Source organism: Lontra canadensis, unplaced genomic scaffold (genome assembly GCF_010015895.1).
Source record: "Lontra canadensis isolate GAN:19392208 unplaced genomic scaffold, GSC_riverotter_1.0 scaffold2, whole genome shotgun sequence".
Classification (NCBI taxonomy): domain Eukaryota; kingdom Metazoa; phylum Chordata; class Mammalia; order Carnivora; family Mustelidae; genus Lontra; species Lontra canadensis.
The window spans coordinates 27,133,268-27,205,356 of NW_022630996.1; the positions used below are offsets into that span (position 1 = coordinate 27,133,268).

Consider the following 72,089-nt stretch of genomic DNA (forward strand, 5'->3'; position numbering starts at 1 on the left):
TGACCTGAGCCGAAGGCAGAGGCTTTAACCCACTGAGCCACCCAGGTGCCCCTCAATATGTGTTATTTATTTCCTTTGGGACATCCCTTTCTTTCTAATTCATTCTGTATCCATTAAGTTAATGCTGATTAAAATTGATTGTTTTGATCTTTGCGTAGATGTCACATGGACTTTTATAGACATTCCATTATAATTAAACATACATTAATGGACATTTAAAACATGCCACTATTTTTTAATAAAGCTTGTGTCTGTGGTCCACTGCTGGTGAAATGACCCAATAATATATCAGAACCATAGCTTCTAATTTTGATAGAGAACACATTTGGCTTCCAAGTTTTTAAATCAAGGTCCTTTTCCACTTGGTTGGATACCAAATGCATCACACAGATTCTCTTTACATATAAGAATATTATCTACTGTTGTGGGCAGATTTAAGTGTAGTGCTAAGGACAGCCTAATTAGATTAAGCCTGTCCTTACTGCACAAGCATAAGTTTAAAAATTATGTTAAGCCGCTGTTGGAAATTTTAAAGTAATAATTAAAAATAAGTTTTAATCCATTAGCAAGTAAATTTTACTTTTAACTTGACCTTTCTTGGTTGCATTTTGTTTTGTTTTATCTTTAAAAAAATTCATCTTCTTGCTATTATTAATAAAAAGACTTATTTGGTATTTGTTTAAAACTTCTTCATATGGGGTGCCTAGGTAGTTAAACATCTGACTCTTGATATCAACTCAGGTCATGATCTCAGGGTCCTGGGATGGAGTCCTGGGCTCAGTGGGGAGTCAGCTTGAGATTCTTTCTCCCTCTCCCTCTGCCCCCCACCCATGCATGTGTGTGTACTCTCGCTCTCTCTCTTTCTCTCTAAAATAATGAAAAAAATAAATTTTTAAAAATTTTTCATTTGTTCTATCTCAAGGTTTTCCATCAGTGACTCAGATTGGCCTAAAGACATTTCCCATTTCACATTTCAGAGGCTTCATTTATGTATGTTTTATATATTAGATATCTGCTGTATATAGCAAGTATCTGTTTTGGGGGAAAGGAGGGGTTCTATGACTAAATGAGGTTTTCAAACAATTACAAATTGAGAATGTTTTTTAGTCATCACTTCATAAAATTTTGGAAGGAGTATATTAGCTTGTTTTGAATATATGTTTCCTATAATAAAGTTATCAGGCATTTGGTCAAAATGTCTTTAGCTTTTATATTGGACTGTTTAGTAAATATAATCATCAGTTTTATAGATCTATATAAATGTAGTGCTTGCTAGCATCCAAATAGTTTCTTCTTTCCTTTGAAGGAAGCAAGTTCTCTAACCAGTTTTATTGAATTGCTTAGATAGACAAGTTTCAATGTATATGGTGTTTTCAGAGAGTAAGAAATCACAGGGGCACCTGGGTGGCTCAGTAGGTTAAAGCCTCTGCCTTTGGCTCAGGTCATGATCCCAGGGTCCTGGGATCGAGCCCTGCATCGGGCTTTCTGCTCAGCAGGGAGCCTGCTTCCTCCTCTCTCTGCCTGCCTCTCTCCCTACTTGTAATCTCTGTCTGTCAAATAAATAAATAAATAAATAAATAAATAAATAAATAAATAAAAAGAAATCACAGTTATTGAGTATATCCAATCCAATTTCTGAAGAAAAAAAAAACCACTATATTAAACTGTTCATAAAATCTATTTCCAGGAAAGTAAGCTTTATTTGCATCACTGGACAAAGAAGTCTGATTTTTATTTTTTCTATGGAAGCCCCACAGAGACTGGCTCACATGACCTCTTCTGATGTACTCTGCATAGAATAGGGGTACCTCTCAACAGATTCATTCTGGAGATCATGTGAGTTGTCACATGCTTTCCATCCTCCCGTCTGGAACCCCTGAGTACTCTGGTGACCAATCAGTTTGAATGGTCTCCATTACTGATACTTTAGGAAGGGAGTCTAAGAATTAGGAAGACAGATACATAGGTCTCCTTCCTGCTGTATGACTTTAGACAGTTCATCTAACTTCCCTGAACATTGGTTTCCTCAACCATGAAAGAAAGGAGAGAGTAAAGGTTTCTTGTGAGCATTAAATTGGTTCATCTATCTTATGACTCTCTTATGGGCCAGGCACGAGGTAGGTCCTCATTAAGTTGGTGAAGATGGCTGGTGTTGTCGTGTCACATTATAATGCAATGTGTAATGCAGTGTCTTGCAGGAGCACAACTAGAGAAGAGCATTTGTTGATCCAAGTGTTAAGCACCTAATTAAGCTGGAAGGAGAAAACTATCAAGTTTCAAGATGAGCTTAATATCATAATAGCCCCAAATATTTCTTTACAAATATAGTATGCTCAAATTATATAGTTATTTCTTTAAAAGAGAACCAAAAAATGGCTCTAAGTAAATTTTCACTTGCTCTTCTTAAAAGAAAAAGCCAAGTAAAAAAATACCTGGTGTGCTTGAGTCAATATATATTACTATTTTCCATAAACTCAGAGAGCAACCTTCACAAAGTTACTTATCTAACTCTTGTGGAAACTGGAACACTGACATGATATTACTCCCAGGAGCCTAGAGAAATCTTTCTAAAACTGTGAAGATGGCATATTTATATTTATAATCGTGAGTGTGAAATCTCCAGCATTTTTCTTAAATTTGAGCCCAGTCTGTGGTTAATCTGTAGAGCTTAATTTGTAAAACAGAATAGCCCACAGAACTGCTTATAGATAAGTAAGATTATTTGGGGATAAAGACAGAAATCCCAGACATGAGCTAGAAGTTATGCTCAGTTCTTGACCAGTCTTTCCTCTATCGATGATTCTATCTTCTCAAGTGCCCACGGCCCACATCAAAGTGACCCTCACAAGTGTTTCCTCAGCTAGCTCTTTACAGTACGCTGTTCTACGTCCACCTAGCCTCCTCAGCTCCACCATGACCTGATTCTCCTGGGACTCATTGTTTCATGGATTATGTGTGCTACTAGTATTAACTAACTAAAAATCTGAATTAGTTCATGTGATTCCTTTCCCAAATAATACAGAGAATTGTAATAAATCACCATAAGAAAATGGCCAGAGTTTCCAGTTTTAGTCTCTAGCAGAGTTTCACTAAAAAATAATATAGAGCAACCCAAAATTTGGAAAATAGTTAACAATAATCAAAGCCACCTTCTTTAGTCAGGACTTCCTAAGACATAGTGACATTTCTTCCCCATGCTCCTGGTGTCTTCTGTTGTAGAAGAATCATAGTGCTGTCTATGTCTCCTGCCTCCCACCCACCTTAAATACATCCAGTTGCTTGGGAGAGTGTCAGCTGCAAAAAATGTCTGCAACCAAATATTGAGATCATTACAAGGGAGCACATGGTTAAATTGGGGGTATGTCTTCAAGGATCATTTAGAGACATGTAATATCTGAAAGCTTTATGAAGAACTAAGTGATTTCTCTCACCTTGTGCTTTCTCTGTATGGAAAGATAACCTTAAAAACACTTGCCCTAAAAAAAAACAGAAACATTTGTCTAATGAGATCATGCTATTGGAGACAACATGGATGGAACGAGAGGGCATTAGGCTAAGTGAAATAAATCAGATGGAGATTGACAAATATGACTCCACTCATGAATGAAATGTAAAAAAATGAATAAATGAACAAAAAGCAGAATCAGAACTGTAAATACAAAGAACAAACTGACAGTTGCCATTGAGGGGGTGGGAGGTTGAGCAGAATGGGTGAAGGGGAGAGGGAGATATGGGCCTCCAGCTGTGGAATGAGTAAGTCACGGGAATGAAAAGCAGATGGTAATGGTGATACTCTACTGGTGATGGAATGGGACAGATGGAAGCTATCCTTGTTGTGAACATAGCATAATGTGTAAACTTGTCAGATCACTAAGTAGTACACCTAAATGTAACATGGTGTGTCAACTGTACTATTTCTTTTTTAAAGGTCATTATCAAAAAGCAAAAACAAAAACAAAAATCTTATCCTAAAAAATTTGCTATCTTTTCCCCAGGGGAGCCCTTGTTGTCCCTGTGTTAACTCATAAAGAAAGAAAAAAAAAAATCAAAACAAGTAAGTTATCTGGATAAAGATCACTTTTTTAATGTTATTATTTTTTTACTATTAATCAAGATGTTTGTCCCTTCACATTTTGGTCCATTGGGAACTCATTCTAATAATTTTCTTCCACGGGGAAAAAGAAGGCTTGAACAACTGTTACTAAGAACCATCTCTTTGTGTTGTGCTTCCAAGGAATTTATAACTATTGTTGAAATAATACCTTTGTAATTTGTCAGAGGACACTGAAGAAGAAAAAATCTGGAAGTTGCTGCCCAAAACATGAGTTAGAGCTTGTCTGCTACTTTCACCATTAGCTTTAAAAAGTAGAATTGTGCTAAAAACAGAATAAACACTAGAATCAGGTAGACCTGGGCTTAAATAACATAATATCATCTACTTACTCACTGTGTGACCCTGGAAGAGTTACTTTTAACTTTTGTGCTTCTCAATTTCCACATCTGTAAAATGGAAAAAGAAATAACTATTTCTCAGGTGATCCAGTAGGTACCGAAGTTGATAATGTGCCTGGCAAGTAGTAAGCAATTTATAAATGTCAGTTTCTTCACACTCTCACTCCATTAATTGACAATTAAGTACATTTAATGTTTAAATTTGCATAGGAGTTTAGTGTTTTTCAGTTACAAGTTGAAATCATGATTCATAAATGTTTTATAACCAATTTAATATCAATCAAAATATTCTTACCAGTAGATTCCCATGTTGACAAGATTTCATTTTAGATGTCTCTTTCACTATTCGAGAGCATATGTATGGAAAAATATTCCAAACTTTAATTATATTTGCTCAGTTCAGATGGATATATGCTGCAACTACCTCAACTTGGGCCTTTTCTCTAGGTTCCTGCAGTAACTTCCTGCGGCTTTCCTTGACTACAGAGCCAACACCGCCATGTTCATCTGCTCCACGGTAGCCATCCCCTGCACTGGGTCTCCCAGATACATGGGATTGTCTCTCTAGAATCTTTAAGAGCTCCCCATTACCAAAAGATTACCTGGCATCCACAAAGTAATTTCTCATCCTCCCTTTCCCATCGAACTGACTTACCTGTCAAGTATCCTCACATTCTCTCTCACAGCCACTTAAAGAACCCAATGGCTATTTCCAGTGCTGCAAACTCAACATGTCTTGACTGTTCTCACCACCATTGTACAAAGAATGCCTTCGGTAGAGAAGTCCTCTGAGGCACCCCGTCTGCAGCCCGATTTTTGTCAGGGTCATCAAGGTCATTTAAATCTTGCTATTCCAAGAGGCTCTGCATCCACTGAAGGCCAAGTGAGCTTTCAAACCAACCCTCCTGTAGATATGAGCTCTTCACTTTCAACAAATATGTACACCAAAAACCAAAAGCAGGAAGACTCTGAGATTGACCCTTGGTGAAAGGAAATAGCACCTGGTGAGTTTTTATTTTTATAGGTTCCAGCCAAAGAAGAGGCTGCAGTCTGAACCAAAATTGGTAGGTGTCAAAATTCTGAGAGAAGACCTACAGTTTGTATGGTTTGAAGAACCAGGATAGAGAATTCAGGAAAACCATGGCCACTCAAAAGAAAGAAGGAACCCAGAAAGAAGAGAGTCAGAGAATAGGAACCCCAAATTCTCTGTGTTGACTCTGCTCCAGTCTTTGAAGACTAAGCCACAAACAACTCATTCACTGGGCGGGATGAAGAAGCCGAGTCTGAGGGAAGGAACTGTGAGTAGCTGCCAAGAGTCTGAGTCTGCTGTTTGAATCCAGCCAGGTTAATTGTGTGCAAAAAACAGACAAAAATATGTCAGTACTTTTCAGGGGAGTATCATCAAATTCAGTCTTCAGAACAACCTTCACAGTATCCAGGATATAATCCAGAATTGCTCAGATAGGAAGAACAGGAAAATATGGCCCCTTCTCAAAAGAAAAGAAATCCACAAAGACTGAGCCTGAGACCATTTACATGTTGAAATTGGCAGGCCAGATTTTCAAGTCAGCTATTGTAATGCTGGTTGAGAACATGAAGAAAAATATGTCTGCCAATGAATCAAATTATAAAGAATTATTTTAAAAGAGCCAAATGGATGATTTTAAACTACAAAACAAAATATATGAAATCAATTATGCCTTTCCAGAAAACTTACCTAGATTCTCATCTTTTAGTTAAAATTAACCTTCACTTCATTCACAGATTGGAATTTGTCCTTCTATTATTGCCATTTGTGGTCTCTCTTCTGTGATTTATTTATGTACATCTCTTACTCTCTGATTATAATTCCTGGCATCATTCATTAAATATCGTCCTCCAGCAACAGAAACCTAGTATTTGCGGGATCGGCAACACTGGGAAATGGTTGCCATCTTGGGCACTGGAGTTAGCAGACCTGTGTTTGGTTTATACTCCCAACAATCCTACTTAACTCATCTAAGTCTCCACTTCCACATCTATAAAACCGCAAAAATAATAATTGTGAAAATTAAATGAACTAATGCATAGAAAACACTTAGTACATTTGTTAATTTATTCTACAAAATGTTTGGACCACCCAGCCATTATGGAACAGGCATTCTGCTAGGTATTAGAGATAGAGCAGTAAGGACCTTGTAAGGTCCCTAGCTTCCTGGGAGTTCATAAGTGAGAGAAGGGAGACATTAAATAAGTAAAGAAACAAACATAATTGCTCTATATTTCATAAGTGCTATGAAGGAAATACGCAAATATGAACAGGCTAGCAGTTAATTCAGTTATGGTTCAATGAATGGTGGTTATTTTGTTATTAGTATACCATTTTTTTTTTGTTGTTGTTGTTCCCCACAGCACTAACGCCCATGCTTTGGAGAAAGCATATGTGTAATGAACATTTGTTAAACATACTTTCTAGTTGCTTAATTTGCATTAGCTAAATCTTATAATAATATGAAAGAAAGGGCTATGGGCTCTGTGGTATGTCCATAGTCTGACTGGCCCAGCACAACGTGTGGCATCTGCTACTCTTTCCCTTCCAAAGGTCTAGACTATTTTAGAAGGGAGAAAGTATTTGCTTAAATGCAATGTAATAAATTCAGTAATTAAATCTAAGAGAACTGAGATGTGGTGCTCAAGGGAGTGACAAATTTGAATTTGACTAGCCAGATTGTTTGTCCTCGGAGGACGCATTAGCAGCTAATCTAGGGAGGGAAATTTGTTGTTAAGAGCAAACATTAGAATATAATAACTAAACAAGTGGTTTGACATGTGGTGCATTAATTGTGCTAATTGTAGGTTAAGAAGAGGTAGATCTCACACTGCTAAATGTTGATTACAAGCTGGAAATTGCTGCACAGGAATTGTGGTTTTGTGCTTTTGCGAAGGAATTTTGCTCTTGTTTGAGTCTGTTTGGGTGCGGGGTGGGGAAATACTGCTCAGAAAACAATTAAGTTAGTTTGTGACACTAGACCCCTTAGGGAGAGTTTCAGAGGACTGCTGTGATTAAGCCCTTAGGACACAATTGCAAACAAGCTTTTCTCCAGTTGTGAGCTCAAACATTTATCCCACTCCCTCCCTGCAACTTACAAGGCACACTTAAACTCACGAACACAAACATAGACTTAACAAAATAATAATAATGTGCCCAAAGCCAGTGTGTTGTGGGAAATACAAGTAAGCACGCATGAAGAAATAGAACAAACGTCTAATGTTCGTTTTCTTTTGAAAAGTACTAATGTAGAAACATCACGGAATTACCTCTGCCTTCTTTCTTTTAAGGCCAATATGTAACCCACTAGGTCTAAAAGGGGTTTTTGTTTTTTGCTTCTTGTTTGTATTCTCTTTCGTGGCTTGATGATATTCAGAAAATTTTTAGTAAGTCTCTCTGACTAGAGACTGAAACTTTAAAATGGACCACAAGTTTCTTCTGAGTTTTTAAGTGGCCCTTCCTGCTCCCGGCTCATGTACATTTCCATTGTTCTAAGGGTTAAAAACTGCACTATCACAATGACAAGCCTTATTACTCAGTCAAAGTAAATGGATCACCACATAACCTTACAGAAATGTTCTTCCTTAAGCTATTAAAACATTCCATGCCCTTAGATGACAACAATTTCTCTGCCTTTTGAAATTTCTTTTCTATCCTGCAGAGTTCATAGAGCTATGCTTGGTTAAAATCAACTTATATAAAACTATGCACTGTAAATTCTGACACTTCCGTTTGAATCTCTTTTCAAACACTTGTCTTTGCTCACCATAATAGATGTCAGTTCTTCTGATGTAGTTCAAGCATGAGCTTCATATGAAGACTCAGCTATGTCTGTTGCATTTCTGAAGCCACTACTCACTGAAGTTTTGTGCTGTTTGACATCAAAGATAGGCAAGAATCACCTGCTGAGTTCACATGCATGGAGCAAAACATCTTCAAATCACTTTTGCTAGACAAAAGTTTTTTTTTTTTTTTAATATTAAGCTTTCACTATCGTGTGGACTTAAAGACAAATGCAGTCCTCGTTAAGGTCACAACATTGTATTATTAAAATATGCATCAAGAGCTCTGAATTTAGCTAACTTTAAAACCAAAGGTAATTTGTGTGGTGGTTTCAGATTTGAAGTCAGCTGCAAAGAATTCAGCGTCATTCAGACATTCAAAATGTGATTTTTATTCAACACGCAGTTACTTTGCTCAAAGGTAAAAAAGCGCTTTAAACATTCTCAAACCAAGAGAATCTTCTAATATTTCCAACTTTAATAGTTGCCCTTGATATCAATTAAAGAGATAATTCCATTCAAGATAAATACTATATACAGAATATTTGAAAACTAGAGATTTTTATTTTTAAAAATTCTACTTAAATTTCAGAGTTGCAGCAAGTAATACAGTGTATATCTTTCCTTTTTCTTTCCCCCAAAAACCCAATAACCACAATAAATTTGAATAAAATTGAATCAGCAACATAATTTGGCATTACTTTTGTTAAACATCAGTATTTCTTACAACAGAATGAAAATGATGTTACTAAAGAGATGTGAACGTGGTATTTTTCCTGTCAGTGATGTTCTGGATAAAAGTTTTAAAATTTGAATTCCAGGGGCACCTGGGTGGCTCAGTCAGTCAAGCATCCGACTCTCGATCTGAGGGTCTTGGATCGGGCCCCATGTCAGTCTCCATGCCCAGTGTTGAGTCTGCTTGAGATTCTCTTTCCTTTTTCCTCTGCCCTTCCCCCCTGCATGTGCACTCTCTGACTCTCTGTCTCTCTCTCTCTCAAATATATAAAATCTTTAAAAAACATAAAAATAAAAATAAGTAAAACAATAAAATTTGGATTCCAAATTACTGAGTAATTAAACTCCATGGAAGGTTAAGTACATGATATTAAAAATGAGGCAAAGGCTTGAACATGCCCAGGGTGAGCCCTTTTGGCAATTTGCTTTTTAGATGCCACTAGTTTTCAAATTTGGGTTTTTATAGGATATTATTTTAAAACTTTGGGAATATATCATACATCTGTAAATTTTTGTTTGTGTATTTAGGTTATACTTTTAAATGCACATTTATATGGTTTAAATGCATATAGTTTGCCATTACCATTATAAATATATAATATGTATATTTATATATTATTATATTTCTATAAGCATTTTCATACAAAAAAAAAAAAAAAACAGAAAACATCTAACTTTAAAAATAAGTCACCAGATTGTTTTCCTTTGCCATGAATCAGTATTTAGAAATTTCTGCACTTTTTTTTCCAGCCAATACAGATATGCCCTGTGCTGATTTGTGGTCATACATATCATTCAACTCAAATCATCTCAGTGATGAAGGGTTTGAATATAGCACAAGGACAGAAGAGAAATATATAGAGGGTTTTCTTCCCCCCAATCCACCAAAAAAAAAAAAAAAATGCAGTGGAGAAAGAGATAAAATGTCATGTCGGTATAATCCCTTAGCTAACTAGTCAGCCAGAGAATGACCATTCAAGTCGAGTACCTATGCCTTTCTTTATTGCGATCACATTTTGAATTATCTTTCTATGCTACGAGAGACTCTGATTAAAGAAATGTTCTCAGTTTCACATCCTGGAAAGGGTGTAGTTAGGAGTGGAATCAGTCCAGACTTTTGCCAATGTTGTCATAGAGCAAATATAAGAAGGAAAACAACAGAATAGTTGCTGTGTAGCACTTGATTTTATTCTTGTTTCCTAAATCATCACTATTAATAAATATACCAAATTTAATTTTAATGCATTATTTGTGTTTGAGATAGAGATTTTTGGCTGCTCACCAAAGTCTAGGTTCTTTGCTTTTTCCTGGGTATATAACTATGCTACAGTTTCCCTTGCAGTTAAGTATGTTCATATTATTGAGTTCTAACCAGTAGAATGCAACCAGAAGTAATGTGTGCCACTTTCAGACCCATATCTGGCCCATAAAATCCTCCCTTCATGTCATTCCCCACAGTCTTGACTTCCAGTTTGAAAGACGTGTTGAAAACTTTCGGGCCTCTAACAGTCTAGGCCCCTGAATGACTGCATGGAAGAGAACCACATTTTGACCTATTTATTCACCAAAATAGTTACATGAGCCTGCAGTAAATGTCCCTTGTGTTTGTACCGGTATACATTTGGGCTCTATTTGTTATAACTGGTAGTCTGCCATTGACTTACATGTCAGGGTCTACTAGTGTCAAGTGTTAGTCTACATCTAACCTCCAATTTTGAATTTCGTTTTCAAATTATCTAACAAACTTTTATTTTTTAATAAATACAGGTGTGTGTTTTGTGATAGACAATCCATGAAGATTTAATTGTCACAAGGCATTCCCACAGCTCTTTTCTGAGAATAACGGTCTCTGAGATAATACTCCACTGACCATAACTGACTGGATGGAGAACAGACACTGTTGTTAAACATCTGCTCTAAGAAACTCGTCACTTGGAGGAATGAGAGAGAAGAGTAAGTGGAAATACAGAAAGAAAATTAACTTGTATCTAAAAATTAGTCATACTATATAGATTCTCCTTGACAACTTTTAAGTGCAAAGCATTAGAGAAGGTTTTCTTTTTCTGTTGCTATTGCTATGTAATAAATCATCCCAATACTTAGTGTCATAAAACAACCATTTTATTATGCTTATGAATTATGAGGTCTGGAATTTGAATAGTCACAGAAGGAGTGGATTTTCTCTGTTCCACAGTGCCTACCATTCCAGATAGAAAGAGAAGAAAGCTGAGAGCAACAGAGCTGCAAGAGGTTAGAAGCATCTAGAAGCATCTTCATTCTCATGGCTGGTGGTCATGCTGGCTGTCAGCTGGGAACTCAGCTGGATTGTCAGCCAGAACACCATCATGTGGACTGCAAGTAGCACCTCAACATGGGCTTGTTTAGGCTTCCTCGCAGAATGGTGGCTGGAGTTCAAGAGTAAACATTCAAAGAGAAATAGGTGAACACTTTCCTAACTTAGCCTTGGACATGACATAGCAGTCTGGAATCTGGACAGGTTCAAAGGGAGGAAACAAAGATTCTGTTTCTCAGTGGGTGGAGTGGTGAAGTCATATTATAAGAAGATTATGTGGAGTGGCGCCTGGGTGGTTCAGACAGTTAAACAGCTGCCTTTGGTTAGGGTCATGATCTTAGGGTCCAGGGATCGAGCCCCGCATCAGGCTCCCTGCTCAGCATCTGCTTGCCCCTCTGCCCCTCCATCTTGTGTGCATGCTTTTTCTCTTAAATAACGAATAAAATCTTCAAAAAAAAAAAAAAAGAAGAAGAAGAAGATTGTGTGGAATGGGAGATATTTTAACAGCTATCTTTGGAAAATACAATCTGTCACAAGGTCATTGAATGGAGGATATACATACATTAAATGTAGTATAATATTTAGGCAACAGAGAAGAAATTATGCAGAATAGCTAAGACAGAAAAATGGAAAAGGAATTCTGCTTCTGTCTGTGGTAGACTTGCTGCTACAAATAGAGTTAGTTTGTAAAAATCCTTACATACTGAGAATATGTATGTGTGTATATGCATATGTATACATACTCATAGGTGCATATATAGGCAAGCACACGTATGTACATATACACACATATATTGTGTGTATGTATGTGAACTTGTGTACACAAAAGCTCTATATTAAGGATTAATAAGGAACTTCTATAAATCAATAATAAGGCAGTCAATTCAATTTTTTAAATATACGAAAGACAAGGGCAAGCACTTAAGAAAATACCCAAATGGTAAATAAGCCTAATTTTAGTACTTACCAGTGAAATGCAAATTAAAACCAGAATGAGGTGCCATCTGAATGGCTAATATTTTTTTAATGGTTCTACACATGTTTATTTCTTTCTTTTATTCAGGTTTTTATTTTAATTCCAATTAGCTAACCTATAGTGTTATATCAGTTTCAAGTGTCCAATATAGTGATTCAACACTTCCATACGTACCCCGGTGCTCCAATAATCATAATGTAAGCATTGGTAGAAAAGTGGGGCAACCAATGAGAATATATATTGGTAACACCTCTTTAGAACATTCTTTGGTTGTATCTACTAAAGGTGAATGTATGCCTAGTTTATGTTCAGAAATTCCAGTCCTTGACATTTATTAGCTGAAATGTATACATATGTTTCAAAAGACGTGTATAAAAATGGTTATAGAAGTATTACTCATAATAGCCCATATCTGGAAACTACCAATTCCATTACCAATAGGATAGATAGATAAATCATCATATGTTTGTGAAATGGAACATTATACAGCAATAAAAACCCAGTGACTGTGGCTACACAAAATGACATGGATGAATTTCACAAACCTAACATTAACTGAAAAAGGGCAGACACTAAAGGCTACATAGGATATGATTTGAATTATATAAAGTTCAAAAACAGACAAAGCTGATTTCTGGTTATACCTGAAAAGGATGAATTTTTGGTATGTAGCTTATATCTCAACCAATCTGACTATAAAGAAATTAATCTGTATTCATAGACTAGAAGGTTGCTCACCTTTGAAAGGATGTTTACTGGGATGGACAAAATAATGCTTCTGGAGTCCTAATCCTGTTCCTTATTGTTATAAGGATGGTGGTCATCTGGGCGTGTTTCCTTGTAAATTTCCTCGAGCTGTTCGCTTAACTGTATGTATGTTATATATCAACAGAAAGAAAGTTTTCCTTAAGAAGAATAAATGGAGGTATCACTGAGAGGAAGCAATTGAAGTTAGATTTTGAAAGGAAAGCAAGATGCCTGGGTCAGGGAACCCCCTGTTGCAAGCTGTTACAAGCTGAAAGGTGGGATGGACCTCCGTGGGGCTTCTGTGCCTCCTGCGCGGCATCCGGTGCTTCTAAGAGAGGTAAGCTGAGCACAGTTCCCCATGCCTGTGGCAACTGGAACCCCGCTCGGTTTCTTGCAACTTGAAAAAATGCTAACGATAAAAAATTAAGAAAACATGAGAAATTGCAGAAGAAGAGAAGAGCAGTGAGAAAACATGATGTTTTGTGAGTAACAACTTAGAGACACAGTTTGAAATATTCAATCATAATCCTATGATTTTTTTTGTGAAAGTCCAGGCATGGAGCTTTCCAATCATTTGCGATACTAGCAGTGATGAGCAACATTTCAATCAAAAATAGTAACCATGAGGTAGAAGAGTATACTATACTGTGCTCTGTCTTTCACTGAGGCATTAGTTAAAGTCCATATGAATGAGCTGACCCATTGGGCTTGCTGGGAAAAAGACACGATATAAAAGAAGAGTACAAATCCCATTTTCAGGGAATAGACGATGAACCAGATTTAAAATCCTGTCCACCAAAACTGTTGATGTTTTCTGAAGTATTTAGTGGTGTTCGATTCATGTGACTCACCCATTAATTCATTTATTCATTTATTCAATCGCTCAGTGTTTACTAGGTAGCAGGCACTATTCTAGCTACTGGAGTGAACTAACAGAGAAAGCTCTCTGCTTTCACAGGGGTTACATTTTAGTTGTGGAAAGAGTGGGTGATATATAAGAAAACCATCAATTAGTGAAATATACTAATAAGAGAATAAGAAGATTTATGGAAACATATGAACATGGAAAGGAAATAGGGAGTTCTTGAATATGGGTGAGGTTGCTGTGCTTATTGCGGTGGCCAGGAGAAGAGTTTACAGACAAGGGGACATTTGAATAAGGAGCCGGAAGAGATGAAGGAGCAAGGCATGAATGCAGACACCTAGTCATTGTTTAGTGGCAAGCACTTGTTCTGAACACTTGTCAAGACCTTGGGAAACCTTGAAAGTGCGTGGGCTTTGGGCAAGAGTCCTGTCCTTGATCTTGGGTTGCACATTTCCCCGTTGTTCCTATGCACACATTCTCCATCTTCTTTGCTCTGCTCTGCGCTGTCAGAGTATAATGATTGGGCGCCGGGAACTCCGTTTAGAGACTCCCTTGCCTTGGAGGTTAGTGGACTCACTTGCCCTCTGGGTGACATTGGCTGGAGGCTAATGGGAGAAAGAAGAATGCGTTCAGAGAATTTATTCTTCATGGTTGCCTTCATTTCTCTCCTGAAAGCCTCACCTCCTGTCAGGTGGTTGTCTCTTATAACTAGAGAGCCTCACTGCAGGTTCCTGTAAATACACAGGCCTTTGCCACTTCAGGACTGGGGGACCAGCTGCTTCCGACCATGGCTAACCTCAGGGCGCTCAGCGTCTGTCCCTTGATTCCTTTAACCCTGCTCTCTCCTTTGTAAATAGTCTCTTTATTCAACTCTCCTCAGTTACCTGCTTTGTGTGTGGTCTGTTTCCTGCCGGGAACCTGACTGATACAAAACACTTTTATTTATTTTCTTAATTTTTCTGAAACTCAGTTTCCTCATTGGAAAGAAAAAAATAGGCAAATCATACCTACTGATATCATTGCAAGGATTCTTTGAGATGAAATTTTTAAAGTCCTTTAACACATTATCTAGAGAATAGAATGTGATTATTGAATGGTTGTCATTATTACTCTAAAGACGAGTAAGACAGCCTCCCTCAGGGAGATGGGTCTAGAAAGACATGGCTACTTCCATAACCAATATGCCTAATAAAAGCAATATAAATGCTATTAGTTTACACAGATTATCAGTCACTAACAGCTACATAATGGCAATAGAAATAAAATGCTACAAATTCTCAGAGTCTGTCTCTCACCCAAAATCCATTTTCCACACACCTGCCAGAGGGATCTTATCAGCATATCATCCCTCTGCCTAAAATTTGTTAGGATAAATTCAAAACTGCTTAGCATGTAAGGTCTTTCATGATCTCGTTTTATGTCTTACACTTCATCTCTTACTGGTCCTCTCTCCTTTTTATTTCATGTTAGATCTGCATGGAACTAGCATCCAGCTACATCATGCACTCCTCTCCTTCTGCCTGGGGTAGCCTCCTAGACTCCTGTCCTTCTCTACCTTTTCCTTCTGTCACCCACTTTCCTAGTGAGTGCTTCTGCTGCGTCCCGCTCTGGTAGGCTTATACCCTCCCCACCTCTTGTCTCAGGGCACCGTGTAGTATTTCTATTACAACATTCCTCACATGGTATAGAAATCATATCTCCCCTTCCAGTCTATAAGCTCCCAGAAGAAAAGTACGAGTCTTTCATTTCTTTATGTTCAGAAAAAAAGAAATGTTTACAGTCTTTAAAAAACAGAGAGGGGGAGTGAAGACATTTATTATATGTACAATTTTCTAGGTGTAATACCACTTACAATTTAGCTTGAGTTGACAGAACTAGACACATCCTGAAGCGTGTCTCAGAAGGTTAAACTTACTAATTATACTGAAGTTTTTCTCTCACAAGATTTGCGTTGGAAATGTTGGCATAAAGATAGATACTCTGTGTTTAGAAATATGACGACACAGAACATTTGGTAAGCTTTTGAAAGTTTGGTGAAACTGAACGAAAGGACCTGTATTCATTTTCATGTTTAAGTTTTCTTCAGCAAGCCAAGCTCTTCCCAGGGTCCTAAATGTAAGTTAGTGATGGTAATAATGACAATAATATGGATTGTAATAATATTTTAGTATACTAACTTCAGTTGGCCATATGGCACCGTGTTCTGGAAATCTCTTAGATATATGCAATTTAACGTTTAGTAAACAATAAACTATCAAAATGGTACATATTCGTAATGATGATAGGGATGATGAGAAAAATAGAAGCTTTAACAGTTGAGTGATTATTTTGTTTCAGACAGAGGGTTTAAGTAAATTATTGCCATGTAAAATGGGCTTCTGTGACACAGATTAGTTCAAAGGATCAGTAAATAGGAAAATGATATTAGCATAAGTTAGTTCATATGTGACTTTGGGGGGCACATGATTATTTTACACCACAAATAACATAGCTAAATACAAAATGAGCTAAAGGATACTGCCCGCATAAAAGTCCCCCTGGCTGTTATTTCTTCAGTGTATTGGACACGGATATATCCTTTAAGGTATATTAATGTCTTATCACTTTTTACTGTGCTTTGTCAGCGATCTGGAAACAGAGATGCCTGAATTTTGAGTGGCTGACTCCTCTCCTCCTTTTTCTATAAGTACAATTTTGCTGGATTTAAGGTTTTTCCGGAATGCCTAATTCACTTTAAATCAAAATGCCTACATTTTGCATGCATCATTTCATTTATATATGACAGATAAACTGATATAAAGGACAATGATCAACAAGAGTGGATATCCATGCCAAATATATTAAGGATTTTGTAAAATTTTCTGGTTTTTTTTTTTTAAGATTTTATTTATTTAACAGAGAGAGAGGGATCACAAGTAGGTAGAGAGGTAGGCAAAGGGAGAGGGAGAAGCAGGCTCCCCACGGAGCAGAGAGCCCGATGCAGGGCTCGATCCCAGGACCCTGGGATCATGATGGAAGCCAAAGGCAGAGGCTTAATCCACTGAGCCCCCCAGGTGCACCAAATTTTCTGTTTTCTAGAAGGATACATTTTTATTTCTTCTAAGTAAATATTCAATGTTCTTTAAACTGATTATCACTGAAGGGTGAATTAAACCATGTCTGAATGTTTAATTTTAGATTTCACAGGAGAGATTCAGCAGAAGTCATTTTTTTCCCAAAATAAACCCCTTGTGATAAAAAGTATAATATTCTAAATCACTCTAACAGAGACCATCATCTAGAATAAAAACCTAAACAAAACCACACACACACAAAATAATTTATCTCCTTGCTCTGGTCAGTCTTTACATTTCATATACTTGCTTGATTCCCAAGCAAGTATAAGGAATGCAGTAATTACATATATAAGGAATGCAATAATTACATATATACTTAAATACAATAACTTACTTATTGCATAAATGTTTTTGACAATATAAGGTGAAGTAATAATTTTGCTCCCATGTGACAAAGAGTATAAATGAAATAGGAATCAATTCTGCCATCTGCAAGAAAAGCACAATGCTGTTCTAGTCCTGACTTTATTGGTTCCAGACGTGCTAAGTGACCATCTCTGAGCCAATCATTGTAGCAAAAAGAATAGGATATGCAGATTCACTTAACCTAATGAGGCCCTCCTCTACCATAGAGGCTCAGCATATGAAAGGTGGTTCCCAAAAGTTATGAACTGTTAAATATATGAAAAGATAATCATCCTCATTTGTAATAAGAGAAACACCAATTAAAACTAAAATGAGATATAATTTCTCACCCATCAGATTGGCAAAACTCCAAAAGTTTGACAGTGAGGCTACGGAGAATCAGGAACTGTTATACATTGCTGGTCAGAGTGCACATAGTTACAACTCCTGTGTAACTGGCAATATCTTGAATAATTATATGTGTCAGTAGACCAGGAAGTGCCATCCCAAAGAAATTGGCTCTGACTGTCTACCTCTACACATATTAAACAAAATTTGAAATAATACAAATGTCCATTAATAGTTGTCCTGTTAAAAAAAAAAAACAAAAAACTATGCTCCAAGGACACAGTGTAGTATTATGTGAGCATTAAATTAGAAAGAACGGAAAAGATTTCTATATACTGATATGGGGGTGATATCTGGTATTATTATAGAGGGAAAGAAAGTACAGAACAATGAGCAGATTATGACACTTTCGGGTTAAAAATTTAAAACATATATATACAGAATGTAATAAAAAGTGGACGCTTATAGGGAAGGGAGGTGACAAGGTGGAGAGGACAGGGATGACAGCAAACTTCACTCATAAATTGTGTTACATTGCTTTGACTCTTAAACCATACATAAACCTAAAAACTGAAAACAAATTGAGACAAATAAAATCCTAATTTTATGTCAAACTGGCAAGATGACCACAAAGAGGAAAAGAAAAAAGATTCTTCAAAATGTCATCTAAACAATGCTCTGAATCTATATCCTTAGTGGGATATACTCAAAAGAGAAAAAGGGATTCTAAGAAATCTTCACATATACTCAGTAGTGAAAATGTAGATAGAATCAAAACAAGTATTGCAAAAATGTTTACATTTCTTGAACACAGCCATGGGCTTATGGATTTTCATTGTAATAATTACTTCACTTTTTCCATATATTTGAAAATTTTCATAATAAAATGTTGGAAACAGATTATGACCATTAACTAAGCCAAGAATTTTTTAGACATTTTGTGGGTTACCACTTTGTTCCAAAGTAGATATTTTGTAAAAGAAGAATCAAACATTCTTACACCACATGCCTCAAAACCTGGGAGAAAATCTAAGCAGCTACTCTGTGTCTTGAGTGTATGTGGAAAGACAGAAATTATAAAACTATAAATAAGAGGGTTCAAAAAAGAATATGTTATTTAAATCCAGAAAAATTAAAGATTTATTTTCAGTGAAGAACATAGTAAGATGGAAAGGTGACAGAGGAGAAGATATTTGTCATATTAAAAACAATGGAGTAGCAATACCCAGATTATAAGAAATCCCTGACAATCAACAAAGAAGACAAAAATTTTAATAGGAAAAGGAGCAAAGGGAAGGAGCAATTTGCAGAAAATGAAACCCAGAAGATGCTCAAGATTATTAAAATGTAGAGACATGTAAATGGGAACCAGAGGATAGACTTGACACCTTCTAAACTCCCAGGTATTGAAAGGAATGTGGGGATAGAACACAAGCCACCACCAGTGGGTGTGTCGACTGGTCCAGACACTCCAGAGAGCACACCATAAGCCCCAAGCCCACTCCAGATTTTAGATCTCCAAAAAGTCTCCCCAGCAGGGATGTGCACAAGGAGATTCCTCAGAGTTAAAACTACTAATCAGCCATCACGTACCACAGTGGCACACTTGTTTTTTGTTTTTGTTTGGTTTGTTATTGTTGTTTGTGTGTGTTTGTTGTTGTTGGGTTTTTTTTAATTGTTTTTTTTTTGTTTTGTTTTGTTTTTTTTTTTAGAAAGAGAGAGGGCAATGGGGTGGAGGACAGAGGAGAAGGAAAAGGGATAGAGAGAATCCTTAGCAGACTCCATGCCCTGCATAGAACCACCCACACCGCTCAGTGTCATGACCCTGAGATCATTCCTGAGCCAAAATTAAGAGTCGTCTCTTAACTGACTGAGCCACCCAGGTACCCCCACACTTGGTTTTAAAATGTTGAGATATCCCCATATAGCTTGGTGAACCAAACCAGGTTTCTAGGAACCTGCCCCAGTGCTAAGACTGGTGACTGCAGTGACTGGACAAGCACTGGGATGTGCCAGCTGTAAATATTTCAACACCAGGCCCGCTTCCAGCATTATTAGTTGTGATGAGAAATTGGCTGCTATCTGGGCATCTAGCCTTTAAAGCAGGAATAGATAGGTTGGTGAAGAATCATGCAGTAATTAGAAACAATGGACTATGTTCACATAGCAACACAGATGCGTGGATATAGCATTATTAATCCAATTAGTCACCTGTGGGTGGGGATTTATATTGTTTCCAATATTTTGCTGTACAAATAATCTTGTACATGTGCCATTGTGATTTATAGAAGTGTGTGTGTGTGTGTGTGTGTGTGTGTGTGTGTGTGTGTGTTTTGAGATTTTATTTGAGAGAGAAAACACATGAGCAGGGGGAGGGGCAAAGATAGAGGGAAAAGCAGACTCCCTGCTGAGAAGGCAGTCTGACTCAGGGCTTAATCCCAGGACCCCAGGATCATGACCTGAGCCAAAGGCAGACATTTAACAAATGGAATCACCCAAAAGCCCCTAGAAGTGTATTTCAGGAATGAATTTCTAGCAGGGGATTGCTGAAGCAAAGCGTAAAATATGCACGTGGTATAGATTTTTAGCTACTTCAATGTCCCTTCCAGTAGGGTTGTTCCATTTTGCACTCCCACCAACAATTTAAAAAGGCATACCAGACTTGCAAAGAAGAGATCATGTCAGTCACCTAATAACTCTTCCAGGGGGGGAAAAAAAAAAGAGAGAGGGACCCATCCTCAACTCATTCTAAGAATATATGTCTTGATCATGGCAGCTTTGTAGGAAGTCTTGAACTCTAGTAGCATCAGCCCTTCGCATTTATTCTTCTCCTTCAATACTGTTTTGGCTGTTCTGGGTCTTTGAGGAAGCCTGTGCTTCTGTAAACTAAATAAGTGTCAATTTTTTTTTCTCCCCCTGAAGTAGGACAAGAAGGTTAGACTAGCTGGAGTTGGGTGTTACCCTTCTCCCACTTGAAAAGTTACAGCTGGCTGGAGTTGGATCTGCTTCTTCCCCTGGGTCACTTAGACTCTGATAAAGCCCCAGCTGGTTAGGCTTTGGGTAAGTGATTTCTCCTGAGGGCAGACCCTAGGAACAGAGTTAAGAACAGCGTGCTCTGCAGTATTTCATGATGGCTCCTTTCCCTCTGTCCAGTTGAAAGCCCGGAGGAATTTTCCTCCAGTGTTTACTGTAAAACCTGGTCAAGTTCACGGATGTGAAACTCGCAAAAGTGCAGGGATCCTTCTATGGAGTTTCCTCTGGAGTTTTTAGCTCTACGAGTTAATCCACTGTGAACGTCCAGTAATTTCAGCTAATGCAGCTCTGGCTTTCTCACCCAGACCCGGGTTTCTGCTGGTTTCCTAAGAGGTTTCAGCTTGTGAGTCTCTACTCCGGTAAGTTTTAATTCTCTGTGTTGACTTCTATGGCACTCAAATTCTGGAGGCAGTGGTTTGCCCTGTGATCTCGTTTCTCTTCTAGATCTAAGAGGAGAGTTGTTGATTTTTCTGTTTGTTTTTAACTTGTGAGTATAGGGTAAAACTTCCAATCCCTTCGCATAAGGAAAGGAAACTGGAAGCTCATCATCGATTTTTTAAGCCACTCAATAGGTACACAAGAACTCACTGAGTTATTATTTCATAGATCATGTTTACATGTTTTATGAACTCTTAGGTGTGTATTACATATTTTGTAATGATATTTTATTAACAGTAGTTGGTGTCTTTATTAGGAGAATCTTTGAGAAGGGAAGTCATCAGTGTGAGACGGATCAGAAATCAACATCTTCCCATTGCATTAATCTTCAACCTTTCAGCAACATTTTACCTGGTTCGCCTTAGAAGTAAAAGAAATGGGCCTTTCTGTGTATTTAGGTTCCATGTACCACTTTTTTGCTTACTACTTTGATTCAGTTTCTCAGTGGTTAAAAAGCGTGAGGCTAGGAGTCACCTACTTATAATTCCACTGTCTTTCACAATTCTGTAGAAGTTAGGAAATGGAAATTGTCTTTGCATTTGAAAATCAATCATATGGTGATGACTGATAATTAAAAGCATACACAAATTAAATACTTTCAGAACAATTTCCTTTCCTTCATCATGCCTTTTTACAGTCAAACCCCCAAAGAATGTGGCCGTACTGAAGAGGCCATACTCTCTGTCGCTTCGATCGTGTTATGAAAGGTTCGTTCTTGGGGCAATCTGATCCGTTGCTTCCTACCAGTTGTGACTGGGAAGAGTCCAGTTTATCTCTCCTTATTTAAAAAAAAAAAAAAAAATCTGTGGTTTCGATTGGAATTTGTATGTCTCTACAATGCAATTTCCAGAAGCAGAACTTGGTGTTCATCGTGGAGAATTTCATGCTTATAAAATGAAATAAATACTACATTTATTCCACTAGGTGACGTTTCCAACAACGAGCTATTCCTAGAGTTTTGAATTCTTTATTAGAAGACATTCTAGCAAATATCTTTTCCATCTCCCTGTGAATAAATAGCCCACAAGTATCATTTACTTACGAATAGTTTGGGTTATGTGGATTGGCATACATTCCACTCCATGAACCAGGTGGCTTACGTAGACCACATGAGAGCGTTCCTTGAAGCGCAGGCGCAGTGTGGCAGTCTCTTCCCTTTGCCTCCAGCAATATCAGTATCCCTACCATTTTTACTACACTCTCAAGAAAAGCCTGCAAAGTGTGTTGCCACCAGCCTTAGCAAAGAGACCTTACTCATGGAATATTGGACAGCAAACTCTTTGTGGCTCAAGCCTGCAGATTTCTTGGTCTTAGAAAATCATACAGATTGTCTCCTGGCTGTCTGTTCTTTCTCCACTGGTATGCAAAATCTTAGTCCTATGGCAATAAAAAGGAATGTTTTTGTGGAAATTTATTTCCAGAAATGTATTCTTCCTCTTATTGTCTTTCACTTATCCCCAAATGCATTCAGGTTGGGGGCAGATGCCTGTGTATAGAACATAGCTTATTTTCAGTGTTACGGGGACACAAAAGTGATTGGTACTTACTGTTTCTGTATTAAGATCTCTACCAATAGGGACTGATTTTCTTCTTTTTCATAGCGCCTAGGCCTACCTAGTCTCTGCCTCAGTGTTTTTCCTGTAATCACCTTTCACAGAATAGTTTTCCATTAAGAGAATTAATATGGAGTTGATTGATTTCTCTTTAGAATCAATGATGTATTAGATAATAAAAAACCAAATGGGGGCACCTGGGTGGTTCAGTTGGTTAAGCGTCAGGTCATGATGCTGGAATACAGGATTTGAGCCTCCACCGAGGGCTCGCTGTCTGCTTCTCCCTCTGCCTCTCACCCCACTTGGTCTCGGTCTCTGTCTCATCTCTGTCTCTCTCGTCTCTGTCTCTCTCGTCTCTGTCTCTCTCGTCTCTGTCTCTCTCTCGCCCTCTGTCTCTCTCTCTCTCGCCTTCTGTCTCTCTCTCTTGCCCTCTGTCTCTCTCTCTCTCTTGCCCTCTGTCTGTCTCTCTCTTTCTCGCCCTCTGTCTCTCTCTTTCTCTCCCTCTGTCTGTCTCTCTCTTTCTCGCCCTCTGTCTGTCTCTCTCTCTCTCGCCCTCTCTCTCTCTCTCGCCCTCTCTCTCTCTCTCGCCCTCTCTCTCTCTCTCGCTCTCTCTCTCTCGCCCTCTGTCTCTCTCTCGCCTTCTCTCTCTCACCCTCTCTCTCTTGCCCTCTCAGTCTCTCTCTTGGTCTCTCTCTCTCTCTCCCGGTCTCACTCTCTCCCATACTCTCTCTGTCCCTCTCTCTCTCTCTCTCTTTCTCACAAATAAGTAAATAAAGTGTTTTTTAAAAATACCAAAATGGGTTCCCTGTTTTCCTGCAACTACATTCTCTCACAGAATGCTCATCTTTTCTCATAACCTTGTCATCATCTCTATAGAAGTATATGTCCTCCCTCCTGGACTTTAAGTCTCTCTTCTGCACTTGTTTTCTCTCTTGAGAAATTTCTATTTCAATTGATTGTGTTATACTGAGCTCTTCTTGGAGTCACCATAAACTGAACATCTGCAAACCCTAACTCGTCATTCTCTCCTATCCACTTCAAACTGGTCCTCACTCTACTATCTCTAACAGTTACACCATCAGTTTTCTTTTCACAACTGTCCTAAGTGATATCATTAAGTCTTGTCTGTTCTTTCATTCAGTTATCTCTCTTAGCCAGCTGTTATTTCCTCCCAGTAACAAGAATATAATTTAAGCTTTTTCTATCTCATTTGGAGTACTTTTATAGCTTTCCCACTGGACTCCAAGCCCCCATTCTTCTAGGCTAGGAGTCTATGTAGACAAGAGCAGAAGAGGCAGGGGATGGATGGAATCAGGTCAGGCAGACAGGTCCTGAGGCCAGGCATTCAGATTCTGACCTCAAGAAAAGAACTAGTGAGCAGACTTGAAAGAGCAATGTTCCCAATTCTTTATCATCTGGTGATTGTAGCCATTCCTGCTACTAGTTACAGTCAAAATAAAGAATAAAGTTAGGTCCTACTCCTGGTTGAGAAAAGGACAGGGATGCAAGAATTGAATCATATTGTTACCAATTCTTTATTGCCGACAACATTAAGTCCAAATATTTTTGCTACCGACTTAGGGATCTGGATAATTTATCTCATCTAAATGTCTGAATCTGTTGAAACTATCCAAAATAGGTCTTTAGCCAAGTCGATTCCATCTCCTTAATATCCCACATGATACTCCAATTTCTACCTATGCATCCATGTATATTTATTTTCCCAGAATGCCCTGGAAGCTTTCTCCATCTTAATGTAGTCTTTAATGCTCAATTCTAGAGTCTTTTCTAATGAAACTTTCTTCAATTACATCCAATATTCATCTTCATTTTTATATGTAGCCCTCAATTAGTCTGTATGATGTGTTGAATACTGTTGTTACTCCTTCAGCCACTCCCTGAATATTGACTGAGACTATCGTATGAGATTCTGAGTCTGTATAATTAAAGATACAATCCTGGTTCTTAAGGAGCTAACTGTCTCTTGGATGAGGAGAGAGAGGTTAAACCAAAAGAACATAAAGAAGCCAGTTGTACTTCTAGGTATCATAAAACCATTTATAGAAATATTTACCCATTAACTGAATAGTAAAGAGTGTGTACCATCTTTCCAGGCACATGAGAGAAGGAAAGAACACTCCAGAAAGAGTGAAACTATGTCTGCATGCTATGGCTCCCAGTCTTCAACTACTAGTTTTCTAAATGACTAACAGTAAGCAAGAGAGAACTGAGCACACGAATGGTATTCTCAGAGTACTTTTTCTTTCCAATGAATAAACTACCTAACCTCCCACAGAAAATTACCACACAGAGAGGGGAATGTACAACTGCTTTGGACTGAACTGGCCAATAAATTGAAAATAGACACAGCCAAGAGAAACTTGATGGTCATCTGCAAGTAGCATTAGAAAGTTGTAGGATGATGGTGATGAGGAAAGGATGTTTGTGGTGTATATTTTCAGTAGTGAGCAAAAATTTAGCATTATTTTGTATCTCTTATTCTACTGGGAAAATTATCAAGTAAGCAAGTAATGAAGTCTCCAGTTATGCGCAAAAATAAGGAGAAACTATTTATGGAATTTTAGGGTGTGCTCGAGTGGTCAGTACAGCCTAGAAAGGGTGCTTTCTCTGAGAATAGGAAATAGGATTGGCATACATTCCACTACATCCTAGAAAGGGTGCTTTCTCTGAGAATAGGAAGGAGAAGGGCTGGACTTCTCACTCGCCAATTGCTGTGTCTGAGGGCTCACATACAGGAGTGTGGGGTCTGGAAGGCAACGTGTTTAATACAGTGATTCCTATAACTTCTTAGCACTTCAGTAAAGCTACTAGAACCATGAAATACTGTCTGTCATTGGATTTCTTATAGGAAATGAAGAAGAGGCTGAGGAGCAATTTCTTTATTTCCTCTGTGGTAAAATCTAGCCAGCACCCTTGGGTGCAGAGAGCCGTGGCCAGAAAACGGCATGGGAAGTAAGATCTGGGTCACTCAAAGAAATTCTTTGGAGGGATATGAACTGCATAGCTCTAAGAGTGGAAGTGGGGACAGTATTTCCAGATCTCCAGAGCTTGGAAGATGCAGCCAACACTGTGGTTATTTATAATCAGACTTAATGATTATTGAGGCAACAGTGAAAATGAGAAACATTTTTGCTTGGTATTCCTGTCTCTATTTCTGTCTGAGATTCAACATACTGTTGAATTCTATATTTAAGCCAGTGTTTGCTGCTACTGCTATTATTGCTAAGAGGCCAAACATTTTAGTGATTAGTTTTAGAAGACCTCAGAATTACTTGAGAATATTTCAGGAAGTCTGTCTAATGAATATTTCAGAGAATAGATTTCAGAAATATACTACAAAAATGTGTTTATATGTTTGGGAGGAATATTTAAAGCTCTTAAATGAAAGTAGAGTGAACATTGAGAGAACATTTCCCTTCATTAACTTGGGGCTGGAGAGGTGGTTGGCATAGGCCACTGTGCCCCACAGGAAAACCTCTGAATAGTGATCTAGATTATGAATAAAAACATTAATTTTTTCAAGCCCATTATCTCCTTATATCTCAAGATTTCAAAAAAGGCTATTGTGAAGAGAGACGAGAGAGACACGGAGAGAAAAGGCAAGCAAGCACACTTGAGCTGAATAAGCTTCTACAAAATGATATGTCTTTAAAAAGGGGTATTTGTTGTAAAATAAAAATTAAGGAACTACAGTTTCAAAAATGCAAAACACTATTTCACCATGTTATTTCATTTAAATTCTCACAGATCCATAAAAAAAAAAAAAAAAGCTGAAGGCACTAGTGGTTTATAATGTGTACTCCAGATAAGTAATTCTTCCAAAACTGACATAAGCTCATTGGGAATCTGCAAACCGGTAGAAGCTTCCACTCACCTTCCAGTCTGGGGAAGCCATTCTCTATAAGGCCTGAAGAAAATTTTCTGTGATATTGTATTTGATTTTTCTATAACACTAATTTTTAAACATTCAGGAATAATTTTCTTTCAGACTCATTATGTAATTATTGGTCCTTCATCAAAACAATTTTATGGATGAGAAAATAAAATCTTCATTCATATTAAACCTATATTCTAGTGGAAAAATGTAAAAATTAGAAGAATAGATCCATAATGTAGTGTCAAACAGTGAGCAGTGCTACGAAGAAGAAAATAAAGCAGGGTAAGTGGATGCAGATAATGGAGGTAGTCCTACTTCAGACAGAGTTCTCAGAAATAACCTCTCTGAGGAAGTGACACTTGAGCAGACATTTGATGAAGTGTGGGGACATTCTATGTGATTATCTTAAAAAAGAACAGTCAAACCTGAGGGAATAGCAAGTGCAAAGGCCCTGAGATGGAAGTGACCTTGCTTTGTTCAGTGAACAGCAGGGAGATCTGTACAGTTACAGCATACAGAATAAGCAAAAAACATCATGATAGGGATTTTGGCTGAAGATCTAGCCATGAAGATAAAAGCATATGTGGTCCAGTAAGCCAAGACAAGAACCTTTCATTTTGTTCAGAGTGTAAGGGAAATAAATTGGAGAGTTGAAAATGCAGAGCATGATACAATCTGATTTACATTTTAGTAAGATGTGGCTGATAGTATTGTGAAAGACATGACTGTGGAGCATGAAGAAGGGAAGTGATGAGAATATTTAGGGAACTTGGAAAGATACAAATAAGACAGTGGCCTGAATTAAGAAAGTAGTTGTGAAGTTGGTGAGGAGAGCATCAGATTTCAGATAAATATCTGAAGGATGATAGTACCTGCAGGTCAATGCTGGGATTCCTAATACATTATTGGTAAAAAATACATACATACATATCAGGATTTCCACTGACTAAATTTATCTTCCTGCATTATGCAACTTGAGGATTAGACAAAATGAGGAAGACTGTTTTTTGAACTTTGGGCAATAGGCAATTCATGAATGTGATCCTTGAATGAAGGAAAAAAATAAGGTGAGCCCTCCATTCACTGAGACAGTTTCCAGGCAGCCTCTCAGCAAGAGGAACCCCAAAGAGTTTCCAGATGTATGACGGTATTGAGAAATCAGAGTTTGAAGATCTTGAAAGACAAAACAGCTAAAATTTCCAGAAGTGACTACTGTAGAGGAAGGGGATACCCAGAAAGAGAACTCTGGATTTGACACATATCTATAGATTTTGTCTTCATGCTGCACTACAAATGTGTCAGAGAAACTACTTGAGGTTGTGGAGAGAACCAATAGAAAGGAACTTGGAAAAGAACCCCCACCATGTTGGGATTAGTTCACATTCCTACCAACCTGACTGGAAAGACATTGTGAGATATGGATTATCAGCTAAAATCCTCAGAAGGAGATCTCCTTAGTATACAGCTGAATTAGCCCAAGACTACAGACAGTGCTAGACCTATCCTAATAAAACTTAAATGCCAAACTTAAAGCATCCACCTGCTTCCAAAGAATTTAATTCCATGCCAGAACAAAATCCAGTTCTATTTAAGGGCATGTAACAGGATAAAATTCACTCTGTCCAACAAAAACAAAACTCCACAAATTACTGGGTATGCAAAGAAGCAGGAAAATATGATCATAACCAGGTGAAAAAGATCAATCAATAAAAACTAGTACAGATTATAAGAGGGAGAGTGGAAAGTGCAAAAAAATGTTGAAGGAGCTACAATAAAGATTCTGTTTGTTCAGCTCACTAGAGAAAAATCTGCACAATGAGAAAAATGAAATATATGAAGAAGACAAAACGAACATCTTGAGTTTTTTTTAAAGTGCAATATTTGAAATGAAAAACACACTGGATGGCACTAGCAGTATATGAAATGCTGAAGAAGAGAAAATGAATAAATTTGCTGACATTATAATATAAATCATTCCAAATGAGAGACAGAATTTCTGAAAAAAATGAACAGAGCACCAGTATTCTGCAGAACAACATCAAGCATCATACTTGTAGTTAGAGTTCCACAAGGAGAAAGCAGTGTAGGCAGAAAGATATGTGAAAAAAATAATGGGTTAACATTTTCTAAATTGACGAAAACTAAATTAACAGATCAAAAAACACAACAAATACCAAGCAGAATAAGCATGAATAAAACCATGACAAAATGCATTAAAATCAAATTGCTAAAACCAATGGTTGGTGAAAAATCTTAAAAGCAACCAGAGAAAAAAGATGCCTGTGTTGAGAGAAAAAAAATTTAAAATTACAGCTGACTTTTTGCCTGGAACTATGTAATACAGGAGACAATGAACAGACATTTTAAAGATTCAATGGGGAAAAAAAAAAAAAAAGCTGTCAATCAAGAATTCTTAAGCCAGAAAAATATCATTCAAAAATGAAGGCAAAAATAAGAACTTTTTCAGGCCAGGAAAGAATTAAGCACATACAGATGTGTATTATAAGAAAGTTCTGGCAATTCCTCAGAGAGGAAGAATGTGGTCCTAGAGGGAAATTTCAATTTGTGCAAAGATGAAGAGCACCAGAAATGGTAAATACATGACCAAATAAACCATTTTTTCATTTATAATTTTGTTCAAAGATGATTATATAACATTTGTTTAAACCATATGGATAAATCTCAAAAGAATTGAACTACATGAAGGAGCCAGAAACAATAGACTACATACTGCATGATTCCATTTGTATTAAATACAAGAAGATGCAAACTGAGTAAAGAAAACAGATCAGTTATGGCCAGGGATGGGCACTGGATAGAGGATTGATTGCAAAAGAATGAATGGAAGGGGAATGGAAGGATCATGGAAATAGTTTTTTTGTAAAGAATTTAGTAATGTTTAATCACTAGTCACAGATTGAATTATGCACTTAGAATTGGTGAATAAATATCATTGTATGTAAAGTACTCCTCTAAAAACTGATTTTATTTTTTTATTTTTTTAAAAGAATTTATTTATTTATTTGACAGAGAGAAATCACAAGTAGGCAGAGAGACAGGCAGAGAGAGGAGGGAAGCAGGCTCCCCACTGAGCAGAGAGCCCGATGTGGGGCTCGATCCCAGGACCTTGAGATCATGACCTGAGCCGAAGACAGAGGCTTTAACCCACTGAGCCATCCAGGCACCCCTAAAAACTTTTAATTTTTTAAATTTTAAATCTAAAAATTTTAAAAGAATTTTTAAAAAACCCACAAGAGTTATCAGTCAAAAATAAAAATTGTTAGTCAAGTAGTAGTTTTACATTTAAAAAAAATAGTTGACAATTTTATTTTGAGTATTTTTGATTGGCATTGTGTTTGGACTGATTTAACTGTTTTTCAGTCAAACTACTGAAGCATTTATGGACATGAACATGACGTTCATTCAGACTGATCTTAATTTATGCTTGAGGTTGATATGCCATGAATGGACTGTATGTAAATGAAGAATATACTTTTTAGAAATCTGGGAGAAGACACTAAAGCTAATATAGGAACTTGATTTCTGTCTCTGTTTTTACCTCGTTCTTACCCAGTTTTTAAGGATGGTAACCGTCCTGCTGAAGTGTGTGATGCCAACATAGTCTTAGTTTCTTAGGATGTGGCTCTTGTGTTTCACCATGCCCACAAAAGTTGTAACTATGTGATTAATTTATGTTTTCCCACAGTTGTTATAAGGAGTCAAACTTAGTGAATTTAGTCCTCAGTCAATGAAGAATATTTGTCATGATCCAGAAAGAACTGAATACCATTGTTTCATGCAAAAGAAGGAAAAAAAGATCCAGGTGGTTATTTTTCATTGTGCAGATAAAAATACAGATATTGTCAGAATTATGCTCACTTCTTCCTGTCATGATATGAAGAGGAACTTACTGAGATTTCCATCAGAATTTGAAGTGAAATAAAAAATTACATAAATTATTATCTTTTTAATTACACTAGCTGCATTTGCAAACATATGTACAAAATATTTCCTTTATTTCTCAGCATAGCAAATATCCTTACTGTTTCATTTTTGGAAATAGTTCCTCAATTTAGAAGTTGATTTAGATAGAAAATCTACTTCAAGATAACCACATGAACCAAAATAATCCAAATATTAATGAAAATTCCCCAAGTCACAAAATCTAAATTATATGGTTCTTATTTTAAAATCAAACTTCACCACTTCTCAGAAAGAACAGATGGAAAAAATATCTAAATCTAAACAATTGTATACATTTTCCTGCCAAACCATTACTTATATATGTGAAAGTTTTCACTAATATTCTTATCCAAAAATTTTCTTGGCTTAAATAATCTCATAATAGTAGAAATTTAAGGACTTGATAGCTAAATTTGTACTAGGGCAGAATAAAAGAAAGTTTGCTTTCTAAAAAAAAAAAATATTTTTAAATAAACGTCATTAGTTGCAAATGTCATTTATCATATTATTTAACAATTTAAAGTACTTATGTATATTTATTTTCATTTAATTTTACATCCATTTGTTTTAATAGAAAGACTCACCAACAATAAAATACTATACTAGGACATAGTACAATATTCCAGAACTATGTCAAAACCAACACACAATTTATCTTTTGAATATTGACCTAATAACCAAGGATTCTCAAGGAGAAAAAAGACACCTAGACGACACTCAAATTGGCCTAGAATATTCGTGACAATTCTTAGCCTTGCTGTAAGACAGTTTCATAAGAGATTTCGCCAAAATCAGTTGCTTAAACTGATCCCACAGTTAAAAAGTGCATTTTTATAAAAAACATTGTATCTCTCCAACAATAGTAAAAAAAAAAAAAAAAATAGAAAAAGAAAAAAGGTTATGTGATATCTGTTACCCCCTCTGGGGAGGAGTCTCACTGCTTGGAAGACAGCAGATACCTTTAAGGTGTCTGCCAGCAGGAGCTGTAGTCCCAGAATGTGAACTCATTCCATGGTTTTCAGGTGTTGGCGTTGCCAAGAAAGGCAACTCACACAAAACTGAATGGAACAACATTTACTCTGCTAGAGAAGAGACAAAGCAAGGTAAGTTTAGTGACTCTTGGTAGTGAGTGTCAGTCCTCTGTGACTAGTGGACCTCACTATGCAATCCCCAAACTTGGAGATGGTCTGCATGTATGCCTCTTGTCCTGTCGGCAAAGGACCTCATTACTTTTCCTCTGGGAACATAGAGAGGTGAGGTTGACCATATGTCTATGGCACACATGTGTCATCAGAAGAGAGAAGTACATATCAAGTCTGGATCAGGGGAAGATATTCTCAAGGAAATATGTCCATCACTGGCTGTGAGGGCTCCTTATTACTCTGCAGCAGGAATATTCTGTGCGCAAGGTGCATTCTTACTTACCTGATGTAAGAATGTGATTTATGCATATAATTTTGCTGGTTAGAGATAAAAGCAGTTGAGATATATAGTTGCCAACAAATACTCTTCTGAGGTAAACCCGATTGCAAGAAAGCAAACCAGAAGTTTGCTGTATCCCCAGGAAATAAAGCAATCACAGAATGTGTTTCATGGAGATCTTTAAAAATCTAGCAGAGAAGTCTCTTCTCTTTTAGCTGGAGGCAGGAGGCTGTACTAGTTGGTTTCTTGAAGTCCCTTCCAGTCTTGAGTCAGTGATTCTCAGCATGGACGAGGAGTTTTGCTTTTAGTCCAATGAGATACGTTTCTACACACCCCAGAAAATGCTTCTAAATGTACGACTGACATTCTTAAAAATAAACACTGTGTCTTTTCTTCTGGAAGATGCTATTGTTCAAATAATGACACTTCCTCTGACATTGACAGTGGCGAGTGGAGTAGAATGTCAGGCTAAGATGAGAGACTATGTTCTAGTGAAAAATCCCATCAAGAATCCCCTGACACCACATCAGCACTTAACAGGCTGGACTTACCTGCCATTCCAGCGTGTGCTAAAGGACAGGCATAGAATCAATGAAACAGTCACTGAACAGTTCAAGTTTTTTCTTTTGTTTTTAATACGAATAGCCAAAATGTGCGTGCGCGCGCGCACACACACACACACACGCACACACACACACACACAAAACCACACCCTGGTTCTTAGTTAGCTAATGGTAGCTCAAAAACAAAAGGAAAATCATGCCAAGACCTAGAAATAGATGAAAATATATGTAATATCATGAAACTAGAAAAAAGAAATTCTTCCCCAAATGTTTTCAGGATTGTAGTCTTTTTTCCCTCATCTTTAATTCCTTTGTGACATTCAAGTCCTAGAAAATGTTTTTGAAAGCAATTATATTTCTAAAGTAAGTTTTCCCAAACTCCCACAGCTTAACTTTTCAGCTTAAAATATCATGTTTTAAAAGGTGTTGGCATTCAGTTTTACCTAGCAAATAGCTGGGGCTTGGAAAAGAAGAACAATCTGACAATTTAAAAAGAAAAAATTTGTGTGTGTGTGTGTGTGTGTGTGTGTGTTTGCTTATTTTGCTTTAAATCATTGACTTATTTGAACAAGTTTTTAAAAATTTTATGAGAATTACAGACTTATTTTTCACATTTGATAATGAAAGGTCACTAAATAAATCTTAGCTCCTTTGAAACTCTTCATTTGAACAAGAAACCCAAGCTAGCTTTCTGTGAATCCATTTTGCTTTTCTTTTAATTTTTTTAATTGAATAACTGACACACAGTATTATGTTAGTTTCAGGTGTACATGTAGTGATTTTCACATCTCTATATGTTATGCTGAGCTTACCACAAGTATAGCTACCATCTGTCACCATACAACAATATTACAGTAGCACTGACTATTCTTTTTGCTAATCTAATTGTTAAAGACAGCCTTATTCTCAGTTTAATTATAAGAATTGGAAATTCTTAAACAAATTTTTGAAATAAAACTGCAAAAATTGTTATCTTAAAATATCTTTTCTAGCTTTGATGTATCTGGAGTCAGATGTTCTCCTGCCATAAATAATGAAAAAATAAATTTTAAACACTATTATTAGAAATTGGGCTATGCAGAGCTGTTAACTATGAAAGAAGGGAGATAAATGAGGTCTTTTCTCTGAATACTCTTTCTCCTTAGGGTCATTTTCTAGATCAGGATGTAGAAAAGGAAATTTCCAAATGGAGCAATCTTCCTGTGTGGAGGGGACAGAGATTCGAATTTGGAAAATCTGAAGTGATTAGGATTTGTGGAATGGGATTACTGAAGAACAGAAAAGAAGCCCCACACATCTCTGGAGGGGTCTGTTTGAGTCTTCATCCAAATACTAAAGTATTCACATGTGCAGAGTGTACTCACGACCAGGCAGGGGGAGAGAAGAGCTGGGTGTGCTAAAGCCACATAATTTCCAGAATACAGACTGGAACTATTCAGGTTCTTATCAGGCAATATGAAGATGTTCTCGAACACTCATAGCATTTAATGAAGTGCCCATAAAAAGATGTTTTAGTGGTAAACCCTAGAGTAAAGGTCTCTTGAGACCCATTTTATAAAGCTTAAACACAGAAATGACCAAGCTGATATGCAAGTAACTTAAATGCTTGCCAAAACAATATTCAGCAAAATTTAGGTATTCAACAGCATGGCATCCACAATGTATAGTATTTAATTCAAAACTACTTGATAAAAGAACAAGGAGAAAAATGCTGTGCAAAGATTGCCTTTAACAAATGATGCTGGAACACCTGGACATCCACAAGCAAAAAAAAAAAGGAATCCAGAGAGAGACCTTATATCCTCCACAAGAATTACTCAAAATGAATTACACACCTAAATATAAAATGAAAAACTATAAAACTTCTAGTAGATAACATAAGAGAAAATCTTGGGTTTGGCAATGACTTTTAGATACAACACCAAAGTCATGTCCTATGAAAAAAATAATTGATAAGCTGGACTTCATTAAGATGAAAAAAAAACTTCCACTCCATGAATGGCAATGTCAAGAGAATAAGACAAGCCACAGAGAGGGAGAATATATATGCAAAAGACACATCTGATAGAGGACTGTTACCCAAAATATACAAAGAACTCTTAAAACTCAAGAATAAGAAAACAAACAACTTGATTTAAAAATGAGAGAAAGACCCCACAAACACTGCTTCACATCTATGTCCTCAGAAAATTGCAAATTATAAAAAAATATTGGGGTACCTGGGTGGCTCAGTAGGTTAAACATCTGACTCTTGATTTCAGCTCAGGTCATGATCTCAGAATTGGGAGATTGAGCCCCACGTTGTGCTCCATGCTAGGTGTGGAGCCTGCTTAAGATTCCTTCTCCCTCTCCCTCTGCCCCTCTCAACAACCCCCTCTCTGCTTGCTTTCTAAATAAATAAATCTTAAAAATAAATAAATGAAATGAAATTCTACTACACACCTATTAGAATGGCCAAAATCTGAAACAGTAACAACACAAGTGCTGACAAAGGTGTGGAACAACAGGAACTCTGATTCATTTCTGGTGGGAATGCAAATAATATAGCTAGTTTGGAAGACATCTGGAAATTTTTTATAAAACACATTCTTATGATCCTTCTATTGTGCTCCTTGATAGTTGCCTAAAGGGCTTGAAAATTATGTTCACACAAAAACCTGCACACAGGTGTTAATAGCAGCTTTATTCTTAATCGCCAAAACTTAGAAGCAATCAGGATGTCCTTTGGTAGGTAATGGATAAACTGTAGTACACTGAGATCATGGAATATTATTTAGTGCTCAGAAGAAATAAGCTACTAAGCCATGAAAAACCATGGAGGATCCTTACATGCATACTGTTAATTCTAAAAAGTCAGTCTGAGAAAGTGATCAGCTATATGATTCTACCTATATAACATTCTGGAAATAGCAGAAACTATGAAGACATAAAAATATGAGTGATTGCCAGGGATTAGGGAGGAAGGATGAATAGGTTGAGTGCAGTAGATTTTTAAGGCTGTGAACCTACTTTATAGGATACTCTTATGGTGGATACACATTATACATTTGCCAATACCCAAGGAATGTATGATGCCCAGAATAAACCCTAATGCAAACTATGGACATTGGGGAGCAATGGTTTATTAGTATAGGTTTGGCAGTTGTAACAAATGTACTGCTCTGTTGGGAGATGTTGGTAATTGGAAAAGCTATTCATGAGTGGATACAGGTTGTATAAGGGAAATCTCTTTTGCTGTGCACATAAAACTGCTCAAAAAGATAGTCTGTTAAAAAAAAAAACTTGAAAAATCAAAAGAATGGTCAAACAATTTCCAAATTTGATGAAAATTAGAACTTCAGAGACCCTAAAACTCCACTGATTCCCAAGATAGAAGAACATTAAGAAAACCAAGTTGCTGAAAGTTAATGATAAAGATAAAAGTATTTAAAAAAACAAAGAAAATGACATAGTATTTGCAGATAAAGAAAAACTAAGAGCTATCTTCTCATCAGAAGCAATGCAAAGCAAAGTATGATGTAAGTAACATCTTTAAAGTGTTAAAAAATGAAACTTGTGAAACTAAAGTTCTATATACAATGAAAATAGCCATTAAAATGCTAATAAAATGAAGACATTTTTATACAAACAAAATGAATATACCCCTAACAAAGTTGTGCTATAAAACATATTAAGAGGAATTTCTTCAGGCCGACAGAAAATTCTACCAAATGGAAATTCAAACATACATTATTGGAAGAGCACAAACATTTAAAAAATCAAAAAACAGAAAAGAATGTAATCTAAAGCTTGTTTCTTAAAGTCATAGCAGACTTATTGTGAAGAGCACAAACATTTAAACAAATTAAAAATATATTTTATCTTTTTAAGTCTTTTTATAAAATCACAACTAGGGAGGAAATTATATCCTAAATGAGTAAAAGAAAGAAAACAATAAAAAAAATTATATCCCAAATGAGTAAAAGAAAGAAAACAATAAAAAAACAGAAAAGAATGCAATCTAAAGCTCGTTTCAAGAAAAAATCAGTACTATTGATAAACATCTAGCTAGAATGGTTAATACTAAAGGAAATGAACACACACCAATTACCAATATCAAGAAATAACTTGAGTTCCAGATATTTAAAGGATGAATAGGAAATATTGCCAACAATTTATAGGAAATGAACAAATCCCTTGAAAGACAAAAATTATCAAAACTGAAATGAAATTACACTACTTCAGAAAATCTGAATTGCCTTATATCCATTAAAGACGATAAGTTGTAATTAAAACTTTCCAAAATGTAACTTCTAGACCCACATAGGTTCACTGATGAATTCTATAAAAAAAAATTTAAAGAATAACTAATATAAATTTTCCATAACTGTTTCAGGCCATAGAGATAGAGGAAATTGTCCTAATTATTATTTTCTATTATTCTGATATCAAAATAATAAAAGAACTTATAGGAAAAGTCAGTGACAGATTAATAATCATGAACATAGACACATTAGTTCTCAAATACTCAACAAAAGTTTCAAGCAAATCATCTCTCCAATCCATATAAATAATAATGCATATATTAAAAAAAAGGAATCTGTGTGATCATTGCCTAAGATTCAGGGAAAAAATAACAAAATGCAACACCCATTTATAACAAAATTCTCAACAAACTAGGAATAAAAAGAAACATTGTCAAGTCAAATATTCAAATATTGAAGGACAGCTTTAAAAAAAACTACAGCTAACATTAGAATTAATTGTGATAAACTAAATACCTTTTCTCTAAGTATTTAAACAAGAGAAGGATGATTATTTCTATCCAGCATTTGCATTCAGTAATGTACTGAAGGTCTTAGTGACATAAGAAAGGAAAATGAGGGACCCCTGGGTGGCTCAGTTGGTTAAGTGTCCGCCTTTGGCTCACGTCATGGTCCTGGGGTCCTGGGATTAAGTCCTGCATCGGGGCTTTTATAAAAACCCTCTATAAAAGGAAGATGAAAGAAAAGTAGATTGTAAAGGAAGAATTAAACATTCTTCATTCACAGAAGATATGATCATGTATGTAAAAAAGTCTTCATAGATGCTACTGAAAATAGTAAGGGAGTTTAGTAAGGATATATGACAAGAACATATATATAAATTAATTCTATTTCTACATATGCAGCACAAACCATTAGAAAGAAAATGAAAATAAGAGCATGAAAACCAAGATTTGTCCCTAAGAATAAATTTTTAAAATACATGCAAGTTAATTATTCCCTAAATCGTCTACATATTCCCTGTGATCTCAGCAAAAATACCAGGAGATGATTTGTGTATATTGACAATCCAATTTTAAAGTTTAAAAAGAAAAACAAATATCCACGCCCATTAGAAAGACTAAAATTAAAATGTCTGGCCAATGCCAGGAGCTGGCAGGGATATGGAGCAATGGGAACTTTCCTGCATCATTGGCAAGAATGTTAAATGGTATCTTAGGGAACTGTTTGGTAGTTTCTCAATAAAGTCAAACAGAAATTCATATGACTCAGCAGTTCCACTCAGTTTCTTTACACCAGAGGAATGAAAACTTATTTCCACCCCAAAACTTATATGCCTAGGTTCATAGAAGCTTTATTTAAAGCCCAAAGATAGGAATATCTCAAGTTCTGAGATAAATGGATAAACATATGATGAGATATTCATCCAAGGGAATTCTACCTGACCAAAAATATGCTGAACTAATGAATCTAGATACAAAAGATCTATACTGGGTAAACCTATTTATGTGAAATTTTATACTGAACTGATTTAATCTATAATGGCAAAAAAAAAAAAATTGATCACTAATTGCCTGCACTTAGGAATGGTAGACCAGAATTGACTTCAGAGGGCACAAGACATTTTGTTTTGTTTTGTTTAGTTTTAGTGAAGGAACAGTTCTGAATCCAGGAATATACATTTGTCTAAACTCACTGAATTGGATTGTCCCATTTATTGTCAGTAAATTATACCTGAAATTTTAATTGAAAAAGTAAAAAGAAAAAACACTCAGTGATTTCAGTTTGGAGGTATTCTTAACACTGCCTTCCGTTCACCTCAGCCCTAGATTTTACTGACTTGTGCCCAGAGGACCTGGGTTTTAATTTAGGTTCCACAGTTAATTAGCTCTGTGATCTCAGCTAAGTCACTTGCTTCTCTTATCTTCTTCCTTGGTAAATGAGAGAACTGGACTAGACAATCCCAAAGGTCCACCAAACTCTGAATATCTGGAGTGAAGAAATACATAATAGAAATGTTTTCTTTAGTTCATTTTACATTTGGTTTAATAAAAGATAACTTAATTAATATACATTTATATGACTGATGATTTAATGTTGAAATATTTTTCCAACACTGAATAATATTACCTACAAGGACAGAGATTAGTCTAGATATGACATAGGATTCTAGTGGCTTAAACAAGAGAAATAACTACTACACTCTTTCTTTGGGATTGTTCACTAGGGATCTCAGAGTTAAGTAAAAAGTTTACTTTTCTTGTTCTGATTTTTAGTCACCAATACTATTACTGTTATCAGATAAAAAATGTGATTATAAAATATCCAGTTCTTCTAAGAATGCAGAAGTATTTAAAAAGCAAAAAAGATTCCCTGACTTGGATATTGCATTTGAAATGTGTTCTATTCATATGATCACAAATACAATTCACCCCTGACTTTCCAGCAGTCCCAATAGAATTATTCTTTGTTTACTAAGGTATAGTTGACATATATCACTATATTATTTTCAGATGTACAACATAATCATTTGATATAAATGGTCACCAAAATAAGTCTAGTTAACATCTGTTACTTCACATAATTATAAAAGTGTTTTCTTGTGATAAGAACTTTTAAGATCTACTGTCTTAGCAACTTTCAAATATACAGTACTGTATTATTAACTACAGTCACTGTGATGTACATTATATCTCCAGGATTTACTTATTTTAAAACTGGAAGTTTGTATCTTTTAATCACCTTCATCCATTTTCCCATAGCTATTTGTGTTTTTCTGTCTGACTTACTTCACTAGCACAATGCCCCCAAGATTCATACATGTTGCAAATAGCAAAATTTCCTTCTTTTTTATGGCTGAATAAGTGTGTGTGTGTGTGTGTGTGTGTGTGTGTGTATGAGTTTTTTTTTTACCCATTTATCCACTAATGGATACCTAGGTTGTTTCCATATCTTGTCTATCACAAATAATACTCTAGGAGCCCGGATATCTTTTCAAGTTAGTGTTTTTATTTTCTTTGGATAAATACCCAGAAATGGAACTTCTGGGCCATATGGTACTTCTACTTTTAATTTTTTGAGCAACCACCATACTGTTTTCCATAGTGGCTTGTTTCAGTGTACATCCCACCCACAGTGCACAAAAGTTCCCCTTGCTCCACATCCTAGCCAGCATGTATTTCTTGTCTTTTCGATAGTAGCCATTTTCCCAGCTCTAAGGTGATGTCCCACTGTGGTTTTGATTTACATTTCCCTGATTAGTGAGGCTGAGCATCTTGGGATTGACCTATTGGCCATCTGTGTGTCTTCTTTGGAAAGAAGGAAATATCCAGTTCCTCTGACCATTTTTTAATCAGATTGTTTATTTTCTCTTAGCTTATATGAGTTTTTTCATATATTTTTAGATACTAATCCCTTCTCAGATATATGATTTAGAAATATTCTCTCCCACTTGGTAGGTTGCCTTTTTATTTTTTATTTTGTTGGTTTCCTTTGCTGTACAGAACTTTTTAGGTTGATTTAGTTCTACTGGTTTATTTTTCTTTTGATGCCTTTGATTTTGGTGTCAAATCCAAAGCATCATCCACAAGATTGATGTCCAAGATGCCATCTATGTTTTTTTCTAGGAATTCTATGGTTTTAGGTCTTACGTTCAAGTTTTTCATCCATTTTGAGTTAATTTTTGTGTATACTGTAAAATGTCATTTCAATTTTATTATGTTGCATGTGGCTGTTCAGGTTTCCCAGTACCATTTATTGAGGAGACTGTTCTTCTTGCCTTTTTTTTTTTTTTTTTTTTTGTAAATTACTTGACCATATATGTGAAGGTTTAATATCAGGCTCTCTATTGAGTTCCTTGATTGATGTATCTCTTTTTATGCCAAAACCATCCTGTTTTGATTACTGCAGCTTTGTAATATACTTTGAAATCAAGAAGTGTAATACCTCTAGCTTTGTTGTTCTTTCACAAGATTGCTTTGACTGGGGTCTTTTGTGGTACCATGTAAATTTTAGTATTATTTTTTCTATTTCTGTGAAAAATGCCATTGGAATTTTGATAGGGATTGCACTGAATCTGTAGATTGCTTTGGGTAATAGGGCATTTTAATAATACTCATTCTTCTAATCCAAGAGCATGGAATATCTTTCCTTTGATTTGTGTCTTCTCTAATTTTTTCTTCAATGTCTTGCTTTCAGTGTATAAGTCTTTCTTTCACCTTCTTGGTTAAATTTATTCCCAAATATTTTGTTTTCTTCAATGCAATTTGCAAGTGGGATTGTTTACTTCATTTCTCTGATAGTTCATTGTTAGTGTGTAGAGATGGAGCAGATTTTTGCATATTGATTTTTGTATCATGCTACTTTTCTGAATTTACTGATTAGTTCAAACAGTTTTTTGATGGAGTCTTCAGGTTTTTCTATATGTAATATCATGTTTTTGCAAATAGTGATAATTTTACTTCATTCTTTCATATATGGATATATTTTATTTCTTTTTCTTGCCTAATTGGTCTGGCTTGGACTTCCAATACTATGTTGAATAAGAGTGTTGAGAATGGATACTCTTGTCTTGTTCCCAATCTTAGCAGAAAAGCTTTCAGTTTTTAAATGTTGAGTATTATGCTAGCTGTGGGTTTATCACATATGGCTTTTATTATGTTGAGGTACTTTCCCTTTATAACCACTTTGTTGAGAGTTTTGAAACTAGATATTAGTTGTATTTTCTATATTCTCTATTTTTTATTGTTTATATAAATATCACTAAAATCTGAAGACTATACTGTTGCACTCTCCTTTGCTATTTAGTCATTTGTAGGACTCTAATACGTGTTTTAAGGAATTAAAATCCTTCTAATTCTTCAAAATATACTTAATTGGCACCTAAATACCAAATAAAACAAATTAAAAAAAAAAACAAATAAAAATCCTTTTACCTTCCTTCTTTACTGCCTTATATTTAGAGGCACTTTTAATCTATAAAGAGCCTAATGCGCTACCTGGTAGATAGACTCAATGTTCAAGAAGCATTTGGACAAGGGTCAGGGTGAGGCAAGTGAGGCACTTGCCTTGGGTGCAAAAATATAGGAGGTGATTATCATTATCAGGGTAAATATTTTAATGCAATATTTTAAGAAACCACATTTTAATTTAAAAATCCAAGATAAACAATAAAGACAGGATTAGTAAGGATACTGAACTGAACTGCATGTTTTTATTCATTCTTTCTGAAAAAAACTATGTTGTGAATAAGCATTATACATTACTTTAGTCTTACAAGTGTATTTCAGATGGTTGTTTGGGACACTGAAATAGAAATAAAAAAATTTAATTTCTTCTGTGCTATAAAGAAACCAAATTTGGAACTGAAAGGTAGAACAACAGATTTCTGTCTTTATTATAAGCATAATATTGTATCATTTGGAATATTTCTTACCTGTGTTAATAAGGACAATATTTGAATATTTATAAATAACAAATCCTCTAGAGTTCCTTATTTTAAGAGATATTTGAATTCATTGGCTTTTATCTACTGTCAACATTAAAAAATATCGTATTCATCCATTTATTTCTAGTAATCCATAGCCTGACCAATTCAGAGAATCTTCTCAGAATGCTTCAGTCTTACTGCTGGGTCACATTGAGGCAGAAAACTGTCGGAAACTGTGTATGTACGAAATCTGTGAGTTTAGAAAATGGAAGGAAAATATTTTAAAACATTCTACTTTCACATACTTACAAATATATTTCTTATATGGTATACTAAATTAACTAAAACTTGGATGTCTAAATGGCCGTCCTTATAATCCATTTTTTCTACATTTCAGTCTAAATGCTTTAATTGTATACATTACCAATGAAATATGGGTATAAGAAGCTTCTTTAAAACCAAATTACATAAGAACTCAGGCAACAAATGTTATTTTATACCAATACCAAAAGTAAATCAGTGATTGTGAATTTGAATATTTTTCAACTCCCGAATATTAAATATCTTAATTTACATCTATCTCTGTATTAAAAATAATTAATGTATATATAATGCACTCAGTATATTTTAAGAACTTTGGTTCTGAGGTCAATAACTATAAAATAATGCCTAAGTTATAAAGTTACTGAGATTCTGACATGTCTGAGGCTGAGGGCATAATATCAAAATAGAGGCATCTTATATGAGTGATATCTTTTTCATATTTTGTGTTAAAACTTGGCTTTTAGTATGTGTGAGCCTGGCAAAGTTTTAATGTGAGCTTTACAATTGAAAGCATTATCTCTATTTTCCTATATGTCAGCCTTCTTATACAAAGTGGTATACAGATAATACAATATGTCTTCTGTTGTAACCACCAGTAAACAGTAAAAGTGCTGTTCCTATAGATATGGCCCCTCTATACATATTTCAGCATAGCCTAGGTGGTATGTTTATTCACCTAAAATCATCACATAGTGGGTGGTGAATCTACCCACAGCTATCGTCTATCTGGATATAGATACATAAAAATCACAAAAATAACTGGTGCGGTTTTATAAATTACAAGGTTTTTATAGCCTAGGGCTAAAATCTTTCTGTCAGGGAGATTGGTTGGGGAATCTTCCATTTTTCTGCAGACTTTTGTGCATAGACAGGACAGTGGATATCAATTCAAATTCTCCCCTGCCTAGCAGGCATTTCTGGTCATAGAGGAGTACAAGAGGGAATGTCTATATCTGCTTAACCAAAAAGCTGGGTCACTGCCTCACTCAGGAGGCAGCCCATCTAACTTTATTTCTTGATTATTCCTCCTACCTATGAAAAGTATAAGAGTACTAGACATTCTCTACTATAACCACCACTGGCTTTATTTTCTCTATATCATTTTTGTGGGAAGGCTATATATGGATCCTTAAAATCTGGGGAATGTTTTTCTGGAACATTCTCCCCCTTATCCTGGAAACAATTTTGAGAAGGTATTGCCATATATAACAATGAGGTAAAGTATTTTTAAATTTCTCTGAAACATCAGGTCGTATAATTTGATAGTCACCTGAGGTCCCCATTTCCAAAGAAAGTGGTGAGGTTTTCACAGAATGTTGTGGCACTCTGTTAGCTCGGTGAGAGCCGTGGCAAAAACCATCGCTTCATAAGTGTCACCTCTCCCAGCTCAGCAGAGACCCACTGACAGAGGCCTCTGTCTTACATTCACCAACTAATTTATATTTTAAAAATTATCTTAAGCACAATGCTTCAGAAACAAAATACAATCAAAAGAATTTTATATCATGACCAAGTGGGATTTTTTTCCAGGTATACAACGTTAGAAAATGAATCATGTATCCACCAGAGTAGTAAAGTAGAAAACCCATATGATCACATCAGTTGGCACAGAAGAAACACTTGACAAAACACAATATCATTCAAGACAAAAACTTTCAGCCAACAAGGAATACAAAGGAACATCCTCACTTTGATAAAGAACATCTTTAAATAACCTACAGCAAACAACGTGTCTATAGTGAGAAGCCAGAAAAGTTTCCTTTAAGCTCAGGAACAAGGCACTATCCAAAATTGTAGTGGAAGTCCTAATCAGTGCAATAAGATAAGAAAAGGGAATAAAAGTTTACAAATTGAAAAAAGAAGAAATAAGACTGTATTCACAGATGGTGGGATTGTCTATGGTGGAAACCTCAAAATCAACAACAAAAATTCCTAGAACTAATAACTGAGCATAACTAGGTCTCAGGATACAAAGTTCATATGTGAAAATACCTGTGAAGAACAATCAAAATTTAGAATTTAAAAAAAATTACCCTCTACAGTAGTAACCCCAAAATGAAATGCTTAGGTAAAAATCTAATAAAGTATGCACAAACATATATGCAGAAAACTACAAAGTACTGATGAAAAAATCAAAGGTATGTGCATGTATGGATATTCCAAATTTACGTGTAAGAGCACTCAATAGTGTTAAGATGTCACCTCTTCCCAATTTGATCTATAGATTCAGTGCAATCTCAATCAAAATCTCAGTAGGCTATTTTGTGGATATTGAAAAACAGATTTTAAAGTTTATATAAAAAGACGAAGATCTAGAATAACTAGCAAGATACTGAAGAACTAAGTTGGAGAACACTTGTAATTTTAAGACTTACTGTAAAAGTACATAATCAAGACAGAATGGTATTAACAATAGACACAAAGTTTAGGTGAACAGAATAGAAAATCTAAAAAATAGAACTACACAACTAGAGTCAACTGATAACTAACAAAGAAGCAAAATAACGAACAGAGAACAGTTTCTTCAACAGATGGCACCAGAACAAATGGACATCCGGAGCTAGTACCCGCGCCTGGAATCGGGTTGCAACCTCAGCCGCGCCTGGCGCCTGCCACTGCCTCTGGACCATGGACCCCGCAAAGTGAGCAAGCTTCGGGCTTTCGTAAAAATGTGTAAGCAGGATCCAAGTGTTCTGCACACCGAGGAAATGCGTTTCCTGTGGGAGTGGGTGGAGAGCATGGGGGGTAAAATACCACCTGCCACTCATAAAACTAAATCAGAAAACAGTATCAAGGAAGAAAAACCAGACAGTAAGAAGGCGGAGGAAAATATAAAGACAGATGAACCATCAAGTGAGGAGAGTAATCTAGAAATTGACAATGAAGGTGTGATTGAACCAGATACCAATGCCCCTCAAGAAATGGGAGATGAAAATGTAGAGATAACCGAGGAAATGATGGATCAGGCAAATGATAAAAAAGTGGCTGCCATTGATGCCCTAAATGATGGTGAACTACAGAAAGCCATTGACTTGTTCACAGATGCCCTCAAACTAAATCCTCGCTTGGCCATTCTGTATGCCAAGAGAGCCAGTGTCTTCATCAAATTACAGAAGCCAAATGTTGCCATTCGAGACTGTGACAGAGTTATTGAAATAAATCCTGATTCAGCTCAGCCTTGTAAGTGGTGCGGGAAAGCACATAGACTTCTGGGCCATTGGGAAGAAGCAGCACATGATCTTGTCCTTGCTTGTAAACTGGATTATGATGAAGATGCTAGTGCAATGCTGAAAGAAGTTCAACTGAGGGCCCAGAAAATTGCTGAACATCGGAGAAAATATGAGCAAAAACGTGAAGAGCAAGAGATCAAAGAAAGAATATAAAGGGTTAAGAAGGCTCGGAAAGAACATGAGAGAGCCCAGAGGGAGGTAGAAGCCAGACGACAATCAGGAGCTCAGTATGGCTCTTTCCCAGGTGGCTTTCTTGGGGGAATGCCTGGTAATTTTCCTGGAGGAATGCTTGGAATGGCAGGGGGGATGCCTGGAATGGCAGGAATGCCTGGGCTCGATGAAATTCTTAGTGATCCAGAAGTTCTTGCAGCCATGCAGGATCCAGAAGTTATGGTGGCCTTCCAGGATGTGGCCCAGAACCCAGCGAATATGTCAAAATATCAGAGCAACCCAAAGGTTATGAATCTCATCAGTAAATTGGCAGCCAAATTTGGAGGTCAAGCATAATGCCCTTCTGACAAATAAAGCCCTTGCTGAAGGAAAAGCAACTTCGATCACCTAATGGATGTCGCAATAATACAAATCAGTGTACCTCCGACCTTCTCATGAAGAAAGCTGGGGAGCTGTGAAGAGAATCCTTACCCCTCTGCTCCCCATGCAACTGAAACATTCTGCAATGGTTTGCCATTAGGGTATTCATTCAGATAATGTTTTCCTACTAGGAACTACAAACTTTAAACACTTTTAAACCTTAAAAATATTTAAAAACATATTAAAAGGGTGTGTTAGTCCCTACATTTTTCTTTACTAATCATTTCAGTTTTTTTCCTTTGGATTAATTGGGTAAGGAAGATATTTCAGTGTGGAAGATTCATTGCTCAGTTATAACGAGTGAAATAAAGGTTTATTAGTGGGAGGCAAATAATGCATTAAAATAGATGAAGTTTGAAAAAAAAAAAAAAGAACAAGTGGACATACATATCCAAAAATAAATAAATAAATAAACCTGGACACAGATTTTACACCTTTCACAAAAATTAACACAGAATGGTTCATAGGCTTAAATGTAAAATTCAAAACTATAATACTTCTTGAAAAATATAAAATTACATAAGAAAATATACATGACCTCAAGTTTAGTGATAAAGTTTAAATACAATAGCACAATTTCTAAAAGAAAAAAAATGATAGGTTGGGATTTACTAAAATTAAAAACTGCTCTGTGAAAGACTCTATTAAGATCATGAAAATATAAGCCATACATATACTGGGAGAAAATATTTGCATGACACATGTATGATAAAGGACTTGTGTCTAAGATACGTAAAAAGAACATAATAAGAAAACAAATAGTTGAATTAAAAATGTACAAAGATCTGAACAGACACCTTACCAATGAAATCATATAGATAGTATATAGATGTCAAATTATCCTACGAAAAATTCTCAACATTGTTTGTCATTATGGAATTCCAATTAATGAGATTCCATTATACACCTATTAGAACGACTAAGATTAAAAAATGGACAAAACCAATTGCTGATGAGGATGTAGGGTAATAAAAACTCTCATTTATTGCTAGTAGAAATACAAAATGGGACAGATGCTTTAAAAGATTGGAAGTTTCCTGCAAAGCTAAGTATCGTCTTATTATAGGATCCAAGAGTCCTGTTCTTAGGTAGTTACCATGGGCAAGTCCTTCCACCTCTCTGGTTCTTAGTTTTCTTGCTCATAAAATGGGAACAAAAATGTCACCTACCACAGAATTGAGCCACACTTTTAAATGAGATAATGTGTAAAAGCCCTTGTCATAGTGCTTGGCACAGTATAAGCACCCATTTACAGTAGCTATTATTTTGTCAGTTATGAACATAATGTTGGGTTTCAATTAAAAAAAAGACTTAATATCTAACATGATTAATTCTGGAAGTTTAAAAAGTACATTTACTATTTTTTGTCAGTAATACATGCGCATTGTTTGAGAAGTCTGCTGGGCCTATGAGACACAAACTAAAAACAGCAGTCTCTCTCCTGCCTGTTATGCCAAAATCAGCCATTCTCAACACTGTCATTTCTTCCAGTGCTTTCCTATTTTTAAAGTGTGTGCATGTCTGTGTGTGTGTGCATATATTATAATACTACCCTCTGATTATTCAATTAGACACTGTCCATTGACTTTCTATTATAATCAAAGAAGATTTTCACTTTCCAAGTTTTGTTAAATCACAACTATTTGTCAAATCCATATTCAGTGATTTCCCTTTTATAAGCATGAACATATTCTTCACTAATGAATCAAGTATTTTGATTACATTTCCATTTTGGGGCTACTTTTTTTTTTTTCCTAGACTAAATGCTTTTTCGAGATTTTTAAAATTTGGTATTCTTGAATCTCAAAATTCAAACTGCTCTATAAAATGTCTCTCAATATAATGTTCTAGTGGGTCAAATTTTTCATGTAATTTATCAGTTCCAATTTTCTTCTGAAACTCCAGTCTTCTAGTCATATATAGAGTGCTCTCTAGAACTGCTACTCATCTGTCACCCTTAGACTACTTTTACGGTCATCTTGGGAACTCCTTTAACTTCTCTCCCATGTTGGTTATCCTGTTTCTAGAATTCTGTATCTATCTTTAATTTGGATTGGTCATTCCTTTTGTGCAACACATCCTATAGTAGGTTCCTGAGGCAAAGGCCATAAGTAGTGCATTTTGTTTTGAGATTTGCATGTTTGAAGTATCTTTTTTTCCCCAGCTATCATATTTAATTGATAGTTTTTCCAGGTATACAAGTATAGATTGAGAATAATTTTCATATGAAATTTTGAAGGTGTTGTTCCATAACTTTCCAGCTTCTAAAACTGCTGTTGAGAAGCCTTTATTCTTTTTCTCTTCTATCTAAAAACAAGAAATTGAGTTTTTATGATACCTTTGATTTCAAACTACAACCCATGTTTAAATCCTGGCTCTGCCATTTTGGCATCTATGTGATTGTGGTTTATTCTCAATTTTCCCATCTATGAATGGGGTATAATAATAGTACCTACGTTGTAGACTTTTTCTCTGGATGAAATAAGTTAATATAAGAAAAGCACTAATAATAGAACCTGGAAAATAGCAAATTCTCTTCCAGTCTTTGCTGTCCTCTTCATCATCATTATCATACAATGGGAACCCATTTAGGGATTTCAAGAAGGAGATTTTTCTAACAGTCACTGGCTACTGAGTAGTGGATGGTTTGGAAATTGGCAAGACATAATGTACAGAAACAAGTTAGGAGTGACCAATTCTAAATGAACCTTCTTTGGACAAGTGTTGTGTGTGAATCAGAAGTTGTGTGATAGAGGGGCAGTAAAAAAAAATTCATTAAAAGATGATTTCCCATTTTCTCAAATGAAAACCCTTAACCACCCAATAGACAGATGAAGCATGTTTTCAGGGCTCCAGAAAAACAGGGGCTCAACCATTTAGACAAACAGGATGCTTCATTTTTGCTATTTTGAGAAAAAGTGGTACAAGCCAATGTGGGGGAAATCAGAACTTTGTCCACCTTTCTTACATGCATTTAAGAGTTGAACTTTTTTTTTTTTTTTTTTTGTAATTAAATGTGGGAAGGTGGGAACAGAAGTTTTCATAATGGTTTTTACTGCTTTGGCTACTCAAGGTTTTAATCCAGACCCAACTCTGGATCTGAAGATGTTATCTGGCCCCTGAGGAGCAGAAATAGACTCCCTCACACATTTGCTCATTTCAGACTCGTCACACCCATAGCCGTGCACGTGTCTTCATGAATCATAGAAAAGAAAATGCTTAGCTGAGAAATCTAATCATTGATTGTCCACACGTCATTCACTTTTCTCTCTCCTCTTTAATTAAAAATTCACTTTTATGATACAGGCAAGTGGGGTCATGTCACTATTGAATCCCGTTTTCTCTGTCAAAACAATTACACTTTCATCAAAGAGTCATTTTTGAGAGGAGAACATGTTCATAAATATACATAAATAAATAATGTAGCCAGATAACCTAGAAATTGAGTTTGAATTTGGCTATCCCTAGGGTCTAAGAAAAGTTACTTTCCGTGCCAACCATGTTCCAAAATACGACCAACACCAATTTGCCCATGCTGTCCTTTCTTCTTTTATAAAACGCACATGTGTGGCTGCTTCTGTGACATATTGAGCCAGGCTTACACATCCAGTTTATTTTTTTACCATCCAATTTAAATTATTTTTATGATGTGGAGTCCAGTAATGAAGGAGTGCATCACAGCCTGGGACATCTGGCGGTGTAGTAGGTGTCGATACAATAATCAATTACTCCTGCAGCTAATGCTTGTCATGCCCTCTCACAGAAAGTGGGGGCAAAAGGAAGGTGATACTTAATTCACAGCAAGAAGACAGGCCATTTAATTGGATTAGCTGGCTGGCATCTCCCTTTTATCCTTCTCCTCTTATCCCCACCTCTTAACAGCTCCCTCTCCTCCCACCACACGCATCAAAAGTGACAGAGTTTGGCGATTATGCTGAAAACAGGAGCTAATTTTTAAATGAACCAATTGGATTGACTTAAGGGGACCAGGATCCATGCCGCTTCACGTCTGCCGCCATCAGGGACGAAGCGTTGAGAGGCTAAAGCTAAGACGGTGCTGTTCCCTTGACCACCTCCCCTAGTGCGGTCCCGTCTCCCATTGCAAGCCCTGCTTTCACCTGGACAGTGGAGTGGCTCCAGGGTGAGCTAATGCAGTGTTTTTCTAAAGTGTAAGTGTTCAGATCATCCTTCTGGAAGGTCAGTGCTAGATGGCAGTGAGGGTCTCCCTAACTTTCCCCTTGAGTCAGATCAGATTCTACTTGGCTCCAGAGGCTGCAGGTTATAACTCTAGTCTATTTACATCATATTGTTGTAAATAATGGAAATCAGCATGCAAAACTGCAAAATGAATCGTCTTTTGAAATCAATGAAAATTGGAAATGGTTTCATTTCTCACTCAAATGGTTGCTCTTGAGTAGCACCTTATTGTATTACTAGCAATATTTGAGCGGGGGAGGCCTTATCTCATGGAAAAATGCCAAGCTCATAATCAAGAAATTTGGGATCCATTCCTTCTTCAGGAGGCAAAAAAGACAATACTGAACACATACTGAAAAGTGCTATTCTAAGCTCTTCACGTATATTATCTTGTTTAATGTGCATAAAACCCCTGTGAGCTAAGTTTTATTATCATCTCCATTTTATGAAAAAGGTTATAGGGACACAGATTCAACCTTGACAGACTGAGCGCATTGTTTCCCATACATATAAACTGGGGTGAGTATTCTTTTTTTTTTTTTTTAATTTTTTCAGTTGTTTTGGTTGTTTTTGTTTTTTCAGTTTTTTTATTTCCAAGATTCATTGTTTATGCACCACACCCAGTGCTCCATGCAATCTGTGCCCCCCATAATACCCACCACCAGGCTCACCCAACCTCCCACCCCCCTCCCCTCCAAAACCCTCAGTTTGTTTCTCAGAGTCCACAGTCTCTCATGCTTTGTCTCCCCCTCCAATTTCCTCCAATCCACTTTTCCTTTCCTTCTCCTAATGTCCTCCATGTTATTCCTTATGCTCCACAAGTAAGTGAAACCATATGATAATTGACTCTCTCTGCTTGACTTATTTTTTTAAAGATTTTATTTATTTATTTATTTATTTGACAGAGAGAGTATAAGCAGGGAGAGCAGCAGGCAGAGGGAGAAGCAGGCTCCCCACTAAGCAGGGAGCCTGACCCAGGACTCGATCCCAGGATGCTGGGATCATGACCTGAGCCGAAGGCAGATGCTTAACTGACTGAGCCACCCGGGCATCCTGAATTTTTTTTTTTTTTTTAAGATTTTATTTATTTATTTGAGAAAGAGAGAGGAGGAGCAGGAGAGATGGGGAGGGGCAGGGGGAGAGGGAAAGGAGAAGCAGACTCCCTGCTTGGAGCTCGAAGCAGGACTTGATCCCAGTACCCTAAGATGATGACCTGAGTTAAAATCAGATGCGTAATTGACTGAGCCACCCAGATGCCCCTAAGCTGGGGTGACTTTTAAAAGGTATTTGTGGGAAGCAATAATCAACCAGAATAGGTGCTAAACTTAGCTCTGGCATAGAGCCCAGAGGCCTACGGTACACAGGCATTCACATGGCTGGGGTGGAAGGAGATCCTGGTGGCCCCAGGATGGGACCAGAGCCACAAGGAAGGATAGAGAGACCCTTTAAAGAGTTCGAGGCAGCAGCTACCTACCAATCTGTATAGTAATTTTTCAGTATTTTAACAATAGAACCATAGTGATGACACAAAATGAACTTCAGCTCTGTAATCTCTGCACCCAAAATTAACCTACCAGCAGAGATTCTGATAAGAATCTAGCAACAAATGCCAGCAGAAGCCATATTCAGACAGTTCCTTTTTGTTTCACTGCCTGAATCTTTTTGGCCTTAAGCACATTCAAACATGTTCATTTGCAATGTTGAAGTCATTGCCATCTTAAGTTGACTGATTGGATATGAAGCACAAGAAGAGAGTATGTCAGGCTCTGGATTAGTCCTAATAGCTTTTGGGGGGGGGGGTGGGGAATGCATAGCTGAAGAATGTAGTACGTGAACCCTATTTGGAAAATTCACAATCTTCTCAAAATAACTGAACTTTGATAAAATCACAAAGGAATAAAAGACTTGCTCAGGTATGACTCATAGTAGCACAAAAGATATTTAGCTTTGTAAGAAAATCTCATGTTTGAAGAATGTTCTCTTCCTGCTGCTGATAAATGGGGAAAAAAAGGTACATTCATTTACCGTGAGCAGAATATGCCCCCAAATAGCAAAGAGGGTTTTATGTAAGTCACTTTTCAAGTTAGCTAAGATTTTGTCAATTATTTTATGGGTTTTAGCTTAGGGATAAATTTGAAGCTGTTATTTTTCTGGTGAAGCCAGCAATAGGGAAATGTGTGTTGAAGGAAGGAAAAGAGAATCTGGAAAATTGAGCTAACTTAATAGAAATCTAACATTTGCTGTTACATTCAATAATTACTTTTTTTTCAGATTCCTTTAAAGATGAAAGGTTTTTGTATTACAAATTTTTATTACCAGGCTATCATGGGAAAAAAAAAATCTGTGCGATATCTATGCATTTCCTGTTTGAAAATACACAAGTGATCTATTGCCTGTCTTTATTGCAATGGTTTCTGTTCCAAAGAGTCTTAATCTGGAGAGTAGATGACAGAAACTTAAACAACTGGAAATATTTTAAGATGAGCCATGCAAAAACATTTGAGATGCTTGCCGTTCAGCGTTACGGCAGTCTGTCCACTTGCAGAGAGAAAGGCAGTGTTGTGTTGCGGAGAGCTGTGGGAACTTGGTTGCACAACTCACTTGAAGCCTTTGTTATTACATGACTCAGACCTGGTAATCCTCACCCAATTACCTTCCCGAGTATATCTTCGTTTTGTTAAAATGTTTGAGAACTGCTGCAGAGATTCTAATAAGTCCAAATGCGCCTTTAAAAGGAGAGAGAGGGAGAAGTGTCTCTTGAGAAAGGTGCGCCCTTCCTATAAACTCTGGATTTTATTATGGGCGTGCAAGGGGTACGCGAGTCTGGTGTAGCACATGATGGCCAGATCTATTTTATATTCAGGGAAGTCAAATGAGTTCTCTAAGTGGCATGAAGCTAAGTACACTCACATAGTTTCTGAGTGTATTGGTTCTTCAGCGTACATTAAGCCTTTCCAGATTTATCCTCAGAGCTTGGCTGTGTGCCAGAATTCAGACTCTGTTCTTCTGGGCAGTGGGCTGAGTATTCCCAGGTGCTGCCAGAGTTTTATGCCTCGTCCTTATTTACAGTTTTTCTTAGGATTGCTTTGAAGTGTGAACAATCAAGTTGCAGCATGCTGTAAAGTTCTTTCCACATGAGCCCTTTACTTCAATTTCTCTTGCAACACTGAAGCCTTCCTACAACAGAAGTATTTATCTCCAGCCATTACAGTGCATTTAGAAAGAGAAATTCCTTTACAAATATTTGAGAAATAATTTTATTCTCTTTTCGAGTAAGATAGAAATATAAACAGCCACCATTATTCTTTCTGCACCACTTCTCTGTGAAAAGAATAGTAGTTTATCAAGCCTCTTAAGTCATTAATTATTGAATTCACAAAGCCTCTTATGGCTGGATGACATATTAGGTGGGGCTTGCAAACATCTTGCGTATAATCCGCATTGTGGGTTATTTGGAATTTGTAACAAAGCTCCTAATACTGATAGGATAACTAATTTGGGGGGCCAAATCTACCTTTTTAGAAAAAGGAATGTCTGTCATAGCATATATACACATCGTGCCTAAACATCCATCTTCCTCATAATTCTGTCATTTTCAAAATTTCCCAAACTCAATGCAGATAGTCTATGTTTCTAAGCTCTAACATTCCTTTAGAATAAAAAGTTCTGCGTAGAATTGGAGGGGTGGGTGCATAAAGCAGCCAGTCCTCCAGCGCACTTTCCAAATGACCTCCAGAGCACAATGTGGACCTCTCTTCCAGAAGCAAAGTGAGGTGACACAGATAGCCTTTAGGCCTTAGTGACCAGAGGAAACAAGGGAGTCCTCCCAGAGCCAGAAACAAATGTTGATTTCACATTTGGACTGAGCTTGGGATTCCCATTGAAAAGATGCTTTGCGCCACCCAGATTTTCTCCCTTTCACCCTGCTTTTGTGTGTTTGCCAAAACCATGCTCAAGATTCTAACAATAGTGTTCAAAAATAAACGTGGCTTTGTATGTGGGGGAGGTAGCATTGGTGCATGGGAACTGAGTACTCACAGTAAAAGGCTAGATGTCTGGGTTAGGCTATCCCGGTTTGCAGCTCTAACAAACTTTTATTTATATACCAACGGGGCCCAGTGTGGGTGACTTCTGTTCCTTTCAGAACTTTTAATCTTTATTTTTTTTAAATGTCATAATTCTAAATGATTTTTTCAGAGTTTGACCGGGATAAATGATTCCTGGGAGGACTGTGGCGGTGCTTATGAGCCCACTTACACTTGTGGTTGATGGCACATTAAGCAATAATGTTGATAACGTGAAGCGATCAGTACCTATAGCATTTCCAGCCTGACCCCAAGATGAGGTTAATGCAGAAGACAAATAGAAAGGAAGCACGAGCTCCATTTTTTTCATCAGGCTCTTACATAAGTAAACGATAAACATCTCCCCATTCACACCACATCACAGCAGAGGGAAATGCTGCAAACTTCAAGCCATCAACAACTTAAAATTGCTGTTCTCGACTCGATTTTTACGGCAGACTGACCTGTTTGCAGATCATTTTTAATAGCAGAAGAAGAGTTTGTGATTGGAGCTGGGAGTACACAAGTGATTTCCGAACATTTCAGAGGTAAAAATTCCGTATGCTGGCACCTCCCTCCCATGCCCTGGCGCCACACGCCACATCCGTACACACGCACGTTCCACTGGTACTTACTTCATTACCATTAAAAATCTTAGAGAGTCTTGGGGGATTTTGCAAAGCATCATTCTCCTTTTATATCCAGGCCCTCACTGAGACCTCTTCTACAGATGGTTTTCTAAATTTTATGTCCCAGTAAGCAGTAGGGTTTGAGTTTTTAAAGTTACATAAGCACTGGCTTCCAAGTTTATTTCTTTGACTTCTCTGGTCATTGGTACTCACCTCGTGTGTCCCCACTGCAGGCGCTGAAACATGGAGTAGCTTTCCGGGTGACCGGTCACAAAGCCACATGGGCATGTTTAATAGAAAGAAAAGTGAGCTGAGTTACGTGATGTGAGCAGATTGTCAAGGATACGTATCTTTTTATTTTCTTAACCCAAACCCAGCCTCTGTAGATTTTTTTTTAATGTTGAAGTTACACCTTCCCCTTCAGATAATAAAAGAATTCAGTGTGAAATTTGCTTTATAAATTTTTGTGAGAGTTCTGTCATTCTCTTATAATACTTCAGGAGTATATATAGGGAACACATTCAACTGATGTCCTTGATGCCTTAATGATAGAAGCCAGGAGGAAAATGCTGTGTGGGTTTCATTCTTACTTCTTACTCAGTTCTTCCCTCTGTATCATCTGAGCTTGTGTTATACTGACACCGTACTCTTCAATAAAAATAAAAATAAAAGCAGGGGTTAGTTTGATTGTAGTACAGTAACACCCAGGGGAATGTAGCCCGCAGAAATTTGTCGCTAGAACATCAGGGATCTTATAAAATGATACTACTACATGGTGAAGTTCAAATGGCAAATAGGGATGGTGTTTTTTCAAGTCAGCAACCAAACCTATTTAGATTAGAACGAGCATTTTGCTGCTTGTGTGTGTTTACTTATTTCCAAAATATTAGATGCCATATCAGAATCATATGAGGTACAAAGAAACCAATACCTTGACATTGTCAGCATTTCCATTATAAGTCTTTTTCCCCTTCTAGGATGTTTTAATATCTAGTCAAAATTGAAGTTATCTAAAAGTTAGCACACAGCCCAGGAACTACATTTGTTGAAAATAAATTTTGCAGAAAACTCCTCTTGGCTATTTTTAAATGATAGCATTTCACCCACACAAGAAAGTGCATTTTTGCTTATTTATTTTATTTTATTTTATTTTATTTTTATTTCTGGCCTCCTATGACTCAAGTACAGCTTCGTTTTCAACCATTAGCCCGTGATGTTGACTGGTGCCTGTAGGCATTTCGGGGATAAGAATAAAATGACCAAGTTATTTTGTTTGGAAAAGCAGCTTCTTCACATGTGCCGTATTTTTTTTTCCATAAATATTTCATAAATCTTTTTAAAGCATGGTCTTATCCTTTAGTGCATATGGGAGGCAGCTGAATCTAAACCAAGTGGATATCCTGGAGCTCAGATTCCATTATTCAGGACCAGATTCCCCTTCTCTGAAGTTTCTTGAATGCAGAGATATGCCTGACAAGCCCCTTAATATCAGGAATTACTACTAGTCGATTCTGTATTTTACAAATACCCTTTAAGTTGCTGTGTATTATACGCACTACATTCCAGGGAAAGGGCCAAAATACTTCTGTTTTGCTGGCTGGGGTATACCTCTTAGTTTCCATTCTATTAAGCCATGTTTCTGAATTACTGAACTAGTTCATCCACCAAGCAGAAAAGTACATTATCCTTGACTCTCCAGATTTAGGCAACCCAGGAGGACAATGAGCATGTACGGAAGAAGAAGAGAATAAGAATCAAAGCCTCAATGATAACCAAATACGCATCTCAAAAGTATTTTTTAAAATGCATCAAATGGAATTAGGCAAAGGAAGACTTTATTCAAGGTTATTGCTGTAAGAGTCAAGATGATGGCAGCAGGGGAGAGAGGTTGAGCTCAACTTTATCGGAACAGAAGGCAGGAAGATTTTTAAGCACTGAGGTGACTTAGTGGAAAAGGACTGGAGGACATTGGGGAGAGGTTGGTCAACATGATTAAGCCATCCACATTTGCTAATTGGCACTTAGGACATTAGGTCCCTACCCTCCCACAGATACTGAGAGATTAGGGGCCCTATCTTTCTTGATAATTACACTTCAAAGGGATGGCTCCCAGGTCCTTGAGAAAGGCATCCCTGGGTTTTTAAACTAGCTAGAGCTTGGAGAAGATTTACTTCTCTAAAGGACAGAGAAAAGTATTTGCGGTTGCAAGTTCTCTCAAGCAAATACTCCGAAAAGGGAGGTCAGGGGCTTATAGTCACAAGGAATTGTACTTCAGGTTTAGTAAAGCTGAGAACATGAAGGGCGTCTCAGTCAAAGCCATACAGATCTTGAGGGAAGAAAATCAATGGTCTGGGAACCAGCCTTAAAATCTTTTTTCTTAATCTTAAAATCTCCAGCTTTTCATGTGTTTGAATTCCTGGGTTCCCCGAACCCACAGTTTCCCTAGTGGAGGCTTAGACTTACAAGGGTTTGAGGAAACACAGTGAGTCCCTTGGCCTGTATTTATTTCTGCTTTACCACTTGTTGGTTTTAAATGCCAATTTCTGCTCCTGTCCTGGCAATCTTTTCCTCAATAGTACTAGCTCCCTTGTGCCAGGGAGGTGGAAATGACCATGATAGCCTTCTTAATTATTATCCCGAGATCACACATTCTTTCCACTTGTATCTTCTCCCAGGCACTAAATACAAATGTCCCAGGGCTTGTGCCAAACAATATTTGAAAGTCAGCACCCTTAGCACTATGTGTCTCTCATTAAAAGACGCTTGGAGCTAACATCCCTGGAAAACCATCAGCAGCCTTCCCCTCCACCACCCCCACCTTCTTTTTTCAGTGTACCACTCAAGCGTGCTATCTTCTTTCCCCCAGTTGGCTCTGTTGGCATCTTTGTAAAGAGCGCCCTTGACCCTCAGCGGCCCTGTCATTGCAGACACTCTGGTGTTGCTGTCCTCCTCACTCAGACTTTTACAGAATCCACCACCTGTTCAACAGCCAGCTCCCCTTCGAAGCTTTCTCTCCTCTTGGACTCTAGGACAATGCATTTTTCAGGCCATCTTATTTCTTGAAATTTTCCTTTTCCATATCTTTCACGGGCCCAACTTCTGTTTATGTCCTGAAGGTCACGATACACCAAGGATCTCTCCTCCACTTCCCCTGGTCTCCTCCCATAACTTCCTGTTTCATCACTTCCACTGTTTCAGCTACAACCTTAGAGCTCAGGACTGTAGACACTGAGCTCCAGACTCAGAAGTCTGTCTCTTAGACACAGAGAACCTAAGGTTATGCAAAGATCTCCAGCTGAACATGTTCAAAACACAATTCCATCACCCTCACCTCTGCACACCTGCCTCTCACCTTCTGCTCCAGTCTCAACCTAACACTGTGTTCAGGTTTCACGGGTGGAGCTTCCCCTGTCCTTCAGCTCTCACCCCGACCGGAGCCGCCAGCCCTGTGCAGTGGTGCTCTGTGTTCTCGCCCTTCACGCCCAAGACATTGCTTCCATGTTGAGCTCTTACAGCTCCCTGTTCAAATTCTTCATTTTATTCCTGGTTCAAATTAAATGCGATCTCATTCTCTGATCGGTTCCCCCATTTCTTGGATTTTAATTAATTTCACTCAACACAACATTGTTTCTATCTTCTAAAACATGCACTACATTCTGCTTAGCATTTTAACTATTGTCTGCATCGCTTTCTCTTTCACTAAATGGAAAACTCCTTCGTGGCAAAGATTACACCCTATTTTTCATTTTATCTCCCCAAATTACTTTTCACAGAGTAGGTCTTCAGGATTGGGGGCGTGGTAGTTATGTATCAATGCAATTCCTGATATTTTATACTTCTTTTGTCCGTGGACAACAGCAACTTGGTATTTTATTTCATATTTTGAATCCCTGAGAGGTGAGAAGAGCACTCTGCAGTCTCTCCTAGTAACCTAGGAAAAGGGCCAGCTGTCCTTGGATTAGTCTTCAAAACAGGCCAACGTTATTGCAAAAATCCTTGTGTAAATGCTTTACCTGGTTAGCTATAAGCAGATACAACTCTTGGGAAGGTCTGCCCTCTGTTTTCACATGGAAATGTGTGTCAGAGAAGGCAGCTTACAAAGGATTACCATAGAAATTTCTCCCTGCAGGGGTGCCTGGGTGGCTCAGTGGGTTAAAGCCTCTGCCTTCAGCTCTGGTCATGATCTCAGGGTCCTGGGATAGAGCCCTGCATCGGGCTCTCTGCTCTGCAGGGAGCCCACTTCCTCTTCTCTCTTTTGCCTGCCTCTCTGCCTACTTGTCATCTCTGTCTATCAAATAAATAAATAAAATCTTTAAAAAAAAGATAAGAAAAGAAAAGAAATTTCTCCCTGCAAAGATAAGCAGACTTCAAGGAAGTTTTGGGTGGCTTATTCCAACCTAGCTGGATCACACAGAGAAGGCACTATAACCCAGTGAAGGAGTGAGCCAAACAGTCACTGAATGCTGTGATCCAACATGACTCTCAAAGGTTCTTCTGCTGTTCCTACAGGAAACTTGTCTCAAACAGAGTACATTTTAAGAGCCACAGATTTCTCCCCTCTTTGGGAGATATGTAGATACAACTGATAGACAATCTTGATAGCTGATAATTATAATTCTTGTCCAAGTAAAAACTGAACATTAAACTAAATAATACTACTTCTGTTGACACAGGATTTAGTTAATGATGGCTTCTTTTTGTTCAGTACCTACAACTAGCCAGATACTCTATCTACTTTTGTGTTTATTTTCACAATAGCCCAGTAAAGGAAGTTTAGTTCTCTCCCATTTTATTGATGAAGTAACTGAGGCTCACCGAGCAAAAAAATCAGAAGATGAAACTGAATTCTGATCTGACCACAGAGCTAATATTTTTTTGATAATATTTTGCTCTTTCTGTGATAATGAAAATGCATCAGAGTACTAAAGAATTACTTTTAAACGAAGATTTGAAGCTGCTACTGCCACTTAAAGCCTTTTAATTCTTATAGTTCAAAACTAGAGGTTTTTTAAAAAAATTTTTTTAAGTTTTAAAAGTTTGGAAAAAATAACATACTGAGAATTGTCAAAGGTAGGACAACTGCTTTGTTCTTCTACCATGTATTTCTTAGACTTTCAATCTAAAATACCAGTACTGGCTATGATGGACACAGTACCTGTCCAATCTGTGAGATTCAGGAAATACTGGCCAGATTATTTACTTCATGTCCTATTATTTCTCTGTGGAAAATTGGAAACGTTAATGCCATGGTTAGCCCTTGCCTATACCTATCCGACGTCTAATTGACATTAGCAATGGTAATGAATTTGGCCTCTTTCTGTTTTCTGAGCTAGTCCTTGAATTATCAGAAACCAAGTTTGATCCACTTTAGGAGTCTTAGCCACAGAAGGATCTGGAAATAATGTTGCTGCCTCTTCACCCAGTCCCCAACACTCCTCTGAAGTGGCTGTAAAATGATTAGACTGCAGTTCATCTAATGTATCACCAACAGGAATGACTAGTTTCTCTAACAGTGTCTTCTTCCTGGGTCTCCAGGTCTTTTTGACGTCTTCCTTTGTGCAGGGCCATTCCTGTGGTTCTTGGCATCATATCCCTGGAGCTTGCATCTCCTTTCTGAGACCTCCTGTGATCACCCACGATGCTCTGATTCAGAATCCACATTTTCATCTGGACATTAAAAATTAACAACCTTCAGAATTCTTTTTTTGTAGGTAAAAGAACCTACCACACATCAGCCACCATAAGTATTGAAATCAGCCCATGCTACATACAACTGTGCCATATACCAAGTGGACTTGTAACATAGGAAGGGCAGAAAGTGGTCTCACCTACTCAAGTCTTACAGTACGTGTATTCTACCACCTGCAAGTTTTCCACCTGCAGCATGTGTTCTGGCTTCCTCTCTTTTTAGCCCTTATTTAGCAGAGCATAATTCATCTTGATGGTGTGTGTGTATGTGTGTGTGAGATAGGCCAATTATTTTAATATATTTTAAATTGTTTTAGGATATATTTTTAATTGCTATCTTAGTATTTTATTTTTTGGCTTTTATGAACTTGCACAGAATTTTTTTAAGAACTCAGATACTACAGTTTCTAAAATGACCCATCATCAACTGGAAAAGAATTTGAAAGCAGATAAATTTAAGATTAGCATTCTAAACAACCCAAACTCCTCCACTTTTTTTTTTTTTTTTTTTGCCTTGGCTAAGTAAATAATGTGGTAAGTTTTACAATAACATGTTAGTTAGTCTTAGATGAAAATGATTAGAAAGGTGAATAGTTCTCTAGCACTACAGGAATTAGAAAGATTGGCTTAGAAAAGCAAAAAGTATGGAATATCAGGAAAGCAATGATCCAAGTGAACGCCTTGATTAATAATGTTTTTAAATTAGAACGGGAGGGAGTTTCTAACATCTTTTAGCTAAAATGAAATTAAAATATTTGAAGTCTTTGAAACAGTGACAACAGTTAGCCTGGATTTCTAACTAAATTTCTGAAAAAGCCAGCACAAATAGTAAATAGGTGTCCGAAAGAGAAGAGTCCTTGACAACATCCCTTGGGTCAAATGGGCTTGACCACAATCCAAACTTGTCAAAACTTGTTTAAGATCTCAAGGAGGTTTATAAAGGGGTTTTCACAGTGCCTGGAGCATATTAGACAAAACGATAAATCTCGTCCCCATCCCTCCTTTATTTGTAGTTCCTGCTGGTGGGGGTGGGGGGTGGGGGTGGGGCATGTGCGTGTATATGTGTGTTGGAAGCCGGCATTCCTCAGTAGTCCAGTATGTGGAGAGACTTTCTTCCATTTCTTGATTTTGTTTGTTTTGTTTTACCCTAAAAATCCAACTTCCATATTAATGCCGGACAGTTTCCACTGGTGATAAGTTTCTTCTCCAAGGAATAAGCAGACTTTATGAGAGAGCTGATACTGTGGAACACAGATCAACAATCACAAAAACAAAAAATAAAACAAAAAAACCCTCAGAAATGATACAAATGGTGAGGAAATGTTGTAAATAGAAATATGACTTCATTGAAGAGTCCTGGAAATACTCATTTTTCAGAAATTTAGCTCTCCGTAATTCTTTTATTTCTTTCACAAATTGGATAATTAATGTGAGTTAGTCAAAATCCTCTATGGTTACAATCTCTGTGATTCTTTAATACTATAACTCTATGGGCTCATTTCTCATTTTCCTCCATACCTCATTTAAGGCTTGAAGTCAGTGGGAATTACCCCAGGCAAGATGAATTAGAGACTATCTGCCTAATCACTTAAGGCAGACTGTCAATTTTTAGAAATTATTAAGTACATCTACACACTCATATGAAAATGTGGGTTTTCATAAAAATCCACATTTTTATATTTCTAATATAGATGGGAAAATTATTTTTTAAACTTAAAACCTCATAGGGTCATAGAATTTTGAAACTCTAAGAGTCTTACAGGTTATTGATTACTCAGTTATTCAAAAAATTGTCTGCTGGGGACTTTACAGACCAAAAACATAACCTCCTTGTCAAATTATTTAAACTTTCTGAGCCCCAGTTTTTTGGTTGAGTAAGAAGAGTGCCCAGGACATAGTCTCTATACCTCCTAGCTGCAATATTTCATATTTCTGAGCTGGTAACTTGTCAAAAGTTACCCAGCTAATTAGTGGCACAACCAAGACTACACTCCAGAAGCTAGAATTTTCTGGTTATCCCTCTCGTGTCCTTTGCACTATAACACGTTAAGTTCCTAAATTGAAAATAGAACAATTTTTAAATCCTGAGAATGTTTCCCTATGTCTATAAAAGGTCACTTCTAGCTCTGCAACACAGCTTGGATGGTTACATATGAACTCTATTAATTAAGTAGCAAAATAGTATGTATTCTCCCTAAAAATTCAATACTTAAACCAATACCAGGTTAATCTACATACAATCCCCATTTCCTTTCCTTTGAACAAATGACATAGCATTTGGATATCACTTTACTATCTCAGCCCTTTGAATACAAACCTTGTAGGGCGAGGCTTGTAGCTGCTTCAGGGTGATTGAGGGCACAGGTCAGGTGACACTCTGCAAATCAACCATCAAAGCCCTGCATGTATTTCTATAAGATGACAGCTTATCGATGAACATGAGAAGCAACCTAGAAAGGAGACACTGTCTTCATTGCAGCCTGAGCTGTATGCCATCCAACTTGCCTTGTAGGGAGTGGTGGGTTCCCATTTTTATAAGTTTGCAGAAAGGCTCATCAGCACCAACCTGCCAGGCCTATGGTTAACCATTTCTCTATTGAAAGTTGCTTAAATGAGGCATCTTATTGATGTCAACAGCAAAGGGTCAGCCGAACATGAAGACAGAGTCAGCATCCAAATTCATCACCCTTGAGGGATGACTCCTCACACCAGCATCATCCCATCCCCTACACACACCCCTCAGACTCAGGGTAGACTTACATATGAGGCAATAGAGCACAGATGAGTTTGGTCTCTAAAGGGGCACTGCCTTGCCTTAAATCCTGAATCTATCACTTACAAATTGAATGTCTTTGGAAGCAATTCCTGTAATCTTTTTATTTTTTAGGACTTTTTTGAGATACAGGTGATAAGGTGCACACCTGTTGATTTGAAATGCTTATATGTTACAATCTGATTACCAGTATAATGTTAGCTAACACCTCCATCACATCACATAATTACCTTTTATTTTTTTTTGTAGTGAGAACATTTAAGATCTACTTTCCTTGCAGCTCCTATAATCTTTTGGGACATTCACTTCTGTGTATGTAAAATCGTGATGTTAGAGTCCACCCCATTGGCTTGTTGTAAAGATCAAAGGATTTCTTTTCTGTAAGCTGTTTAGAACAGGATTCGTTAGATTTTTCTTATTAATGTTGTCTGTATTAAGTATTTTTCTATCATTCCAGTTACCAAGCCTAGAAATCATGCTGTCATTGTGAAACCCTCTCACATCTAAAACGTAACATGTCTTCACAGTTCCATCTCAACAATGTCTTGCTAATGAAACACTGTCTTTGTACTCTTGCTGTCTTACGTACTTCTTACTGTCTTTACACCCTGAAGTTTATCATGTATCATACTCCTTTGAATAGCTCATTTCTTTTTTTCCTGTTTTTCATTTCCCTTTAAAATATTTTCTTTTCTTTGCATTGTTTATAACATTAATAATACATGATATTTAATAATGCATAATCAGTATTGATTAACGAGAGCTCTCTTTTATGTACTTAGTCAATGCAACGTTGTTACTATGTATTGCATGATAGGCATCAGATAAAATAATTGCAGTTCAGCACAGCAAAAGCTACAATGAAATTATGTTTGAGGAGTAGTATTGACATAAAGTATCAATAACCCTGCTTAGGAGAGCCAAAAAAATAAAAAAGGCATTATAAAGTATATTCTTCAATAGGGGTATTGAAGGATCACTAAGAGTTCTCCAGATTCATCAAGGGTAGTAGGATATGCAAAGAAAAATATGTTTATTGGCCCGTACCAGGGAAATGGAATGGTCAGAGCTTAGAGTAACTGCCAGACAACAGAAGAAATCATGCCAAATAAAGAATATTCATTTGCAGTTTCCCGTTTCCCAGTTTCTCAGCACTGTGTGCATTATTTCGAACCCTCACAATGACCTTAAGGAGTGTATAATATTAATCCAGTTTCACAGATGAAGAAATGGAAGCTCAGTGGCATAATTGGGCCGACAAGAAACAGAAATGGAACTGTACTTCTAGTCCATGCGTTTTCGTGTATACACGAATTCCGTGATCCAGTCCCCTGCTTGGCCTGGGGGGTCTCACAAGCCGAGCCGGTGTGTTAAATTAACCATGTGGCCGTGGAGAACTCTTGAGAAATTTTAACTTAAGGACCGATGGAACTAGATTAATGTGTATGGATTATCTTCATACTTGTCTATTTTACCTTTCTGATGGGTTATGCTGTTATTTAAAAGCTGGACTTCATTCTTCCCTAATTACATAAACTTAATGGCTCCTAATTGGGAAGCATGAACCTCATTATTTCATTAACAGTTTTTTATTGAGTATCTCTTTTGTGGTTGGCACTGTGCCAGGTGCTGGTGCTTCGTGACAGAGATTTATGTAGAGCCAGACACGGACAGGAGAACCAAAGAAGGAGGAGGTAGAGAGGTATGAGAAATAGGAGAGGCAGAGTATAATCAAGGGAGCAAGTTTCCAGAAGAATCTCAACATGCGAATAAGTTATTATTCTTCAAATAGCGAAATTAAACTCTGATTCTAAATCTAAGTTTAGAGAAGTAAATGTTTATTTGGTACTTATGATGTTCCAACTACTTTGTTAGGAGCTAGGTACTCAAAAACTAAAACATGGTCACTGTTTGCAAATAACTTTCAGTCCTTTACAATAAAATCCCAGAGAAATAAGGAGGGAAACCTGTATCCTAATTTTATTCTGCTATCCACTCAGTAGCAGTCTAGAAATGACTTAGGTAAATATTATTGGGCCTCTTTTTTTCATAAATGCATTAAGAATTAAAATCTATATTATGAAGATGCATGATTATTATATCTTTATGCAGACTTAAAAGCAATATTGCAAAAACACCAATTAATATTCTTCAAAAATGGCATGAGACATCAAGCTAGAAATTTTTTGTCAGAAATCCTTATAATTTTAACTACAGTAAAATTTTGAATAGTCTAGTTTCAAAACCCTTTGTTGTATTGATAGAGAGTAGATACTCTGTGGATATTTACAGACAGTAATCTGGCTGGACTGAAAAACATCAGATTCTGCCTAAATTTGAAGCTGTAAAGACATAGAATGACCTGCTTTTTTCCAGGCTTTAATATTAATATATGTTTTAAGCATGTGCTTATCTTTATGTGTCTTTGAGTTATTTATTCAATAAAGAAAATAAGGCCTCTTACACTTCCAGAAACTATCTACCAGTGTTAAATCCTAATTCACAAAGAAGTAAACAGGAAAAAGATCAGATGAAAAATCTTAGTTATGATATAGGAACACATTTGTAGAAATAAGTTAAGAATCATTTAGATAATGAATAAATATTATTTTCTAACACAATTGGGGTTTTGCCTAATATTCTTATGGTTTTATCATCAGGGAAACACTTAGCATTTTACCACCATATATAGAAGAATTTGCAAGACTAATTTGAAAGTTTTTGCATCTTCAACCATTGTATATAATTTGAGTTTGAAATATTGTAACCACTGAAACATACATTAGAATATGTAGTTCATATGTTGTCTTAACCTGCAAAGATTAGCTTCCCTAGACCTTTTGCACCTTCATACACATCCTATTCACTAACATTAAATCCTCATACTAAAATGCAGAAAATAAATGCTGTCTTTTCAGTCTCCAAAAGTTTGTCTCAGATCCAGGTCAGGTGGTAAATATCATGATGGATATGAATACACAGTAATAATTCATCTTTCTGATTGTAGCTAGACTCACTCACTTTCACTTTTTGGGTCACAGTTATATCTTACATAATCCAGCAGAGGGTGCTTCCTTTTTAGGGTTGGATTACAAGTGAATATTATCAGCAAAAAGTTAAAATCTTTCCGACTTTGTTTCTAGTGATCAATTAAGTCCCATGTCCTTGAAGTTGTGTGCATTTTCAGGTGTGTCCCGAAGATAATTTATCATCTTCTATTAGGTAGAAGATGATAAATACATAATTACACACACCTATATGTGTATATGATGTTTGACATCCTTTCTCATTTTCCTTCTTATTGGAAGTCAGATCCTAATTAAAAGTTCCAGGTACATTTGATTTAGGGAAGTTTTTCGTTAACTCTTTGTTTTCTGCTCTAAGAAATATAAAAGAAGTGTTCCTGATATCCAGGAAATTTTTTTTGTGGGAGTTGTTTTTTGTTTTGTTTTGTTAAAAAAAAAAAAAAAATGGCTCTTTTAGGATTTCCATAACAAAGGCCTGGTTTTAGAGCATTCCCTACACCATAGGCCACACCAAGAGTAGATGGAAATGTAACCTCTTCCAAAGAGTGAAGTGGCCAGTTTTCAGAAATTATTTTGTCTCCTAAATGTGTGACCCTTTATTTCCTTGCTACATAAGGGCACTTCTGAAACTATCATCTCAGGAGAATCCTAGTATTTTTTTAGTCCTCTTTCAGCAAGTCACCCAGCTCTGAAATAGCTGGCCTTGCACGGGAGGTTCTGCTAAGGAGCGTGAGGCTCATAGCATGGCTTTGAATCACACTTGTCAGAAGAGACAACTAAAGGCACTGCAGAGGAGAATGCCGGGGTAGTCTCAGCTAGCGAGCTGGTTGCAAGGATTTTTCCCTCCCACTATTTCATATATGAAAGCGCGGTCAAGTTAAATAAATGGGAGATTATATGTCTCTGAATATTTTGGCCTCAAACAGATGTTGCTTTAGAATCCTTTCCTCCATCCCTGGTTTTACCATGAGAAGTTGTACACCCATTTGGAAGACTGGTCTTTATGGAAATACAGCTTCCTAGGAGATCTTTATCTTTAAGTGTTGAACTATCTCATACTGGAAGCCAAACACAAAGCTAAGAGAATGAGTTAGTTTTGGTGAGCAAATGTTTTATGCCTCCAGATGAGAAAGCTGAGTATAGCTTTAACTTCAAATCCCATTATAAGATGTGGTGATTAACTGCACCACCTCACTGACTGTTCAGGTAACAGATGGACATGCCACAATGAAATATTTCCCCTTTTTATTTACAAACAAAAGAGGGTTTTTAATGTGGACAGTAATTAAAACATTACTGAAGCCCTGGTTGCCTAAGCTTAAATTTTTTCACATGAACACAAATCCTTTATTATGCAAAGGCAACATCTTTAATATTTCTGCATGGTTTGGGTATCTAATCCATAATATTTTGTGATTTTTTTTCAAATGGGTTGGTTTCTTCAGAAAGAATTATGTACCTACAACATAATGAGGTAATTAACTAGGGAACAAAAGGTTTTTCTTCTGTTTCACACAGAACTTGCTTCTGAGACATAAGCAACACATGCGTTATTTTTTTGACCATCTGCCTTGACTTCCACCGCCATTTTGTCATTAGAAATCTTAGAATGTTTTTTTTTAATGTCAAAAAGACCAGGAAAAAAAAAAACATTAAAAGGACAATTGAAGTAAAATGTGCCACGTGTTATTATGTTGCTCTTATAAATATTTTAGGAAATTTGCCAGTGTAATAAACCTTGATAAACCGCAATATTTCTCCAAATGAAAATCACTAATGTTTATTTTGAGCACCAGCTGTGAGAGGTGAGAACCACAAATCATATTGTAGTCATATACTTTAGAAGATTAGATTCAAATGGTTCTGTGTATATTTAATTGAAGTGCATTTAAAAAGTCCTTACCTCTCCCCTCCAAAAAACCCACAAAATCTTCAAGAGTATTGCCCATGCAATCTTTTTTTTTTAAACATCTTAACTTTATTTTATTTTTTTTTCAGTGTTCCAAGATTCATTGTTTATATACCACACCCAGTGCTCCATGCAATACGTGCCCTCCTTAATACCCACCACCAGGCTCACCCCACTCCCCACCCCCACTCCCTTCCAAAACCCTCAGTTTGTTTCTCAGAGCCCATACAATCTTTTACTCACAGCATGATATGGAAACAAACTACACTATCTACATTTATCATTTTACTCCACATCCTCTTTCCATTTGCAACCTTCTGTTGGGTAAGACATGCCACACAAAGCCAGAGGAACAAAATAAATCAAGAACCCAAGGAAAAGATCCAAAAATTACAAACATTGCTTTTAAGATATTCTGCTGAACTACTGATCTTGAAATGTTTCATTTCCATTTCCTTACTCATTTCCCACCACCATCCATCTGTATTTGTCTTTCATTTAAACTTTGAACCTGTAGATTGACCACTCTCGGTGGGCCTCAGTTACATCATTTCCAGTATAGGCAGGGTTGGATGAACTGGAGTCTCGAGTTTTAAGATAAGAACAATATTGTTCTTTCTCACTGCCAGCCATTTCATCTGCTATTCCTTCTTCATGAAATCTCAGGCATATTAGGAATTCTTGGGTATTAGCAAATAATTTCATATCCCAGATACTGGAAAGTCCAGTCTAGTTTAATATCAAGCTCTCTTCCTTCCCCTCAACTTTGCTCTGATTTAGGCTGCCGTGGAGAAGTGATGTGTGTGTGTGTACGTGTGTATGAAAGAGAGTGAAAGAGAGGTGGAGGGAGAGGGAGATGGAAGGGAGAGAGAGACAGAGAGGGAGAGAGGGGCAGGGTCATTGCTCCATATGGAGTCTCTGAGAGGAGAATCCTATCCTTGCCTTGTCCAGCTTCTAAGCCTGCATTCTTTGCTTGCTTGCTTTTTTTTTTTTTTTTTTAACCTCAGGATCAGCAGCATGGCACCTTGCTTTGGTCCTTGCATTGCCTTCTACTTCTGTAGTGTATGTCCCTCTGTCTTTTCCTAGAAGGACACTTGTGACTACATCATTGGGACCACCTGGATAATGCAGAATAATCCCCTCATCTCAAGGTTATTAACTTGGTTACATCTGCAAAATCCTTTTTGCCATATCAGGTAACATTCACAGGTGCCAGAGATTAGGACATGGACATCTTTTGGGGGCCACGATTCAGCAAACCACATGTAGAATAAAGAATTGAAGCCCAAAGGGGATTTTATGCTAATTGACCTCCTAACTGCCAGACATCATGGTCCTCCTCTTCCTAACATTCTCTGTTGTATGTAAGGTGGATAACCACTTCTGCTGCTGGAGAAATTTTCTCTGACTTTTGTCAGATTCTCTTTTCCCATGATAAGCCTCCTTTACTATCTTTTCTTCTGCTAGATTCTATTATCTTTGTTAACTCTATAATCATACCACATCCATTTCTCCAGTCCCACAGCTCCCATTGGTAGAAATGCTGATGATTCCCAAATCCACATCACATACCCTGATCTATTTTTCATCAGTGTATACAACTACATTTGAGGCATATTTTCCTTAAACTCACTATTTCCAGAAGTGAACTGATTCTCTTGTCCTGCAAACCTGTCTACCCATACTTCTTACCATTTTCCTCCACTTTATTCTCATCACCACCAACCTTGTTTAGGCCCTAATTGTCTTGTGCCTGGACTAGTGCAGTATCCCCTTATTTGGTAGCCAATCAGTCTTTCTTCCCCCAGATCCATTCTCCACATTACTGCTAGATTCAAGTTCTAAAACTCAAAAGTGATCACATCATTCTCACATGTGAAAAAAACTTAGATAACCACTCCTACCCCCAGGATAAATTTGGAATCTTGACTCTCACTTTGAATGTCATTTTTAACCTGGCCCTACTCTAACACTTCACACTGTTTTTTCATCACTTCTTTTCAACTCCCAGCCACACTAGATGAATATGTTTCTAGGAATATGTCTTGCACTTTTCCACTGGCTGGGATTTGCTCTCCCTCTTTTTTTTTTTTAACCTTTGCTTAAATAACATTCTATTTCTCATTCTCATGGCACAACTTTGGTGTTACTTCCTCTGAAATTCTTTTTCTATTTTCCCATACCACTTTTTACATGTCTCCATACTAGTAAACAGTACTGTTTTTATACATCTCTCTCTACCAAGAGTTTTTTGTAAGCCAAGCTTCTTGAGGGCACTGATAATACTTCATTCATCTTGATATCCTTCATACCAACCTAAGGCTTGGCTCCTAGAATCAGCGATTAAGAGTTAAACCTATACAGTCAGTACCTGTCTACTGTTACCTTATACTCTCTGTGCCTCAGTTTCTTCATTTATAAAACAAGGAAGCTCTGTAATATAATAGTACATACCTGAGTTAATCTTAATGAAGCATTTACAGTAATGCCTGTTGCATAAGGGCTACATGTTAAATAGAAGTAAATAAATGTTTGCTGAAATACATTGGATTATTATTAATATACAAAGCAATATTTCTTAAAATTAAGAGTAAAGATACTCAGTAGCATCCAAAATGAAATGATTAAAGCATGCATGAGTAAGAGTGAAATTACTCAGAAAAAGTCAACTAGTATAAGATGTTTTTGTCATGAGATAAGAAGAATAGAAATAGGAGGGTATTTCTCCTCTCATTCCCCTGATGCAGCTCTGAGCACACGGTTACCTCCAAAAAAATAAAAAAAATAAAATACTTCTTTGGTTGAATTAAGTCCATGGGACCACAAAGCAAAATGAGAAATTATCCTTTTAATTAGCTTCAGTAAGGCTCAATTAAATTATTTTCTGAGAATTAATAATAGTGGAAGAATTTTCTAGGTCTTTCTTTTAAAAGAAACATTTAAGTGTCTTTAAAAATCAAAACCATTACCATGAAAATTTCTTGACCAGAATGGAGAATTCTCTAGATAACCGCAATTAAAAAAAATAGAATTAAGAAGTCTAATATTGGCATGATGTTTCTAAATTACTAAGATCATCATATAATTTGCCCAGCAGTTGTTCCTTGAGCAAGCCCCTTTTAGAGCCAGAATTTAAGCAGGAAATTGAATCTGCAAAAGAAAGAATCAGTGAAGCATTGTGTCTTGAAACACTTACAGATGGATGGCTAAATATTCAAGGATAAGGAGTCATCAACTTTGTAGAGATGAGGGGCAGGAGAGGAGACCCTAGAATGAGAATCAAGAAAGGGTTCTTTTCTGGCTTTGTTCTAGACTTGTTGTGTGGTCCAAGGCATGTTACCTAAACCTCTTTGGAATCTTTGTATGAGCTTAGACTAGATAATTTATAATATCTCTTTCAAGTCTAACCATCTTTGCTTTTATGTATGA

The 72,089-nt window shown here is 36.8% G+C and overlaps 1 pseudogene; it reads left to right on the forward strand.

Annotated features, from left to right (window-relative positions):
• The first annotated feature begins 13,293 nt into the window (after positions 1-13,293).
• On the forward strand, positions 13,294-46,337 carry LOC116878584 (annotated as a pseudogene).
• Positions 46,338-72,089: the final 25,752 nt, after the last annotated feature.